Genomic DNA, 72089 nt, shown 5'->3' with positions numbered 1-72089 from the left:
GATATTAGTAATATTTAAATAACACCCTAACATGATACTAGAAATCACAAAAGTATCCTATTATGATACTAGGATATTAAAATAATACTCTAAGCATGATTTCTACATCAAAAGCAATAAATCTACTCACTTTGATGCCTCGTTTCTCTTTCTACCAAAACAATAAACACGTTAGTAACTTCAAGAGAGAATAAATCAAATAAAAATAATTGAAATATAGATTATGGACCAAACCCTCAGAAAAATTAATCTTTCACGTCAAGGTCGAAGGAAACTACGAGAAGGGCTTGGAGTATTCAAGTCTCGCAAAGGTCGTATGGTGTGATGTGTTTAGGCTAAGGTTATGAAAGTGAGAGAGGGAGAGAAGCTTATAGCTTAGAGAGGGAGATTAGATAATGATTGTTGGTGAATGAAAACGGAGGAAAATGACCCTATTTATAGGAAAAAAAAGCGAGGGAAAAGATCAGAAAAAGAGTCAGAATTCGACTCGGAGTAAAACACCTTTCATTGCGTAACGATGGTTTCATCGCTGTGTGATATTTCCATCGCTCCGCGATGTTTTTCAGAAGATAAGATTCGTACGGATCGGAATCCGACTTCCAATCAAATTGGGTCAGTCGAATATCCGCACTTATCCTTATTTTATCATAATTAAAATTATTGAAAAACAAGTGTTTTATCCGATATAAAATTCTTAGATTTTATCTTTTCAAAAACTGGATAAATTAGAACCTTCTAGAAGATTTTAGAAGCTAACAATAAATCCTAAGGGATTTAAGACTCAAAACAACCTTCTAGATAATTCTAGAATTTTTAATAAATCCTAATGGGATTAGGAATGAATTATGGTTAATGGACCCTCCACATGATCATTGGGTCCGTAGGTAAGGCTCGGTTCGGGCCCAGTTTAGTATTTTTGCCATAATTTCCTTGTTATAACTCGGATTTGAGCTTATAATATATCGTTGGAAAGCTCTTTTCAAACCCCATCCAACTACACAATTATTGGACCCATATTATGGACCAAAACAAACTGGTTTGGACATTTTTGTAAAGAGGACACAACAAGGATGATTTTCAAAGACACGAAATGAATGATTTTAGGTATAAAGGCACGAAATAAATGATTTTGGCTAAAAACATTTTAAGAAAGGTTAGAAATATGGTCCAGGCTTAGGAAATTCACGAGACTTTTCAACTCTTCACCTAACTCGATAATCAAAAATTTGAAAGGTACTCATCACTGGGTTTGGTATTCGGAAGACACAATCAAGTGTCTACACCTACTTTGGGCCTCTTGTCCTGAAGGTAAGTGCGATGATATTACAAAAACCCATTTTTCATGTTAGATTAAAGTTGAAGTGCTTATGGACTCTGAAATTCATTATGAAGTAATATAAAACCAAAATCTGAAACCCAATTATCTTAGAGCCTTGTCCGACTACTAGTTAGTCCTAAAATGTGCTCATGCATGTTTAATCTTAATGAATAACAAACCTAAATGCGTCGAATGCAATGATTGGATCAAATGGATCTTATATTGTTGAAAAACTAGCCAACTAGATATATCAACCACTCAATTTTGTGAAATGCCTGTACAAATGGATAACCTTTTCATAGAGCTTTCCAATGGTATATTATAAGTCCTATTTCGAGTTAAAATGAAGAAGATATCATCAAAATACTAAACCGGACCAAAAAATCGACACCCTTTCACTCAAACGGCCATATCTTTTAGTCCAAAAAATATTTTAACATAATTTTAACGACATTGGCCTACATTTAGAGTTTTCCAACGATGTCTCTTTTACCGTAACCTGACTTCGTAATCAAAAGTTATGGGAGTTTTAAAAAACGTGTTTTTGATTAAGGGGTCTTCGGTTAGATTCCTATGCCTATAAATATGGGTCTTCGGTAAAATCTAATCACAATAGAAAATTCAGAAAATCAACCCTAAAATTCTGAAAATTCTAATCTCTCAAAATCTCTTGCTATTATACTACTTTTCCTTTTCTTCCCAAATACTCTTCAACCCAAATCTTTTGTTTTGAAATCCTTAGGGTATGAAGAAGGAGGAAAGTCCATAAACGTCTAAAACGGAGATCTAGCAAACAAAGGAGAATGGTTAGTTACCTGAGCACTTAGATCAATCACCTTTTTCTTTAATAAACCATAATTAATTAATTAATGTTACCTGAGCACTCATTGGCGACTCTCTATTGGTTTCTTAAAAAAAAGGTATTGATTGGCTCATCTCAAATTCAATGTCCACGGTTAAGAATTCAAATCCTAATACAGTCTAAAAAGTGTCAAGTCCTAAGCTGTTAAAGGGGCAACGACATAGAGGAAATGAGATCCCCAACGACGGGCTACCCACCTCACATAAAGTATGTAGTAGCATAAGGGAGGGATTTGACTTATGTGCATAAAAAAGGGGTGGGGGGGCAGCAGCTTGTGGTGAAGTGTGTCTCAAGTTGTTCTTTTACCTTGTATGCTCAGCAAAGGGCCCACGCACATCTACATTATTATTAAAACTCCAAGGCAAGGAATAAAAAAGGGGGGGGCAGCAGCTTGTGGTGAAGTGTGTCTCAAGTTTTCCTTTTACCTTGTATGCTCAGCAAAGGGCCCACACACATCTACACTATTATTAAAACTTCAAGGCAAGGAATGACATATTGCCATATGTCAATTTTTTTTTTGTCATTTTGTCACGTCACTTTTAAGTTTTTGCCACATCACTTTTGCAATTGTATTATTGTATTTAAATGTGCTTGATTTATGCCTTAGAATAATGATCAACTGTATAATAAATAAATTAATTCAATTGTTGTAAAAAATATAAATCAGCTTTTATTACTCAAATTAAGTTTTTAACCGATAGTGTTTAGGCACAATTGAAGTTGTTGATTTTAACTTTAAAAAAAGAGAAGGTGTTACATTACTTGCAAACCAATAGACTAGCCATTAGTAGTATTTATTTTGGTCACAATTGAAAAGTTGAATAAGTACAATATTTTTAAATTGCTTTGACCCATTTAATTTGTAAAATTGTAACCGATATGTATTCAATATATATTTATCCCTATAAATTAACTACCCAAGGAAATGATACATACACTGTGCTAAACGGTCTAAACCTCTTGGAGAAACATTTTACTGAGTGAATATTGTGTTAGGTGAGTATTTGTTTACTATACCTTACTTGGCATGCATTGTATATATTTTGCATGCTTAACTCATATTTATACACTTTTAATAAATCACCCCAAATTAATTATGGCCTATATGTGTTCTAAGTTATAAGTAACATTCTGGTTCGATGATGGTGTAATATGTAAGATTTGCTATATTTTAATATGAGATTCTATTGGTTGATTTGCTTTATAGTTTACTCAAAGCTCTCAAGTTTAGTGCGTTTTAAATTCTTCATTATTCACTACTTATGCTCGGTGGTTGAATATTGGTTTAATGGCTCATTTGTGCATCCAATTTAGAAAGGGTATTACATTTTTTTTTCCTTAAAAAAGTATATAATGTATGTAATTGTTTGTCATGTTATCTATATGAAGAAGAGAAACAAACTTAGGGCATTGCCGGGTCACTAATTAGTGTTCAATTAAATTGCAAAAAGCCATTTGAGAAACAACTCCTATATCTCAAATGAGGAGGAAGTAGAAATAAAGTATTGTTATGTATTTGCAAATATATAACAAATATTAAAATATAGTTAAATAACATGGAAAAGAGAGAAGAAGGAGAGGGAAAGGAAGAAAGAGATAGGTGAGTGGAGTAGTGGACCCCACATAATATTTTGTCACATGATGAGACCACATTTTAAATGCACCACTGAAAGCTTATAATAATACCACTAAGTTATGTCTCATGCCATGCACGGTGATTTTATATTATATGTACTTATAGATTATTGATTGATAATTTTTTTTTTTTTTTTGAAAACTGATTAATAAGTATTATAATCACAAATTAGTCGATGAATAAAAGTATGCGATATGTTGATTTGGTGTTTGCATTAGCTTCTAATACACAAAAAAAATTAAAAGTAGGCAAAAAAATCCGAGCAATTATTTCCTTGTTATAAAAAAAGTCACAAATTATTTTAAGAATAGTTTATAGTTGCCCAAATTTTCTTAAAAAAATTGTGAAATCTTTTTATTTTAAATATAATAATTACTACATTAATATAGAATATGTATAATTAGTATTATTTTAGTAAATGATTTGTTTCCTTAACTAGTAGATTTTTTAATAAAGAAAAAGAAAAGAAAAATAACTAAGGACACACCAGGAGATGACATATGTCATTGTTGGTGTGTCTTTTAGTATAGACTCGATGAAGCCGATGCACGGTTTATTGTATTTTTTAAAACAAATATTTTTATTATATGTATGTGATTAAATTTGTTATTTTATTCGTTGTATGTAGTATATCATTTAATATTTTTATTTTAAAATGAATTGTGAGTTTATATTTTGATAAAATTCATAATCTTAAGAGATAATCTTTTATACTTTCTTAAATTAAACTTTAAAATCTTATTTGCCAGTTTTGCTTATGTGGTATTTGAATTATTTATTTTTAAAAGAAATTACAAATCTCTCATGCGATTGGCTATAAATAATATTTATAATCCTACATGGTGCGTTAAGAAAATGTTATCTTACGTGGCTCTCTAAAAACTCGGGAAAAAATTCCCCTTTATATATATATATATATTAGATTATTGATTGATTGGATATTCAGTGGTATATGCATTTACATAATACTATTGAATGCATATATAGTACCACTACATACTCCGTATCACCGATTATCTAATGGTACTATTTGATTACCCAATGATACTACTCTAATTGAGAATATGTATCTACTCATGTGTACGTGAAATTACTTATATATCCATTGTTACGTACCAACAAATGTAGTATTTACTCCCTTTAAAATGCCTCTCAATTGAGAAATCGGAATCGTTTTTTTTTTGAAGTGGAGTGAACAAGTCTAAATAAAGTTTTAATTAAATATTTTATTTTTCTTCATTTCTTAGAGCATCCTTAACAATGAACAATTATTTGTGTTACTATTTGAATAAAATAATGTAAAAACACGAGGTGATGATGAATAGTGACTTGAACAAGTATGAATGGTTTGGAAAACCAAACCGTTTATGAAAATTATTTGTGTGACAAAGACCTCACTTTTGTTGAGTTTTTTTACTCTAAAAGTGACTTTTTAAAAAAAAATAAAATAAAATAAATAAATAAATAAGGTAAAATGCTAACACAGGCAGCATGCAGGAACCAAGGACGGATCCAGGAATTTAATATGGCCAGATTTCAAAGCATATTCATAAGTTAAAACTTTAGATTTTCTACAACAAAGAATAAGAAGGATTTTTTTTTCCTTTTTATTTTTTTTTGAAAGAAGAATAAGAAGGATTATAAGTACATATTTATTACTCCTTAGAGCATGGGCAACAATATCCTTATCCTCATCCTCTAATTTACTCTCTCTCTTATTCTACTTTTGACACCTCACTTTCTCTTTTATATACCCCACTTGTCACTATCTTCATCCTTTAATTATTTATCATCCTCTACTTTCTCCCACATCAATAAATGATCTTCAACCTCATTTTCTCTCTCTTACTTTTATATAACCCAATTACATATTTACTCAACAAATAATTATAACACTAATTTTTATTATTAGGTTATATATATGTATTCAAAAAAAATTGGTTGAGTCGGACTCACGATGAGTTCAATATCTGACAATAATAATCTAATATTTAACAATAATATTCTAATACCTGACATTAATAATAAAATTAAGTCGTTAATTTAAAAAAATACATTGAAACTACTAATATTAAATAACAAAGTTTATTCGATAATAATATACGTCCAAATGCAAATAACAATAAGCTTAAAATAAGTAATTTCCTAATTGTAGACTATTAATTGGATCCTTCATATTTACAAAGTACTGCCACATTTCCTACAAAAAAATAATAAATAAAAGAGAAAAAACAAATACTGTCACATGTCCAATGTTGATTGAGTAAACTCTACAACTTTGGCTCTTCAACCGAGGTAAACCATCCTTTTCATTAACAGCATTGCTCTTCATCCTCTACATTTGAGGATCCTTTAACAAAAATCACATCAATCCTCATCCTCTAATGTGGAAAAAAACACTTAAGGATGAGAATAATGCACCCCATTGTGGGTTCTCTTAAGCCAATAAAAAGGATATAAAAAATTTAATGAAAGAATAAAGATGCATTGAGTAGTGAGCACTAAATGAAAATAAAAATATTTGAAAAAAAATCAAAAAATTTTGAGCTACAGTTTTCGACCTCTAAACCAAAGAAATAAATAGACCATTGTGCTACCAACTCAACCAAATTGTCTTCAATGTATATTGGTGCAGCTTAATTGTATTATACTTTTTCTGGATCATGGGGCGAACCATAGCCTGGCTGGCCACCCCCTGGATCCTTCTTTGCCATCAGCTCGCCTTGTGTCCTCATGCATGCCCTTGGATCTCTATAACGTGAATAACTTTAAACATATTTTTTAAAAAAAAATTACCAACAATCATAGTTCCATATTGATATAGTTTCGACAACCTCATAGATAAAAAATTACCTCTTTTTGATACCATATATTTTCTTAAAAAAAACAGTTAGTATCTTTATTTAATTTCTTACACAAATCTAGCCAAAAAAAATTAATAATTATGAATCCAAATATTCTTGATTATGCTTTTAATATCCAAAACATAAAACAAAATGCAAAACCAAAAAAAATCCACAACAAAATCCACCAAATTATCATGTACGTCAAGAAAATTGTCTTCAAACTCCCCCTAATCACCCACAAAATTCTCCACCTCAAAGTTTGACCCTGGATTTCGAGGGAAATAGTCAAAATTACCCACCAAGCTTCAACTATGCTCAACCAAGTCAATCAAACTTCTCAACTGAACCAATTTACCAACAAAATTACGGTGAATATGGTCCAGGGAGTGGTTTCAATATTTCTTGTCAGTCAACACTCAAAGGAGGCGAGAGCACAGACGAAATTTATGTAGTTGCTGATGATGAAGAAGACGATGATGAGGAGGAGGAAGTGGATGTTCCATGCACCCAAATGAACTTCACCGAACTCCTAACACAGCCGACCTTCCAATCTGCACCTCATCTCACTCCTAACCTCACTAAAGAGCCTGATAGAAAAATTTGGGATGATGTAGAGACAATCACTTTAATCTCTGTGTACATGAACACAATCAACCATCAACAATCAAATTACCGGAACAAGTCAAAAGTCGAATGTATTCTGGCAGAAGGTTCTAGCGTCCTATAACGAAGCAAGAAAAACAAACCCAGAGAAGATCCCCATCAGAACCGTTGGTAGTCTGAAGAGACGGTGGTTAAGAATTGCTCCCGTAGTTGTCAAGTGGTGTGGTAGCATCGACAAGGCAAGGATGCGTAGCGGGCAAAATGCTGATGATGTGATTGTTGAGGCCCACAAGATCCATAAGAACTCCTTTGGGAAGTTCCAGTTCTATAAAGAGTGGCTCCAACTTAAAAAGTGGGATATATATCGCTTTATTCTAGAGCAAAAAGTTCATATGCCTAGACGTGGTCGTCCATCAAAGAAGCTCGCGAGGTTGACACCCCGGAGAGCGGTAGCAGCGAAAAGAGATCAATGGATGAACATGGTGGATCAACACCAAATACACCAACAAGTGAGACAACGTTCTTGCTGATGAGTTTGTACCACGTCCTGATGGTGCGAAGAAGGCTAAATCCAGGTTGAAGGGCAAGGAAGTAACAATTCAAGCACTTGATACTTTTGAATCATTTGGTGACAAACTTACACTGTACGCCGAGATGAGGGATAAGGCCATTGATATAGATTTACAGAGGCTCAAATTGGAGAAGAAGAAAGAAGCTAGAAAACAAAAGAAAATCGAACTGGCTGGAGGAGAGAAACATTCAGATGCGGCAATATAAAATGAATTGTGATATGCTCCAACAATTGCTTGCCAAAAAAGTTTGTGCCCCGTGTGAAGATCAAATGATCATTGAACTCTAAGAATACATCAGCAAATTTAGGACATTTTAATGTTATGTTATGGAATAGGTTGCATTGTGTTAGTGCTGTGTTTTAAGTTTTTTTTCATTCAATGTTTTCAGTTTCATGTTGGGTTAATTGTGTTATGTTTAGTTTAATGTGTCTGTCGTTTTATGTGTGAAACATGTTCACGTGATTTGTCAACTCCTTTTCAGAATCTTACCAAAATACTAACTTTTCAAAATCCAGTAGCATATACATTTCAGAATTGAATCCACTTGATTTGGTGACTCTAATTGAATACTTTTCAAAAGCCTAATAGTACTTTTTAGACTTAATTTGATGACTTTTATTTTAGAATCCATTTATTACATGTGATGGACTTCCATGTGATGACTTTTCAGAATCCATTAAGTTGTCAATTCTACATAGAATTTTATTTAATTTATGTGATGCCCTAGTGCATTTACATCATCGATAATTTTTATATAAGAACAAACTACGGCTACGAAAGTGCAATCGCTCTTTGTCAAAACCATAATCTTACTCAAACGATCAAAACCATAATCTTATTCTGAAACTTACAACTTTTACTCTTTCAAATAACAAACAAAGAAAATGGATTCCTACATAAGTAATAGAAGCTCCACTGATAGCTCGGGTGAGGATAGAAAGGTAGCACTAGCTCGAGAAGAGAGGGAAATAGATGACATGATTGACACAATCACCTTCACTTACCTCCCAATCCTAGCCTCGATAGCAACCGCTCCAACACGGGGCTCTCGCAAATCTGTTCCTCGTGGTGATAGACGGCGTGAAGAAGATCATGTGCGGTTGTATAATGATTACTTTGCAGAAGTTCCAGTCTACCCAAGTGACCTTTTATGACGTAGATTACGAATGCACAAGCATGGGTTTGAACCTGTTATGTATGCAGTAACATAAAATGATGCATGGTTCCAACAAAGGAGAGATGTTACTAGGCGTCTAGGCTTGTTACAAGCATGGGTTTGAACGTGTTATGTATGCAGTAACATAAAAGTGCACTGGAGCAATTAGGCAGCTGTCTTACGGTTTAACCGCCGACGCTTGTGACAAGTACATAAGAATAAGCAAACGTATTGTGAAGTTTCCATTAGAAAAGTTTGTCGAAGGTGTCATCAACCAATTCGGTGATCAATACTTGAGATGACTATATGGTAATGATATGGAAAGGCTGCTACGAATCTGAGAGGAGCGTGGATTTCCGAGCATGATCAGAAGCATTGATTGTATGCACTGGGAGTAGAAAAATTGTCCGACGGCATGGAAAGGACAATATCAAGGCAGAAAAGGGGTAGCCACTCTTATACTAGAGGTTGTTGCTAATCAAGACTTGTGGATTTGACATTCTTTCTTCGGGATGTTGGGTACTTACAACGACTTAAAAGTACTACACCGATCTCCTGTGTTTGAGGATGTGTTAGAGGGGCATACTCCTCTTATGAGCTTTGTTGTTAATGGACATCAATACAACAAGGGGTATTACCTTACTGACGGTATTTATCCCAAGTGGGCTACTTATGTGAAGTCTATCACTAGTCCGCAGACTTAGAAATATAAATTATTTGCACAACATCAAGAAACAGCGAGGAAAGATGTTGAGCGAGCTTTTGGAAACTACAATCTCGTTTCGCTATAACTCGAAAACCATCTCTTGCTTGGGATGTTCAAATACTTCATAAGATTATGTTATCGTGCATCATATTGTACAACATGATCGTTGAAGATGAGCGAGATATGAAATTGAACAACTCTGACACGTTTCTCTTCATTGACAGCTAAAGTGGTTCCAACAAGGATGCTTTCGAGTATCGTAATGAGCGTGTGGTAGACATCAACATATACTTGCAATGAAGAACAGAGATTAAAGATCAACAAGCTCACTTGCAATTAAAACATGATTTGGTTGAGCACATTTGGAGGAAATTTAGGCATACCGAGAACAACAACAATTAGATTCCAATTCCATTAACGGTTACGTATGTGTTATTTCTAATGCACTTAGGTGGGTTTTTTTTCAAATTTGCAATTAATAAAAAAATTGTAAATCTTTTGCATACCCCCGATTTACAGTATATTAATGTAAATCGGGTAGCTCACACGTGCCAAGTTATTTCCTATAAAGTGATCTATGCAGCTAGAGGAGAGAGAAAGTGAAACAATGCAACAACAACAACAACAACAACAACAACAACAACAACAAAAATCTCCATTAAAGAAAAGGGAACTCTTACATCCATTCTTCGATCATCTACGGTGAAATTGTCAAATCAATTAAATTTCTCAAATTGCAAAAACCTCACGGTTTACTACAATAGTACAATGATGAAGGCATATTCAAACTCCATTGATAAAATAAATTAGGAGTTCGAAGGTTTCCATTGAAATCGACCTTAATTGTGCGATTATAGAAGACTGAAAAAGTGTATGTTGGAGATGAAATCAAACCAATTGATTATGAAAATAGCATTCCAAACTCTCCATTTGGGGAAAACAAATACTAGGTAATTTATCATTGTTAATCAATTTGTTTTGGATATTTGTTGTTTAAATTAGATTCATGTAGAAATTGAAAATCCAGAATAAAAATTAGAGGTTAGAATCAATCTTCTAATTGAAATTCACATAAACTCTAGAAATGTTACCTTTTTATCCATAAAAGTTACCCTTTTATCCATAGAAGTTACCCATAAACTCAAAAAATTATCCTTAATCTCACAAAAAGTTACCCTTAAACATACAAAAGTTACCCATAAATCAAAAATTAAAATATCATGATATCAAAATCATAACACCAAAAACTTACAAAATTAAGAAGATCGACAATCTCTAGAACCAAAATTCCCCAAAAAAAAAAAAAAAAAAAAAAAACCGAGATAACGTAGTAGTCTTCTTCATCGTAAAAAGCAGTAAAAATATCACCAAAGAAACAAATGAAAAAAAAAGAGAGAGAAAGAGAGAAAGTTTTCTGAAATAAAGAAAAAATTGAATGAGGAGAGAGAAAAGTTATTGAAATAAATTTGGGTAGGTAATGTCCCACGTGCAGTAACACACTTTCTTTCCTATTCCTTTTCGCCATTTAATAAGTTTATTGTACATTGGCCATAATTAAACATTTTGTATTCCGCATTTAAATTAATAAATTAATTAATAACGCTAATTATGCTAATCGTAATTCATAAACAATTAACAACGCTAATTACGATAATTTAGCTAATTTTGCATGCACATAACACTAATCGTAATTAACTAATAGTTTGCGTAACTAATTTCAGTAATAATAACGGTGATAATATTCAATTACATATCACATGAGATTAATATATTGTAAAGTACTCGTATGTATGTATTTTAATTTTTAGTAAAAGATAAATTGAGGTGGGGTAAGTGAATAGTAACATAAACAATTTTTTTTGGTTCATGATTAAGAGAAGGATGTTGGAAATTATTTGTTTGGTTGATGTATATGAGAGAAAAAATATTTTTTTTTTTGTAAATAGTAATATGAACAATTTTTTTTTTGGAAAATTTGTCAGAAAAAACCTTTTAAAAGCATTATTTTGAGAAAAAAAAACCTTTTAAAAGCTTTTTGGTTGAGCAAAACCACCACGTTCATTTTTTTTTTTTTGCGAGAGAAAACCCTTTTCCTTAATTATGCTCTTAATTAGACTATAATTTCCTCTCATTTCTTTTAATTAACCTCTAACCCGCTCAATTGCTTAATAATTAGATTTAATTTACATATAAAAAAATCGCCACCCCAACCACCAACCAACCACCCCTTCCCCTTCTTCCTCCCCTCCCCACTCCCCTAGCAACAACCCCCTCACCAACCTGACCCGCCGCCCTAATACCCCACCTCCGGCGACCTACCTCTACCGCCGGTTGACCCTTCCTTTCCCCCTTATCCCCGTTGGCGACCACCAGCTCCCTTCAAATTTTTGGCTCTTATTTACTCAAACATGCTCAAATCAAGTCCAAATTAGTTGCAATTTGCTTCTAAATCACCCTAGCATTACATACATACATAATCAAAACCAAAACAAGCATCAATTACAAGCAAGATGCACAAAATTAAAAACCCCAAATCGATTTTCTAGGGTTTTTCAAAATCAAGGAGGTGGTTGTCATCGGTGGTGATACGAAGGAAAGGGAGGGTCGTCCGGCGGTGGAGGAGGTCGCCGGAGGTGGAGGGATCTGGGCAGCGAGTCTGGTGGGGGAGGGGGTTTTTGCCAAAGAAGGAGGAAAGGGAGGATAAAGGAGAGGGGGTGGTGTTTTGGGTAAAAATACTCTAGCCACGTGGCCTAGTCAGAAGGTGACACATGTCACCATAGGAGAGGTTCTAAGTGAACCAATCCCCAGCTGACACGTGGCACTCCCAATCAGCAGGGAAAAAGACGGCCTTCAAGGCCCAATTCCCAAGGAAAGCCGCAAAACAGCGCACCCCCCCCCCCCAAATCTAGGTCAGAATGACCTAGGTATGGCACATTTACCAGCGACCCTATAAATAGGGAGATTTTCCCCATTATGGGGACACGTTCATTTATTAAAATACAATCAATTCTCTCACATCAGAGAAAACCCCTTATCTCGAAATCCGAGAAGATCTAGATTTACCTTTTCCAAACCTTTTCACTTTCTCCGTACACGTTCTAACTTAATCGTCGGGGCGGAACTCCACCCAAGCGGAGTCTCCGTTGTTTTGCAGGTATAGGCGCTCGGAATCCAGTCTTGGTGACGTAACTCTCTCGAGGGACACAGAAAACCCTGAAACATTTGGCGACGTCTGTGGGGACAGTACCACTAAGATGGTTTCTCAAGAGATTGTACCGCCTCATGAGAATAAGGAGCCTACGGCTGAGGTCTATTTAGACCATGATACGGAACCAGAGGTCGAAACATATACGACCGCAGATGAATCCCTCATTACAAGGTGCATCTGTTCCAAAGACACAAGGAACGGGGTGATGGTCAGGCAGGTCCGAGTAAGTCATCCGGCCAGCCCCAGGCGGCAGGACAGTCTGCTCACATCACCCAAGACGAGCTCATGAAATTCATGACAAGTTTCAAGGGAAAGATGAAGGACCTAATCTCCAAGAGGACGGCTGGTCCCAGTAGGGGTCAGTCGGCCAAGAAGCGCTCTCAGGTTGGTCCAAGCAGGTATTCTCAATATGTTCAAAAGATCCTGTCAAGCGGCCTGTCCGTCCATACAGGTCCTCAGATGATCGGCTCGGCCCCGTATGTGCCTCAGCAGCCATACAAGCCGTTTTCCCAGCCTTACATGCAGCCTGCCCTCTTCGAGGGTCAGGCGGCATATAACGTCTAGCAACTAGACTGGCGGCTTCGTCTGCTTAAACTTAGAGAACAACCTTCTGCGTTATCCAAGGAGATAACCGAGGCGGCACAGCCGGCCAAGGATAAGAATGTCATGGTGGGTACTTATGATGGTATCATCAACCTAGAAGACCACCTGTTGACATACACCCACCTCATGTATTTGCAGGGGTTGGATGACGCCGCATGGTATAGGTGCTTCCCAGCCATGCAGAAGGGCATTGCCCAGCAGTGGTTCGGAAATCTCCTGAATGGGTGCATCAACAACTTTAGGATGCTTGCGTTCTTGTTCGCCTCAAATTTCTTCATGAACATACCCGCCAAAAAGACAAGCCTTGACTTGGGCGCGATACAACAGGGAGACAGGGAGGGGCTCCGCTCATATGTCAGGTGGTTCAATCTGGTGACAATCCAGATCCAAGGACTGTCTGACGATGTTGCTTACACAAACTTATTCAAGGGTCTGAAAGACGGGTCAGCCTTCAAGTTCGACCTCTTCCGGAAGAGGATCTCCACTCTTCAGGAAGCACTGATGGAGGCGGAAGCCTATATACAGGAGACCGAGCTCTACTCCACCAGCAAGCAGTCGGACTCAAAGAAGTCCGACAAACAAAAAGGGAGTCGGCAAGAACAACCGGCTCACAAAGCTGAAGAGAGCAAGAAGAGAAAAGAGATCTAGGCGGTTGAGAATTCTGATCAACCGTCCCAGAAGAAAAAGAAGAGTTTAAACGTCACGTCCCAAAGTACGAGTTTAACAAAGACTGCTACTCCATCCTCATGGAGATAAAAGACCGGGTGATTATTGAGAAGCCCGCAACAATGAAAGGTCCGGCCAAAAACCGGAATAAAGACAAGTACTGCCACTACCATGAGGATATTGGCCATGACACCAACGACTGCTATAGCCTCAAAAGGATTTTGGATAGATTGGCTGATAGGGGTGTTGAAATTTTGCATCCTCAAGTCTAAGGTAACCCTGAAGAGGGACCCTAGAAAGTTATCAAAAAAACAAGCAAAGCCTACAAGTAGTTCAGACACTAACAAGGAGCCGATCTACACCATAGCAGGCGACTTTGCCGGAGGGGGGCCGACAATCAGGGGCACCAAGGACCATATTAGACGGCTGGATGTCAGCTCCGTCGATGAGGGCTTGGCGTCTACCAACAAATTCCCTGAGGTCATCATCACTGAAAAAGGACCGGGGCAAAGTCCGTCGACCGCATGATGACCCTATTGTCATGGAAGGCAAGGTGGCCAACCAGAAGGTTGGCCGGATCCTAATTGATACGAGTAGCTCGTCTGACATCATCAGCTACAAGTGTCTGTCCAAGCTGAAGTACAGGAGCATGCACAAGGTCACTCACCCCTTGATTGGTTTTGGGGTGGAGTTGTGCACCCAGTCGGCCGGATTGACCTACCCATCCGGCTGGGGGAGAAGGGAGAGGGGAGTCGCATGGTCGTCCGGTTCTTGGTCGTATAAGAGCTGACCGCCTATAATATGATTTTGGGCTGTCCGACTCTGAACGAATCTAAGACCGTCATCATCCTATCCCTCATGTTGCTGAAATTTGAGAAAGATGACAGTTCTGTTGGCTCCCTGAATGGGGACCAGAAGACGGCTAGACAGTACTACCTCTCAGACGTCACGGCGACAACAGCCGGTCAGGGTGAGGAGCCAATAGACCTTGATGATGTCAAGGAGCTAAAGCCTGCCCCACAAGCAGCCGGTAAGAAAATAAAGGCCGACCAGCTGGTGGCTGCCAAAAAAGAGAAGCAATAGCAATCATTGACCGGGGAACATATGGATCTCGTCATCGATTACACACGTCCGGAGCGTATTGTAAAGGTTGGGACTGTTGCTTTTGCAAAACTGGGTGTAGATTTGCACCATCTGCTGAAAGAATTCAAGGACATTTTTTCCTTTGAAGTGGAAGAGATGCCAAGCATCAGCCCGAATCTCGTTGTTCATAATCTCGTCGTGGATCCAAAAAAGAAGACTGTTAGGCAAAAGAAAAGAAATCACGGCGATGAGAGATCTCAAGCGGCAGCCATCGAGGTCAAGAAGCTGTTAGACGCCGGGTTCATTCGGCAATGTCACTTTCCAGACTGGGTTGTGAATGTTGTTCTTGTAAAGAATTGAAGCCGAATGATACCTGGCGCATGTGTGTTGATTACATTGATCTGAACAAGGCATGTCCGAAGGAAAGTTACTCACTTCCAAAGATCGACTGTCTAGTTGACTCCTCAGCCGGTCAGGTGACAAGTGTCTCTGTTTTTTCCAAGCAATTAGGTAGAAGACCATGTTTGAATGGGGGGGGGTGATGCTGAGGTGGCCTTTCAAAAATTGAAAGAGCATTTACACTCTTTGCCAAGGCTTGTTAGCCCTCTGCCCAAGGAGACGCTTTACATGTACTTAGCCGTCTCAGATCATTCTCTCAGTGTTGTTCTCCTTGCAGAAAGAGACGATTATCAGCTCCCGGTCTATTTCATTAGCCATATGCTTCGAAATGCAGAGCTCCGGTACTCTATTATTGAAAAATTCGGTCTCCCCTTGTTCATGGCAGTCAAGAAGTTAAAACCTTACTTCTTGGCACATCCAGTGGTAGTCTATATAGACCAACCCCTCAAGCGGCTAATGACAACTTTAGAGTCATACGGGCGAATGATCAAATGGGTTATTGGAATGCAAAGTCTTGAAATCACTTTCGAAACGAGGAAAGCAGTGAAGGGTCATGCGTTCGCTGACTTCATTGTTGAATTGACAAGGCCGGTTGAACCGGAAAATGTTTATCAGGTTTGGAAAGTGTATGTAGACTGGAGCTCTACTATGAACAGTTGTGGTGCAGGGATTATATGTCAGTCTCCTAAGGGGGACAAGTATGTATATGCACTACGGTTCAAGTTTCAAGCCTTAAACAATGAGGTTGAGTATGAAGCCCTGCTAGCCTGTATACGCATCTGTAAGGCGGTAGGGGCAAGAAAATTTGACGCATGCTCTGATTCTTAGTTGGTTGTTAGCCAATACCATGGTGACTATGAGGCTACCCATTCGGCTATGATCAAATACTTGCAGGCGGTCAGAGCAGAGGCTGGGACACTTAATGAATTCCATCTAAGTCAAGTGCCCCGATCAGAGAACAACCAGGCGGATGCTATTTCTAAGTTAGCATCATCCGCCTCCTGTGATATGCCTTGGTCAGTCTTCTGGGAGGTAATGGAAAAACGAAGTATTAAAGAAGATCCCACTAATGTCATGGACCGAAGCTCAACCTAGATGGACGGCATCCGCGCCTATCTACTAGACGGCACTTTGCCGGATACATATCCAGAAATGGCTGCAATGAAAAAACGTGCGGCTAACTTTGAGATTCACAATGGAGTGCTTTTCAAGAAGGGTTTTTTGCAACCTCTTTTGAAATGCATCACCCCAGAAAGGTGGCAAGAGATTCTAGAAGATCTGCACTCGGGCTTTTGTGCCTCACACATAGGCGGCAAGTTTCTAGCAGAAAAGGCCAGGCGGCAAGGCTACTTTTGGCCCACTCTTGAGGTAGACGCCATGGAAATAGTTAAGAAGTGTGACAAGTGTCAAAGATTCGGCAGACTCATACACCGTCTGGCCACTAACCTGACGGCCATTTATAGCCCAGTACCAGTCGCCAAATGGGGCATGGACATTCTGGGTCCGTATACGCTTGCGCCAGGCAGATGGCGGTATATTCTAGTTGTCGTTGACTACTTCACCAAGTGGTTAAAGGTAGAGGTGGTCAAAGGCATTAAGACAAAGGTGTCATCTCCATCATCTAGAAGAACATCATCATCCGGTTTGGGGTACCTATGTTTATGCTTTTCGACAATGGTCCTCAATTTGAGACGCCTACCCTCAACAATTGGCTGGGAGACCAAGGGATCTCCCACTATTTTGCTTTAGTCGACTGTCTCCAACAAAACGGCCAGGTTGAAGCTCAACAAGCTTATCTCAGACGGCATAAAAAAGAAAATTGAAAGGGCTGGCGGTCTATGGGCAGAAGAGTTAACTCATGTCCTATGGGCTGTCAGAATAATAGCAAAAGGGGAAATCGGAAAAACCCCATTTCTTATGGTATACGGTGCTGAAGTCGTCATACCCATTGAGCTTTATGAGCCAACTCTTCGAATCATGTTGTATGATGAAGAGGCAAATTGGGAGGCCATGCGGCTGACGTTGGACTCACTTTTGGAAACGCAGGGGCAATGCTGCCTTGCGTCATGAGATATACGGTCTGAGAATGACAAGAGCCTACAACAAAAGAGTGCACAAACGGCCCTTAAAAGTGGGGGACTTTGTGTTACGGAAAATGGAGGCAACCGGTAGGGCCAATGAGCAAGGCAAGCTAACACCCAATTGGGAAGGTGTAACAGCCTAGAAATCCCTTTCCTCTAAAATACTTGTTTTGCCCTTTTTGAAATACGAAATAGGAAAATCTAAGACATTATCGCCACTTGAAAACAGCTAAGGCAAATATCAAAGACACACAGCTAAAGACTTTCTTTAAAACCATTCAAAACAAGTCAACTTAAAAAGTCAAACCAAACGAAAGTAAAGTCAAACCAAAATCAAACAAATTCAAACAAAGTAAAACAAAGTCAACCTACAACTTGGAACCATTGTAGGCCCTTAAAACCAAACAATATTGAAAACCTTTAAGTTAGTCTCAAGAGCAAAATAAAATAAATAATATTCAAAGCAGATAAAAGACATCATATTCCTATGAGAACTAAGCATGAATCGCTTTTCACTCAAGCCCATCATGAAAATGCTTCATCACCTGAAAAACATCTCTCTACTTGTCCCCACTATTCGCCATTAGAAATGGATCGTCGTAGGGCTAAGGTAAAGACAAGGCCAAACAAACATACAACACACAATCAACAATGCTGAGTACATAAGAGTAAATAAAACACACTAACATGATTTCATCCTATTATCACACGACTTACCTTGTTGCACCTGTAAACAAGCATACAAGACATTCAACACTTAACTAGACAAATACCGCCAATGTCCATTTAATTTTGATTACGCATCGAACGGGTTTCCAACCAAATCCCTGCTCCAAATAAATTGAGGTAAACTACATCGGGAGCTAACCGGGTAGGCAAATGTCACATGAATTGGCTGGACGTCCTGCGCATAAACTAAATAAAAAGGAAAATACAGCGTCCTGTACTCCCAGTAGAAGTTATGGTCAAATATAATGTCTCATAACTCTCCCCATATGTTCATACTCAAGGTATATACGTTCCAAGAGTTTTGGTGCGTAATCTATTTCACTTTACGTTATTTACATGTTATTATACTTGGTGATGGCTCTCAAACCATAACACAATCAAACATTATACTTCATTCAAGCAATCAAACATACCAATTTAATTCTTGAATAATTAGTGACTGACGAGGGTTAAATCGGTCGCTACAATCTAACTCTCAATCAAACAATACTTATACGAACACCTTATAACCAAGTACAATGGCAAATAAAGGTTCGGTCCACGAGGAACGAGAGTAATTGCAAATCAATCTTAAACCTAAGCTAGTTCAAAATCAATGGAAAATGGTGTTCTAAAATACTACTAATAAGATGGGATAAACCAGATAAACTAAGACACTAGGGAAGACGGGAATTCACCAAACCATCGGTAACTACGCAACAAGGAATCACAGAGACAAACGGGACATGCAAAGACTATATGTCTGATCAATATCATGAGGTAGGAAGACAACGGGCAATATTAAGCTTGGATTTCTCATGCACTTAACATTACTCGATACATAATCAAACCACATTCAACAATGAAATACTCAATTCACAATCTCTTGTTCAAATCAAGGATATCATGCAATCAAATTCAAGATTCTAGGTTAGCTACTCCTATTATAATGAATTAACATGCAATCACATATAATCAATTTAATCACAATCCGTTTATCAAAATCAATCCTCAATTACATAGGTTACCTAGGCCGGGTTTCATCCCGAAACCCTAGCTAGGAGACTACTCACACATATTCATAATCAAAGCAATAATGAATTCCAAAAGCATAATAGATATAAACATGAATTCTGATTAAGGAATAATAAAGCTTGATTAATAAACAAGAATGAATAATACCAATTGTATTGATGCGAATCAATGGAAAAGTTCAGAACTTTGATATCCGTCGTCAATGAATAATACAAAGAATCTTCACAAATCTTGCTTCAAATCAATCCAAGAAAACTAAAATCGCTAGAATAATATCTAAGAAAACCAATGAATCTCTAATACTAAGAACGTTCTCCAATAACTCTCTACAAAGGCTCTCAAAAACTATCTCTAAAACTGTCTCCCTAAAAACGCCCCTTAAAGTCGGGCTATATATATGTGTTTTAAATCGGAAAGTAAATCGCAGGCTGCCCTTCGTAAATCAGCACAGCCGTGCTAGAAGTGGCACGATCGTGCAAGCATGGCAGTAGTTGATCCGCAATATCTTCAATTTTGGCACGGCCGTGCTGAATTTGGCACGGCCGTGCTAATGCCTGGCACGGCCGTGCTGAATCTGGCACGGCCGTGCTGAATCTAGCACTGGCACGGGCATGGAAATTGGCTTGGCACAGCCGTGCTAATGCCTGGCACGGCCGTGCTAAAAATGGCACGGCCGTGCAGCATAGGCAGGAAGGTTGCAGGCACTTTGGTCTTCTTAAAACAGTCACAACTTCTTATCCAGACCTCCGTTTGAGGCGTGCAATATATCGTTGGAAAGCTCTTCAAGTATACTTTCCAATGCAATTAAAATCACTCCGTTATCATTTGTATATCGAAAGTTATGAGCAAAATAGTGAACAGGTGTCATATTTGTGAACTGTTCTGTCTTGCCTGCTACTTAACTTGCCTTTCAAGGCCTTGAAAACCGCAGCAAAGCCTTAGCTTGGTGGACTAGGATCAATACTAGCCTGATTACGCACCAATGGTTTGGGACTCGACATAACTTGGTCAACTATACCTGTTAACATACCAAAAACAGACCGAAACTCGTGAAGCACGTAATATGAAGGAAACGAGTGTAACAAGGCAATAAACGACCAAAATGGGCCTAAATACATCCAAAATCACCCATTTATATGCCTTAAAGCGCGCCCTAATGTGTGCTTGTCAAAACCCCCCAAGCTATACTTTTGCTAGTCCTCGAGCAAAACTAAGGGATACACACACACACAGGATCAAATAAACTATTGCCATTACATATAAATCAAATTTAGCACGGAATGTAGTCAATGGATCCTACTTAGAACAACCATGCACGGAATGAAAACTCACTCAAACAAGCAACGAGACACACAATCCAAGGTATCGTTGATCAAAATGCAAACAAAACCTAAACCAAGCATAGAGAACAAAGAAGTCATGCTTCCCTCTAAACCCAACCAAATCGGCCACGTCCTCCCCTTTTGCTTCAAATCACCACCCTAATTGGCCCCTCGTGATTCCTCAAAGGAACGAAAAAAGTGATATTTTGAGGAAATAACAAAGGTATCCCGACATCTCGATTACGTATAATCTTTCCATAGGGTTGAAAGGTATCTCCCTCCACCGTTTGAGAACCGAACACCTCTAAAGTCTAAGGGTCTTAAAGGGTTGTAATGTATTGGCAATGGGTAAGGTAGGTGAAAACAATTTAAAATGTGGGGTTAATTCCTAAATGAAGCGCAAGAATCACAATTCTCAAAAACAAAAGTTCAAAAGATGTAATTCACATTCTTACACATCCCAAATTATCCATATAATACACACTCAAATGACCTTTTTCAAACTTCAAAACTGTATTTACGTGTCCTTGCCTTTTTCACAATTCGGACGGCTTTTCTCTTCTTTTTTTTTTCTTTTTTTTTCTCTTTTTTTTTTTTTTTTTAAACAAAATGACTTTCACATTACATATTTACAATTAGGCTCACTTTCACACTTTCTCAAACCAACTATCAATCATTATAAGTTGATTAGTAAACAATAAGCTCAACAAACCTATCTAGGTAAACGCTTCACAACTAAGGGTTGGTAAAACATTGGCCATCGGGTTTGTAACACGGTTAACCAAGAATGGAATTAAAGCTCAACATGGTTAGCAAGTAAGATGATGTAAAAAGAAAATCCATTTGTAACAAAACAAAAGGAACAAAATAAGAAAAATGAAAAAGGTGCCCTCTTCATCCCTTAAAAGTGTCAAGTCGGTCTCGGGAGCTACTAGTCAACACAAAGATCGAAAAATGCATAATCAAGGATCCAAATATGCCAATCAACAAGAATGATGAAGGCTAGAACAAATAAAACCTCACGGGATTCAAAAACAAAGCAACTACCAATTAAGGGGATCAAATCCACAAATGGGAAGCGACTCCATCTTACCACAATTCAATGGCTTAGAGTTTCACACGTTAACAACGTTCTATCTAGCTACCCTTCGCCTAGACTCGTCTACATTGATCAACAATAGACTCAAACTGTGTATTTATCACTGTCTTAAGTAGAGATAGGCATTCCACACACATTCATTCACGTTTCAAATCCAAATATGAGCATTATTCCAAAAGTTTATGCAATTAGACAAGTTTATCATGATCTAACAACATAGGAAAAGACTATGAGGCATATCATATAAGCTAAACCACACATCCTCATAACAGAAGTTTTTCCTATCTATCACACACATATACACAACTAAGTAATCTAAACAGGCTAAATGGCTCATAAAGAGGCATGAAAATTACATAATAATCCCAATCGACAAACAAGTGATCAATTGATATCAACATCAATGATCCCAGGTTCTTTAGAACCGATCAAACATCCTCGAACCATTCAACTTCTTCCTAAACTAAACTATCCTAATTTAAGCACACAAAAACAAAAAAAAAACTAAAGGAAAAAGGGAAAGATTTCACCGGATGCTTCTTGAAAACACACTAAGACAACATGAGATGCGGCGAAGCTCCTAATGCTACCTCCATGAGTCTTCATATCTGCACAGGTTAGATAAAAACAAACCAAAACAAAAACAAAAAACTCGTTTTTCTTTTTTTTTTATTATTATAGGAATATGAAGAAAAACAAGGGAAAATCAACAAGGAAACCATTCACCCCCCCCCCCCCAAGCCAGTATAGACATTGTCCTCAATGTCAGGCATCGAGAGACTACCTAGAAGGCAAAAAGGGAAAGAGAAAAGTACCTCATTAACTAGGTCTCAGGTTGCCTCCCGGAAGCGCTTCTTTAACGTCATTAGCTTGACGCAACACATGGATTACAGGTTACCCATAATCAATACTTGCCATTGCAGTGGAGATAAGCTCACCATTCTTATTCTTGACAATAGTCACCGCCCTTTTATTAGGTACTACAAACACAGGGGAAACCCTTCCTTGATGTGTTGGAAGAGGTTTAAGCTTTACCTTTGGTGCTTCATTAGCCTCCTTTGCAGTGGCCACATCTAATGCATCTAGAAATTGCTCCTCCATGTCCCTGTTTTCCTTGTTCTCATTCAACTCAAAATCATGATTAGTATAGAATAATTCTTTACGCATATCAGAGACAATGGAATCAACAGTGTCAACCATCATGCAATTACTTCTTGTCGGTAGATTGTTTGTAGCTTCCAGGATCGAATTCAGGGTCATCTTCACTGTGGACTCTAGTTCTTGCTCTACTTAGACAAACTCTTCATCTTCCTCATCATCAGATGAAATATCAATTATAATTGGAGTTGGAAGTGGATTTGGATTTGGAATTTCCATAATGGAACTATCAACAGTATTGTTACTCTCATCCATCATCTCTCCTTCTTCTTGCTCTCCATTTTACCCTGCTTAATTACACTAAGTGGGAGAAGAACTTCATGGCTGATGACTAGTGGAAGGGGAATTATTCCCTGCCGGATTTTCATAGTATTAATTGGGATATGGCCTGGAATGTGTAAGTGCTGGCAATGATTTTTCTCAATTCTAACGAGGTAAGAAATCAAGTATCTATAGTCAAGAAACCACTGTCCATAGAAATTTTTGTATTTAGAGTAGTTTGGGATGTCCCCTGGTAAATAGAAATCAGAGAGCTTTGATTTAACAGCAAGATATGGGGGTTCATTTGGAAGAAAGTGAATAATCATAGTAGGAACATGATTAGGAAGATCATAGTGCTTGTCTCCTAAGACATCGCTCATGTGGGAACAATATAATTGGATTTTCTTGACATAATCAAACGGATGTTCATTGTTTTTCTTAACTAGAGTACCAATTTGGAAAGTTTTCTAGGAAGAATCGGCATCCTGTAAAGGAAAAGGCTTAGAAAAGAATTCCCTTCCCAAAGAAAATAAAAATAATACAGTTCTTGCATGAATTAGGTTCAATGTTCAATTAAAAAATTTCACTTATTCTTAATCACATAATCACATGCTTCCGATTAATCAATCCACATGATCAAACATCACAACCTGAAATATTAATGCATACAAGAACATGATTATTTCTAACTTATATGCCCAAATTCTTTCCTGCCCAAAGCTCACCAACATGCTTTTAAAAGCTTTTAACACATAATACTTACCTCAATCCTTGTTTTCCTGCAAAATGAACAAACTAAAAACATTTCTGACTCTTCTTTTAAAATTAATTTTCGAAAAACAAGCTCCAAAAAAGACCAAAATATGCCGCCAACATAAAAAAAAAAATTCGGACACCCCAAAATAAATAAAAAAATTTCAAATGTCCTTTTTAAAAAAAAAAAATTCGGACCTTCTTTAAAAAAAATAATAAATAATTTTTCAATTTCCATAAATTAAAATGAGTGAAACTAACCCTCTTTTAAAATAACTTAATTAAATAAGCACTTGGCCAATTTTAAAACAAAACACTTTAAAACACGTTTTTCGCTTTAGTGGTAATAAAAATCTCAATCAAAGCTCCCAGATACCAATTTGTAACACCCTAAATATTTCTTTCGTTTAAAATACCTATTTTGCCCTTTTTGAAATACAAAATAGGAAAATCTAAGACATTACCGCCACCGTGAAAGCGGCTAAGGAAAATATCAAAGACACACAGCGGAAGACTTTCTTTAAAACAAGTCAACTTAAAAAGTCAAACCAAACGAAAGTCAAATCAAAATTAAACAAAGTCAAACAAAGTAAAACAAAGTCAACCTACAACTTGGAACCGTTGTAAGCCCTTAAAACCAAACAATACTGAAAACCTTTACGTTAGTCTCATGAGCATAATAAAATAAATAATATTCAAAGCAGATAAAACACATCATATTCCTATGAGAACTAAGCATGAATCGCTCTTCACTCAAGCCCATCATGAAAAAGCTTCATCACTAGAAAAACTTCTCTCTACTTGGCCCCACTACTCGCCATTAGAAATTGGTCGTCATAGGGCCAAGGTAAAGACAAGGCCAAACAAACATACAACACACAATCAACAATGCTGAGTACATAAGCGTAATAAAACACACTTACATGCTTTCATCCTATCATCACACAACTTACCTTGTTGCACCTGTAAACAAGCATACAAGACATTCAACACTTAACTAGACAAATACTAATGTCCATTTAATTTTGATTACGCATCGAACGAGTTTCTAACCAAATCCCTACCCCAAATAAATTGAGGTAAACTACACCAGGAGCTAACCGGGTAGGCAAATGTCACATGAAGTGACTGGATGTCCTGCGCATAAAATAAATAAAAAGGAAAATACAGCGTCCTATACTCCCACTAGAAGTTATGGTCAATTATAAAGTCTCATAACTCCCCCCCCATATGTTCATACTCAAGGTATGTACGTTCCAAGAGTTTTGGTGTGTAATCTCTTTCACTTTACGTTATTTACATATTGGTGATGACTCTCAAACCATAACACAATCAAACATTATACTTCATTCAAGCAATCAAACATACCAATTTAATTCTTGAATAATTGCTGACCACATAAATTTAATTGTTGAACCCTTTTTTAATCTACCTCGGTGTCAAAGACACCTTAAACGCATAATGAGCCGCAAATCCTATCCCTCGGTGTTAGAAACACCTTAAGTGCACATAGGCACCGCAATATAATTTATTCCTGTGTACTAAGACACTTAAATAGCTCCTCCCTCATGCTTATAACATTAATAAAAATTATATGAACCATAATAAAATTTCATTTTCATATTCCAAACCAAATTAAACATTTAGTTTAAACATGTCTTCCATCATGATTATAATAAAAGTGTAGTTCATAATCAACATGCCAACATAATTAATTTCAATCACCAATTCATCATAAATAATTCATACATCACAAATCATTACCAACATTAATCATACAACAAATTCCAACCAACATCTATCATCATACTACATGGAATTAATTAAACAAAGCCTAGCATGATTCTACATATTCAAATAATTACCAAGTACGCAAACGTACCTTGAATATGATCTCAAAATCACCATGACTAAATAAAATCACTCACTTGGAAACCTCCTACAATCCAAAATTACAAAGAGGCATTAATACCTATTCCACACAAATTTCCTGCAATATACACACTCTTTAAATCACTCATAAACCATCTAAAACAAGCTAAAATTTAATTTAAAACCCTTACAATTATTCCCAATTAATGGGTAATTAAAAATCCTTTCAAGAAACATAATTATAGCTTATATATAAAAATTCCAGCTTTATTAAATCATTTAAAATTGTTGTAATTGTGTTTTAAAACACTTATTTCAATAATTTAAATCACCCATAAACAATTTCCATACTATACATAAACTTAGAAATTAACCTAGGGTTTATAATTTAGGGCTTTTTAATTCAAAATCAAATCTGAAAATTTAAATGCATCATACTTAAAATCCAACATCATAAAAATCATTACAAAACCCAAAAACAATAATTAGATCAAGGCTAGATTAAGATTAAAAACAAAAGAGATTATTTTTTTCGAACACCAACCGCCCGACACCATAGTAGGGCTGTTTTCGCGCGCCTGATGGTGGTGTCGCTGTTGTCGCCAACACCTTCTGGTGGCGGCGTGTGGTGGTGGTCGGCGCGTATGGTGGTGTGTGTGGGTGGTGATGACATAAAATAAAAAAAAAAATAAAGGGGAAGGGGAAAAATTAAGGGGAAGGAATATAAGAGGAGAGAGAGAGAGTTTACATTTGGGTACTCTCCCCCTTGGGCACATGATGGGTATTTATACCCTTTCTTAATAACCCTTCTTCTTAAAATTCCCTTACTTCCCTTAATGATCCCTTTCCTTTTCAAACTAGCATTTTGACTTTCCTCAAAAACTCGTTGACCTTAAAATTTCTTTTTATAAAATAATATGCCCCAAAGTTTCCAAATCATGAAATAAAATATTTTCAAGATTATTAAATAATTTAAAATAATTTTATTTAAAATAATTCTTTTTAATTTAATGAAACACCATAAATAATTCATTTCGAATTATTTAAATACTTTAAGAAATACTTATTTAAATTAAAATACGTATAAAAATACGGGGTATTACAGAAGGCCCCTACCGGATCTATGAAGAAGTAAGAGGCACCTACCGCCTGGAAACTCTAGACGCCAGCAAGCTAGTCAGAACTTGGAATTTAGACAACCTCAAAAAGTACTACTTCTGAGACTTGTAAATTTTTGTAAATGAAAAGTCTATCAATGAAAAATTGCCTTTTTGTTTTCAATCTTAATTATTTATGCTTTGTTAGATATGTCTCCTAATGGGTACACCTCCTGTACAATGTGCAAAAGGCCAAATCTAATCCAATCGTCTGCTCCAACATGAGTACGACATCTGGCGACGCCCATCAAGTGATTTCGTCGCAGAGAGCATCTCCTATTTGGGTGGAACATTGCTTTATAAACTTAAAAAACGAACGGCCCAACCGAGTGTCTGGATAAAGACAAGCTCGTAGATGTTTGACTTGAATAATCTAATATGAGACTTAGATAGCTAAACCGGCTATTATCTCATTTAGATAAAAGAACTCATTTTGGGTGCTTACACCATTAAGACGCCTGTTATTGCTCAGGGGCAATATAGACGGCCAAATTTAAAAATATAAGATAAGTCCAAAACTTAGCAGCTAAACATTTCTCGTTCGGAACGATTTAATACGGTCAATGGCCCTCTGCTACTAAACATTTACTCGTCTGCTCCAACTAGAGCAAGACATCCGGCGACGCCCATCCCGGTGATTTTGTCGTAGAGAGCATCTCTCATTTGGGTGGCACATTGCTCTATAAACTCAAACACAAGCGGTAAAGACTGATTGACCTAATAAGGGCTAATTTACGGTCATTTGACTTGAATAATCTAAAATGGAACCTAAACGGCGCATATCTCATTGACTCCAGCTGGCCACCGGTCATAATTCCAACTTAGATTAAAATCCCATAATAATTGCGCAACTCAAAAAGTCCTCCCAATGGGCAAAAGGATGCTTGAGTATTTTATGGAAAACAGTCCAAGATGATCCAAACAGCAAAAGAGTGTTGCTCCTAGCAATTTCGAGAACCGTCTGGGTGTTCAATTTTACTCCGCATGTATAATGAACGGTTGTGTACTTGGTTTGGGGCAATCGCGGTAGTGATTGATTGACCAAGGAACCCCTCATACTCTCTAAAGTATCTAGGGTCACCCGATCAATCAATCTACTTTGAAACCAACCACACAGGCGTCCAGGGGCAAGAGACAGCCGGTTCGTTAAGTGCTGAGTGCAATTAATAAGTTGGCTAAAGTTGCAAGCATATATATATAGCAAAAATAAATTTTTTTGAAAAGAATCTGTCAAAACTGACTCAGCCGACTATCTTATTAAAATCTCCCGGCATAAAAAGGCCGAGAGAGAAAGACTGTCATGCCGGATCCACATTTGGAAAAATAAAAATTGTTGGAAATACATTCAAATGCTCGGCTCGCAGGCTGGAAATACAGACGGCTCAAGGCCGAAAGAGAAATGCTTAGCTCTACTGATTCTGTTGAGGTGGGGGCACCGACGGGGAGAAGCTCATCTTCAGTTTGTCCTGGATGAACTTTGTTAAGGTCAGTCGGCACCTGGTCTTCCTACTGCTCATTGAGTTCATCCTCCTCCTGCTCCTCATCAGACGACTCAATGCCAGGTTATTCATTAAACGGAGCCGGGTCTAGCAGACCTAGGGTCCGAGGATTGTACACCTTAGTGGCATACTTGTACCGCAGATCGAAGTAGTCCTAATCGAAGTCCGGATGGATGAGGTTCCACGCTATCTTCATGCGCTCCTCGCAATCTTTTTTATTCTCCTCCACCAGCCGCACTTGCTCCGCCTCGAGCTCAGCCTTGTACTTGCTTTGCATTCCGGCTAACTCGTCCTTGGGCCGGCCAACGTCCGCTCGGAGCCTGGTATTTTCTTTATCGGCTGCCTCCAAAGCCTTGAGGTCCTACTGAGCATTCTTAAGCTCGAGCTTGAGGTCAGACGTCTTCATGTTGGCCGTGTCAAGGGAAGTCGTCAGCTCCTTAATGATCTTCTCCTGTTTCATCTCCTTGGCTTTAGTCTTAATATCATTCAATGTAGTTTGATATTGAGCAGAGTTTAGGGCCTTAGTCGCCTGTTTATTGGCGGCTCTTACCTCCTCCTGCTTTTTCTTAAACGGAGTCTTGAGCCCGTTTACTCTAAGCATTGCCTGCAAAAAAAAAAGAAATTTTTTTTTTGAAGACAAGTTACCTAAGCCAGTAAGGCGGTGATGCGTTCCAGGTTAACCTGGTGCAGCCTAGGAATTAACTCCTTTTCGGACCGGGTGATAGTTCTCAACATCCGTCTGGAATACTGCTTGACATCCGGCCTCCTAGGGGAGGCATCTACACCACAAGAAGGGGGTTGTGAGATAGCAGCATAATCGGCACCTATAGAGTACCGGAAGCAGGGTGAACCTCCCGACTAAAAAGAATGAGTTTTGACTCGTGTAAGCCCAAGCGGCCATGGGGGTTCAAAGGCAATCATACCTTGAGGTTCGTGTTGAAGGATCTGCTCACCCCCAACCGCTGCAGAACCCGTTGTAGCATCGAGTGGTATGCCACTCTTCGGCGCCATAGGGACGCCCGACTCTTTGCCAACCACATCTAAGCTCAGGCCAAGATCCTTAAGGCTCTTGCCTGCGGAAGTGGGTCGGTCTTCCCTAGACGGCAAGGAAGATGTTGTTTGGGTTTGCTGTCCTTTCCTTGCTTTGGGGAAGCCTTTAGTAGACTCCTCAAGCTTTTGTTTGAGCATTTTGGTGATGGATTTTGGGATATTCTTGCTCCCACCCTGAAAGCAAAACACATGGGTTACAGCCAGTGATATGCCGTCCCATAATCATAAAAATATATATGCAAGTGAAAAGGGTCAGGCGTAGCTTACCCCATCATTTTTGGGCGCCAGCTGAGCCTTTTTTCTTTTCTAGCTGAGCCTTCCTGATCTAGGCTACAGACCTGGCAGGCGTCTTCTCAACATCAACCATTGTAAGAGCTTTTTCTGCAAAAACACCGGTTGGTTAGACAACTTGCAAATAAATTACACAAAACAATAGAAGCGGCATTAAGGTGCCGGTTGGGTGGCAAACGTACGTTTCTCAAACATGGTACTTAGGCCATAGGCGAAGAGAAACGCTGCGTCCTTAAGCCAATCCAGATGGGGTACCCAATTTCTGGGTACGATTATTTGCGTGCCATCATCCAGGGGCGTGGTGGTCGTCTTAAAAAACTCCGGCTCTAATATCTGAGACCAACCCTTGTCAGTGACAGGCGGCAGGGCGCACTTTTTCCCCAATAGATCCGATTTTTTGTTATACCGACGGAGTAAATGATTTTGACGTCTGCTGGGAGAGGAGACCAAATAGAACTTGCTTTTCCAGTTGCTCCATTTAAATGGCTTGTCAAGCGTCATCAAATACTCCGGAGGTGTGGTTAAAGTATACCACGCCCTAAAGCCGCCTGGGGCACGGCTTAGATAATGCATGTGAGCAAATGCCTCCCAGCCGGGCTTTATGTTTTGCAGCTCACAGGCGGCAATATATTTAAGGATGTTCACCCACGAATTAGGGGTGAGCTGCCATACGCCTTAGTCATAGCCTCTTAGTATGGCTTTCATTCCTTTATGGAGGGGGAACCGGAGGCCAGCTCTGAATGCCGCCTCATAGCAGCCGAAATAGTTATCGGCATGGTCAATGTCATCCTCCCAAGCGACTGTGGCCTCTGCAGGAGCACAATTATCTCCCAGCCGTCCCCTACGAGACGTCTATCTACAAAGGCTTGAAAGCCCGTCTCTAGGGCAGCTCTATCCCTGGTAGACATATGTATCTCAAGAGGGCTGCCCCTATCCGGCCACGAGGTTGCCTCGTCTTTCTCACTGTCGGCATTTGCCTGCAGTGAGCTTGACTCAGAGCTAGATTAAACGGCCTCTTCGCCGTCTCTCTAGTCAGACTCCTCCAAGATGCTGTCACTCGAAGTGCTGGGTGCACCCGGAAGATGCCGTCAGATGCGCCGTCTGACCTATAATCTGGGTTTGGAGCCGTCCGCATCGTCCGAGCCATAGTGTCCTGCACAGACATAGAGACGGTCGGATTCGGGGAAGAGTAGGGGTGGACCAAACACCTAGAGACGGCATCCCCGGTCCTAGACTCAGTCGTACCTGGAGACCGACTGACTACTGTCCTATGCTGTGCCGTGTGTGTAGTTGGTGAATCCATTTATTTAATACAATATACACAAATGGTAAAATGCTTAAAAGAGCTGAGAGAGGGAGAGACGGTTACCTTGATGAAGATTGCTGGAACAAAGAGGTCTGGCACGCCACGTCACCCCTGTGAGGGGCAAATGTTTTGGGTAAAAATACCAAGGCCACGTGGCCCAGTTAGAAGGTGACACGTGTCACGATAGGAGAGGTTCTAAGTGAACCAATCCCCAGCTGACACGTGGCACTCCCAATCAGCAGGGGAAAAGACGGCCTTCAGGGCCCAATTCCCGAGGAAAGCCGTAAAACGACGCAGCCCCTCCAAATCTAGGTTAGAATGACCTAGGTAGGGGCACATTTACCAGCGACCTATAAATAGGGAGATTTTCCCCATTTTGGGGACACTTTCATTTATTACAATACAATCAATTCTCTCACATCAGAGAAAACCCCTGATTTCGGAATCCGAGAAGATCTAGATTTACCTTTTCCGCACCTTTTCACTTTCTTTGTACATGTTCTAACTTAATCGTTGGAGGCGGAACTCCACCCAATCGGAGTCTCCGTTGTTTTGCAGGTATAGGCGCTCAGAATCCAGTTTTGGTGACGTAACTCTCCCGAGGGACACAGAAAACCCTGAAACAGGTGGTGTTTTTTTTTTTTTTTTTTTTTATTTATTATATATATATATATATATATATATATATATATATATATATATATATATATATATATATATATAAACTAAATCTAATTATTTAGTTATTTGGTGGGTTAGAAATTAATTAGAAAAAATGAGAGAAAATTAATATCTAATTAAAATAATTAGAGGGTAATTAAGAAAATATGTTTCTCTCTCACAAAAAAAAAAATGAACTGGTGGTTTTTTTCTTAACTAGAAAGCTTTTTAAATATTTTTTTTACAAAATGGTGCTTTTAAAAGATTTTTTCTAATAAATTTTTCCTTTTTTATTTACTTATTATTATTATTATTATTATTATTTTTTTTTTTTTTTTGAATAAGGGTCTCTGCGAGTTTGCGACATGGATCGATAAACCATAATTGCGACATCGATCGCCAAAATTTCATGCAAAAATTTCCCATTTCTTATTAAAAAATTTACTCTTAATCTTAATCGTAATCTTCCTCCCTTGTTGGAGTAGATTCAACACTGCTAAAACCCTAACTTTTTCATGGTTTGATTTGCTGAATTTTGAATAATTTTGGGGCAAAAGTGATTTTGGATAATGGGGCTTTACTCAACTGCGACGATCTCAGCTGACGCGGTTAAATTGTGTGTGTTTGACCTGCGAAGGGGTCAGCGAGAAGGTGAAGAGGTTGAAAAAATTCTGTATTTCTATCCTTCCGAACTGCCATTGACTGATCAACTCTCTGTCATTGGGCTTAGTGAAGGTTTGATCACCTTCACAAGGTTAGTAATTACTCTTTCATTTCTTGTTTGCTTCAACCTAATTTGCTTTGGTTTGCGGAATTGCTATGTTTATTGTATTCGACGATTGTTACCTTGTTAACTTAGAGGGGTATTCTTTTTCTACAAATAAATGGGGAATTGCAAAGTAGGCGAATTGCGAAGTAGGCAATACTGTTTGCAAAGTAGGCAATAGACAATACTGTATGTAAATTAGAGTGGTATTCTTTTTTACAAATAGCTGGGGAAATTGCATAGTAGGCAATCCCGTGTATAATTTAGAAGGGTGTTCTTTTCTACAAATAATTGGGGAAATTGCAAAGTAGGCAACATTGTGTATAGTTTAAAGGGGTGTTTTTTTCTACAAATAATTTTAGTTTGTTAATGGGTATAGACTGATTGTTAAAGTTGTTTAAGGTTTGATAATATTTATTTTACTTGTGGAGTGAAATGTAAATGGGTTTATGTTTGTTGATGTCTGCACTGATTTGTTCAAGAGTTTTGTTTGTTTTCATTCTTTTTGAGATTGTATGTATGAAGTTAGTGTAGTCGAATGCATGTAAATGCTTAGTCGATGTGATGAGTGTTAATTTTGGTATGATCTGATCGTATGCGTAGAGGTTTTTGCTCACCAGTAGCAAACTTTCTGTCTTTTCTGTAGAATTTTCTCTCCAGATGCTGCTTGTGAAGTCATCGAGGCTGAGAGGCATTCCCATGTTTTCTATGAAGCGGAGCCTGATGTTTGGATGGTGATGGTATGTTTATTGTGCTTTTACTAATAATATATATATCCCTTTCAATTGACTTGTATGACTTTTATTAATGTGAGTTGGGCCTTTGTTTCTGCTTGGATGACGAGGAATCTATCCCTAGAAGCTTGTGGTAGGCTAAGAGCTTAGACTTGATTTGTTGTTTCTTATAAACTTAATTGTTGTGTACTGATAATAATGCTTAACTACTTATGTTTGAATGCAAATATATCAGAATTGGGTTTAGAGCTTGTACCCAGTAGATTTTATTTAGATTTTTGGAGATGCTGGTGATGACAGATTGTATTTAGATTGTTGGAGATATCGGGGAAAGGGATATGAGTAAGAGAGGAAAACACTCCCTCTATCAGGGTTTGTTGTCAATTCGTCCCATTATTCCACAATTGAGAATGTATATGATTTCACTTGGTTCCTTTTTTCATTTTTTTCTCCACCCCTTGGTGTAATGTTACAAAATCTTTGAATATTTCTTTCTAATAGAGGAAATGTGTTTTATCAAATCAATTTATTATACGTGATTATTATTATTATATGGTAGACTTGTAGATTAAAAATATAGGAAAAGCTGACATTACTGCCATTTTACTCTAGCATATTATAAATACTTAACATTACCATCATATATGGGTTTCATTGGGGTATTAGAAGAAAGGACAATGCATTCCATCCCACGATGAGGCCAACCGAATGGAAATTTGAATATCCAACAGCTTCATATACTATGTGTGTTCAGTATCCACTATATTTATTCTGTGTTGTCTGTTCTAGGTAGTGGAGAAAAATAAGGAGTTGGAAGGTATATGGCGTATCGAGGCCCTAAGGGGAATGCTTAAAGAAGTACATTCTCTGTTTGTAATGTTCAATGGATCCATAAGAGCAATGCTTGACAAGGAATCTACTGGAGCTCTTATCCGCTCACATTTATTCTCCTTCATCACTGATTATCTGTTTGGTAAGGCCTGATTCTTTTTTTAAATTGAGATTGTGTTTCTACTGTCTTAAGTTGTAAAAATTTATTTTAAGTTACTAATTGTCAGCATGTCAAAAACGGTATGCTTTGGATTTCTGCTGCTGGGGTAATGCTGAAGTTCCTGTGTCATTCTTCATTGGATTTCTGCCACTGTTTCATAGTGCTGAAGTTGCTTCCCTCGTGCCTCACTTAAAAATTTTCTCTTTGAGGCAGATTTCCTTGCTGGAAAGAAACTCCAACTACCATCCTTCCATGATTCTTTACAAGAAAGAGGAACTGTGCAGATGTTGACTGTAGGACGTGAGGCTGCAATAGAAATTCAGGTATGTAATTGGGGAATTATTTATTTATTTATTATAGTTGAAGAGATTCCTAACTCTTTCTTTGTTATTGCTTCATCTGATGCGTCCTAGATTGATATAATTGAATTTATCTGTTCATTGGCGGTGATGTATTTAAATGTAGCTTATCTTATTTGGAGTTATCATCTGAGCAAGTCTCGGCCTTAGGATCAGAAAATGGTCCAGAATCAGTGACAGGTGATGTGTACTGCATCATCTGGCAGGAAAAGCTCACCTGTTATTTTCTAGGACCTAAGGCAGTGAGAAATCAATTCTCTTATATCATCTTAATCCTAAAATTAATTAACCTGATTAAAGAAATCTTTAAAGAAGCCCAATCTCTACTTATAGTTCTAGATATACTGTTTTTATGATTTTTGTGGAAATCCTTGGCCATATAGTGCTACTTGCCTTAGTTGCCTACTTCAATCTTTTGTAAATGTTTGCATGTATCTATAAAAGATATAGTGCTTGAGTAATAGGATTTTCAATGAGTGGGGAGATGTCTGCAATTGTTGGTCTCCCTTACTTTTTCTGTTGATCCCATCTTGTAGTGGTTAGTTTATCCTTGTTGTTACCCAAAGAATAAATGGGGGTTAACATTCATGGAATACAGATGGAAAAAGAGGTTAATAGTAGAGTATGAGAGATTTAGAGATGAGGAACTTTGATCGGCTAAGGTGAAGGTAATAATGAAAATATGTAAGGTGGGGTAAAGCCCGATGTTACTTTAACCTGGACCAGTGTGGTGGATACAAGTGATGGTTAGGACTGTATGTGACCCCGCTTTAAGGAATAGGTGTTTTGGGGTTGTAGCAGGTGGCCTCATGTGCAGTTGTTCACTAAGGTTCTTCTGAAGTCGTTAGAACCCAAGCCATTGATTAGCAATCTCTTATCTGAAATGACATTTTAACAACACCACTTTATGCCTGTCTTTCTTTCTATCCTTTTTTCTGTCATACAAAATATTCTATACCCATCCAATCCATAAAGTCTGCCAACCCCCCTTGCTCCCTTTGGAGCCTCTGATCTGTCTGTTTTATCTTTTCCGCTTAAGAACAGTTTCTGCTCTCCCTGTTGTCTCTATTGTTAAGTGGTGACAACAATAGGGGTCATTTAAGCTTTCCCTCTCCATTCAAAAGCTCTAACTTTACTCCTGTCTGCCCCAACTTTGATATGTGTTCAACCATGAAAATATTAAATCTTTTTGTATATCTTTTGTATTATCATCAATTAATATTTCACTGTGTAGGAACTGGGATAATCATGCGTGTAAGTTCTGACAATTTCTTTTCTGTGAAGCTTAAGGTTATTTAGTTCTTCTGACAAAGAGGAAGTATATCCTGGTTGTAGCCGATCCCATTTCTGGGATAAAGGCTTTGATTGTTGTTGTTGTTGTTATTAGGATCCTCTAAAAATATCTTTCAATTTCTCCTTTATTAAGGGTTCTCCTGAAAAGTTATTTAGGACATATTTCTTGTGCCCAAGGTTCTAAACGATTTTTGGCTGGTTCTTTTCTGAATGGTTCCAAATGCTGAGAAACTCTTCTCCAACCTTCCTCCTATGCATTTTGGTCTAGCTTGAAAAATGACCAGCTAAGTCAAATCTTAGGTGTGTTGATTACAATGGACAAAAATATTATCATATTGATCGAGCTTTGATTTATTCTCTGTTTAGTAGCTACTAGCTGTCTAGCTAGTCAGTTATTTGCAAAATTTATTCTATGCTTTAGCGTTCTAGAGTGTATCCTGTACTGGAGATGGGTAAGGGATAGTAACGCTGAAAATACATCCCCAGGACGTCCCAAAGTGTATGGAGATCCCATTTCTTCTTAGGGATGGGAAATAGGGTGTATGTGTGTCCACAGGTACTAAATTGAACTGTTTACCCATAAAAGAAATCATTCCATAGTCCCAAGTATTCATCAAACATTGAGATTAGGGTTGAGTTGTAAATCCAACATATTTTTTTGGAGATTCAATCTTCCACCCCCCCCCCCCCCCTCTCCCCCCTCTTTCGCTCTTTTACATTGATTTGGGAATACTGATTACTGAATAAATGGATAAAAATTTCACATTTGAATGCAACATAGCTTGTACGTAAGTGGTACAACTCTTACTGTCTTTGACTCTTTCACTACCCTCTTTGCCTGTGTTATGTATCTCAAATTATACGAGTTGATGGGTAACTCATCAATTATTATTTTTTATTTATTGTAATTGTTTACTTTTTACTTGTTTAATTCTAAAGCTTTGGCCATTAACCCTCAAATATTTTAAGTGGTTCAATATCTGCAATATATGTAAAAAAAAGGGAAAAAATCACGGACTTATTGTTTGAGAAATTTTAAATAAGAATTGATAGATACTCGTATTATGAATCGATATGTTTTTGAAAATTTGGATTTTTCTGTTTTTCATCGGCTTTCTTGTTTTTCCCCCATGTTTGTATTGGTGCCACATGGCTTGTTACTTAGTTGAGTTCTTGAAATTTCTTAATTTGACCTGGAGGCTGGAACTGTCTTTCAACTTTCAAGAGAAATATGCCTACTGTCCTTGAGTTTCAGAAGATTTTCAGAAGCTTCCTGCAGCCGATGAAAAGAGGAGGGGTCAAATAGGTAGATCTGCAACCTGCAAGTACAAAGGCTGTCCACGTTAGGCCATACATTGTAAAATTCTTGATTGGTCTATTATTTCACATAAAAAGTAGAAAGGACATTGAACCCTTGCATTAATTTTGGTATGCTATAATTCTAAGTTTAAAGTAGCAAACCCTTTGGCTTTCATTGACAAAGTGGTGCAGTTTTTTCTTACATGCAAAGTTTTGTGGTAAAGCAAGTAAATGACCATTACTACATGGTATGTGGCTATGCAGTATGATAGGATTCTTTGTACGGAATTGAGAACACTAAATGGTGCCTGTAGCAATTTGGGTATGCAAGGAACAAATTGAATTGTGAATAAAAATATTTCAACGGTACAGGTTATGCAAAGTGTTATGTACGTATGGTAAAAGCATGCGGTACGATATGATTTGAATATGGGAACGAGAAACTAATTGGTACCGAAACAAATTGAGTACACCTAGGAACGGAAATGAATCAATCATAAATAAAAATCTTCTTCAATGCAAGTCATAGGCTTGTTGAACCTGGTCGCAGGGTTCACCTAATTGGGTTGCATTATCAGAATATCAGTCTATCAAATTTGGTTCAAAATCAGGGGTCCATACCATGTTTCCGGTAACACTGATGCAGACTGATGTAATAATAACGTGCATGGAAAGTGTTTTGTGATATCTTTCCCTTTTAAAGGAGATATGAGATGCTATAGACAGTCTTCTATAATTTTGTTCAATACTGATCACCTTACTGATTTGGCTGTTCCATGTGGGAACTAGATACTCTTTCTGGTTTTGGGTGTCAACTTCTTCACAAATATTACTGTATATGCAGGTTTCAAGACTTAGGGATTATCTTTTTGTACTCCTCCCGTCTTCAAACAATCTTCTTGTTAGATTTGGACACACATATTAAGGATTTAGTAGGGTGGGGTAGATTTTTTAGTATATTGTAAAAAGTAAATATATTGATTGTAAAATTGGTAGTGGGTAAGAGAACCTGCATAATATAGAATGTAGAGTATGAATAGAGTTCCAGAGAAAGAGAGAGAGAGAGAGAGAGAGAGAGAGAGAGAGAGAGAGAGAGAGAGAGAGAGAGAGAGAGAGAGAGAGAAGTAACTAGAAGATTTTTTGTAGACATTCTTAAAAGGATTACAAGAAGATTATGTGGCTGGAGGGAGTAGCTATCAATTCGTTCATATTTGGTTTGTTTGTTGTGGGTATCAAATATTGTTTTTGATGCTGGAGTATTCGCTTGTTTATTTTCATCATCACATATGCGTGCTTCTGCCAATAAATGTGAAACAAATTTAAACAATCGGTTATTGTTCCCTTTTTCTTTTGTACTACAAATTTCCTCTTCTGATGTAACTACATACTCTTACCTAAATGAAATGGGCAATTTTGCAGTCACTAGTACGAGTGCTTGAATCATGTGCTGGAAGTGCAGGGTGCCATTCCCTTGTCTTGTTTCATGATCTGTTGGTGTCAACTTCTGTTTGTCCGGTATTTTCTGACTCCAATTTGTTTAGTATTATCATTTTCAGTAAAAGTTTTGTTGGGGTACATCACAGCACGCCTAATATATTTAGAATACTAATATCTAGTGTGATTTTCCAGGATGACACTGTCAACTTATATACTTACGCTGTTTTGAGGATGACTCCTCGTGCTTTATCTGCCAGTGGTAGCTCATGGTCCTATATACGTAAAGGAAATACTGCTGCTCATCTTACAACAGGATCCATCCTTCCAACTTCATCCACTTCTACAGAAAGAGTTCAAGGATCACGAGATACCTCCCCTAGTGGAGAAAATAGATATCTCATTGCAAGGCCTTTGCAGCAGGGCAAGTGGTCAAAAGGGAAGGATGGTTTTCTTGTAACTAACCAATGGGGATCAGATATGAATGCTTCGTTCCCCACTGTTTGGCTTCAGCAAACAAAAGAGAGAATGTATCTTTGTGCACACCAGCACAAAAATGTCACCATTATTCTTCTGATTCCTGTCACCTCTATTAATAATGCAGAAAGAGAGATACCTGTGCTGAAGCAGCAGCTTTTGGAGAATGTTAGTATCTATTTCTGCTCCTTATTTTAAAAGAATATGTGTATATCTTGTGCCAGTTGCCAAAAAATAAAAAATGCTAGCAACTATACTACATTATACAATCAGTGACTTTTTCCATATCTTATGGTAGCTTGCTTATTATTATTATTCTTTATTTTTTCTTGGTATTAATTTATTGACTGTGCCTGTGTCTTTGTTCATTAATGCAATTTTCCATACATATCTGTAGATCTACTCTTGAGTTATTAATTTATTTTTTTTAATTTAATACCCTATAATTTTTGTTCCTTCTGGTCCAATTTAGCTTGGTAATTTCATAAAATTTTGAATCTAGTGCTTTTGACTTATCCTTCAAATTTTTTTTTTAAAGGTCATTCTTATGCTGATATTGTCGAAATTCATTGTGTTTAATGTTGTTTATGTATGTTAAAAATCTGATAGGCATCATTAAAGATCTTGAAAGTTGAAGAAAAACTTGCAAAAGGTTGGGGAGGTGAGAATGCATACCATGTCAGTGGTTATCGGTATCTGTTAGTGGATGGTGATAGATGCGTGTCCAGGGCTTCTCCTGCAGCAAAAGCTGCAACCTTAGCAAAGGTAGCCTTCCGATGCTAAGAAATTGTGCTACATTCGCTTAAATTGAGTATTTTTTACCCATATCTTTTACTTTATTCCCCCCCCCCCTCCTCCCAAAAAAAAAAAAATAATAATAATAATATAGCACCCCAATCAAAGCTTATAATATGAGTAACGGTGGAATTCATAGCATCTGTCCATTATGCATAGCGTTATGTATGAGTTTAGTTTTGATTGTACTCCTATTTAATTTAATTCTATCTGGTATTTCCAGGAATCTTTGGTTGCAATGTGCAAGCTGAGGGAAGAGGTTGACATGGAAAAGAGTAGAACTAAAGATGATGATGTAAATCATGATAAAGACCTGGAAGTGTGCATCAGGGCCAAAAATAACTCATGGATTGTTGCTCGGATATTGAGAGGAAAAGAGCTCTATGTGGTTTTGGAGAAAGCCAACGAAACACTTCTTTATGCATCAGATGCCATTGAAAAGTTCAGCAACAGGTAATTATTTATTTATTATTTTAGATTTAGCTTCCTGTCTTACTCTTTTCAAAAGCAGGGTGTTAGCATTCAGCCACCTTACTGTGAATTACATATATATTTAGACCATCGGATGTGATTAATCAAGTCACACATTTTTTCAACCACTTAGCACATAACAAATCATTGAAGGTACTAAATGGCGGGCAAGTAAGCTTAATTTCATCTTGATGATCTTATCTGGATGATCTTATCTGGATGATAGAGTTCAAGGATGCATTCTGATTTTAGATTCATATGTTTTACTTAAATAAACTATCCTAGCATCATTAGTATGTTACTTGGACTCCGGTTATTATGTCAGACGTGAGTATGATTCTAGTGTGCATACCCATGGTGGGGCACAGATACTTGAGGTGAAAAGAAGAATCTACATAACATAGACTCGATGAGTAGTGCTTCACCATTTTGTATTAAATTTTCTGTGAGAGGGCGGCTAAAACAGTTGAAAGGTCAGGCCACAATTTTTAACCCATGGAGACTGGTATTTTTTATATACCATGATTCTCAAACATGTTTCGACGGTTGCGTTATCTGGCTGTCACTCCCTTGGTTTTTAGTTTAATTCTCTCTCCCTGCTACTTGGGACATATTCTCATTCTTTTTTGGGTATTCAAGTTATTTTTGGTACAAGTTAGGCATTTAATTTATTTTTGGTACAAGTTTGTTATGACCTCAGCTAGTGAGCCCTGTTCTGGCTGTGTTGTGTAGACTTCTCAGTGGTTCATCAGCATTGGCTGCTTAATTTTGTTGGTCATGGTGATTGTTCATTGTAGTGTCCGAGGGCTTCTTTAACTTTGAGTAACAGCTGAACTAAATACTTTAGATAAATTCCTCATTTTCAAGTCCTGTATTTGCACTTTCATGTTACATTAATGGGACCTATAGTGATACATTGCTATAATGTTCAATTATTCATGTTCTTCACTCGAAATTGTAGGTATTGCAATGGAACTTTCTCATAGAGTTCATATTTGTGGAAAGCTAAATGCAAAATGAGGCAGAGAAGAAGCTTGTATCATTCTTTTTAGACTTTTGCTTAGAATCATGGCACCATATTATGTACATTTTTGTTGAATATAGGCGGATATATGTCTAAATAGTTTTCTAGTTTATTGTAAAATGTCCAGTTCTGTATTTGATGGGATCTATTCACATTGTTGGATCAATATTATTGCTGTTTTAATTGTGTATATATGCGTTTTTTATTTTTATTTTTAATATATTGGTACAATAAACGCCGAAAAGTTGTTTATTTCCATCCTCGCCATTTTTGTACACCATCGTTCTTGGCACAGCTGCAAGGCCTGCAACAATGCTTAAAGAGTTCGAGTTCGGCTCAGCAAGTCGTAAACAGTAAACACCCATACTGATCGCATTTAACAATTACCAAACTAAATTGCGGTTTCTTAATGCTTAAAGAATATGAGTACTCGAGTAGCATGTTTGATGGGGGAACTGCCCATTAATTTATGTCATTAAGTTTATAAAAACAACGATTTTGGTGGGTTTAATGGAAGAATTTATTCTTCTAGTTATTTTTATCTTGTTCGTATTTTTGTATGGTTATTTAATTTAGTAATAGAATGCAGATTAAAAATAAATAAATAAATAAATAAAAATTTGACGAATAGAAAGAAAATACTCACTCCATGTTTTATAATAAGTGTTACACTTATCAAATTCGGCCGTGTTTTAATAAGTGTTACACTTTATTTTTTGACAAAAATCTTCAATTTTAATACTATATCTTTCTCTTTTATGGCCCCCCACCCAAACCCATTACTTATTTTTTTATTATTTCTTTCCTCTCACATTCATTATTTTACAATAAATTATTAACCCTACTATCTTTATTTTACAATTTTTTAATATTCCAACTACCCCACTAACCTCTTATTTTATTTAAGTCAATTAAATTGTCTAAAATTATGTGCCGGTCAAAGTGTAACACTTTTTAAAATACGAAGGAGTAATGATTTTGGGTTTTTACATCAGTATCATACAATATCCAAAATCTTGTGTTTTTTTTAAGAAAATCTAAAATCTTAATATACGAATTAGTAGCAAAATGTTTATCTTAAATTATTATTTTTTGCCAATATTACAATATAATTATTGAAACTAGAGTAACAAATTAGAGTAGTAAAAAGTCATTATAAGAAATATCTGAACTCTAAGATCGAATTAAATAATCATGGTAAAGGCTAAGTTCACAAATTTAATTACCTAATATAACCAACAAACAATGACAATAAGTTCCTAAAAAATAAGTTGTGCTTTTTTTTATTTATTTATTTTTTATTTATATTATTATTATTATTATTATTATTATTATTATTATTATTATTATTATTATTATTATTATTATTATTATTATTATTTTTATAAATTAACTGTACTAAATATAGATATCCTAAATATGCTTGAAGAACAGACAATAACTAACTATCTCGATTAAAAGCTTGATTAGCTTCGACGACCTTTCCTTCCCCAAGTAAGAGAAGGCCTCAGCAATTCACCCCCTTCAATGGCAAAGCAAAGACAACCATCTTCCTTTGATCGATTCGCGACGACGGTAATCACATCTCCTTCCTCTAGCCGAAACTCTCTTCTCAAAGTATTCCAGCTTGGGTTGGCACCATTCAACACATACCTATATCCGCATTGATCTGGATAATCCCATCGAGTCAGAAACATGTTATGCGCCTTTACCGAGTTACACCCTCTAACCTTCACCTGTATCTTGCACTTTCTATCATACTTATCCACCTTTTGAAGGAACCTCTCTTCTCTATTACTCAAGAACTTGTTACAACATTTCGATTTTGGGATTGATAGACGTGCCTGGTGAGGGTTCACGTCGGAATTCTCGAGTTTTTTAACAATCACTACCCTTACATCATTGTCATCATTAAAGTCTTGCCGATTAATAACAGCACTAGCATACTCCGTAGATGGTAGCCTTTTTTGTTTTTTTATACCATTCGAATAATAATCAACCGACTTCTTCCTCTTCTTCTCGTCCCTGTAATTGTTACTACTATCATCGTCTTTCTTTTTGATGTGCTCCTTCTCTTCGTTTAGCATTAATCTATACGAAAGGCGTTTCTTCGGAGGTTTAGAATTCTGGTTCATGGTTAAACAAGAGGGAGTGTTGTATTTCATATAGCCAAATAACGGAAGATTACATGCAATGGCAAGTTTGCAAATGCCAAATATCGTAGTGTTATTTTGCGACTCCATGGAAATATCCTCCATATTCAAAGGAAGAAATAGACTCGAATTCGGAAATTCTAGTATCAAAGAGAAAGGAAGAGAAAGTACTAATTGAAATTGAGACTGAAAAATTTAAGTAAAGCTTGAAAATAATGAAAATTGGCAATGAAAGTGTATCTTATATAAGAAGGGAAGAGTCGGTGTTATTGTTTCCTAATCCAAGTCGATCTCCTACAAATTGCATGTTATTTTACTTGCGGCCAAATTTTACAACTTCCTCTAAATTTTATCATTTTTTTTATCAAATTCGATCTTTTGTTAGATTTTATTATGTCTAAGATATGCAATTCAGTAGAAGAGGTAGTCACTACTAATTACCAGCTCACCCGTTAATTAATACCAATTCTTATAAATATAAATAATAATAATAATAAAAAAAAGGAGTAATGTACTCACTTCTCTCAAATTAATTGTCTTGTAAGGTTTGGGCATCCATATGTGGGAATTATAATTTTTTTTTATTGTTTTTATTTTTTAATAAAAACAATATCTATTTTGCATGTTGTTAACGCTAATTTTGGGGAATAATATCTAACTATCATTATGTACAAAAAAATAAAATATAAATTGTTTATTTTAATTTAGGAAATACTATTTGGATTTAGACAATTATAACAAAATCTTACATTATTAGGGTTGTTCTTATACATAAATCACCAACAATGGTCAAGTCAAACTATGGCACATAAATTAAAAAAAAAAAAAAAAAAAAAAGTAGTGTTGAGGCCTAATCACATAATTAAGGTTGGATGAGACGAGTGATGAGGTGGATGTTTTGGTTTAGTTACTATAACAATCACTACCTTCGCTTCTTATTATGTGTAACAAAGAAATATTTTATATATATCTAACAAATAATACCCTTTTATTATACATAATAAGAATTAAAATAGATGTTTACATGACTATTATACAGGACATATAAGGAAGTACAAGTAAATAAAGAAGGGTGTATTTGACATTATTGTTTGATAACAATAATTCTATGCTTAATTACATAGTGCTCCTTTCGTATTTTATTATTTGCTCCATTTTTTCATGTGCGGAGTTTTTAGAGAAACAATAAAAAGTACTCCCTCCGTTTTTAAATACTTGCTTCAATTCTATTTTTTACACTATTCATTTGTCCTACTTTGACTAATGTTTGTGATTTATACATAAGAAAAAATATAGTCTTGTGGGTACTTGTTAGAATCGTCTCAAATATATTATTAATTTTCAATTATTAAAATTTATACTTATTGATAGTTAAATATATTATTGATCAAAGATTAGCATTGGCATACATGTCTGGGAGAAACAGAGCAACAATTTTAAAGCGGGGGGAGTAATAAAATATGAAGGAAGTTGGGTTAGTGAAAGAGTAAAGTATGATAGTTGTGAGGAGAGAGAATTTGAAAATATTAAAATGTGATAGTTGTGGAGAGATTAAATTAGTAAAATATTGTAGAATATTTCCAAAAAAAAAGGAAATGGAACAAGTAATAAAACACAGTTGCAAAAGAAAAGTGTAACAACTAATAAAATATGGAGGGAGTATAGTCTATAGTACTATATATCATTTTATTTTAGTGTTATTTTATTAATCAACAAACTTCTCTCTTATCTTATTATTCCACTCCATAAGTATAAACTACGTATTTATATATCACTTAAACTCTATTTATTTTTAGTTTGTGATGTATTTTTGTGTATATACTTCATTTATAAATAATGGAAATTACCTACCAGAGTTTCACCGTAACATATTATTTTAGTGTTAATTTTATTAGTCAACAAACTTCTCTCTTATCTTATTATTCCACTCCATGTGTATAAACTACGTATTTATATATCACTTAAACTCTATTTATTTTTAGGTTGTGATGTATTTTTGTGTATATAGTTCATTTATAAATAATGGAAATTACCTGCCAGAGTTTCACCGTAATATCGGACAACGAAGATTGAAACTAGAGTTTATTAAAAGTAAAATTATTAATTTAAACTTTTAAGTTTTAAATATTCTTTATTATATTACTCTATCCCTAAATTTTTGCCTCGTCATACTTTTTAATTTTTTACGGTCTTCAAAATACATTGTTAAACATAAATTTTCTATACACGCAAAAATTATGAAAATTTGAAATGTTTAGAGTAGACTTTGTAACGAAACTAACAAGATTTCACTTTTTTCTCTTAAGAAAAGGGAAATACTTTACTTAGTTAATAATAATCCAGTAGTACAAGTTCAAAATTGGCATGCTAGTAAACCAATAACAGAGGCCCTTCCAACAAATCCAAAACAAACTAAAAGCTATTGTAGATACTTGATTGTGTCTCCCCAAAAACCAAACCCAATGAGTATCTTTCACGTCTTTGATTATCGAGTTAGGTGAAGACTTAAAGAGTCTTGTGAAGTTCCCTTTAGCCTTGACCATCTATAGCCTTTCCTAAAATGTTTTAATCCAAAATCATTCATTTCGTGTCCTCTTTATAAAAACGTCCAAATCAGTTTATTTTGGTCAATAATACTGTTTTAATTATTGTTTAGTTAGACGGGGCTTGAAAAGAGCGTTCCAACGATATATTATAAGTCCAAATTTGAGTTATAACGAAGAAGTTATGGCCAAAATACTATACTGAGCCCAAAGCCCCAAACCGAGCCTTACCTACGACCCAATGATCATGTGGAGGGTCCATTAACCTTAACCTCGTTCTTAAACCTATTAGGATTTATTACAAGCTTCTAGAATCCTCTAGAAGGTTTTTTCAATCCTAAATCCATTAGGATTTATTATTAGCTTTTAGAATCTTCTAGAAGGTTCTAATTTATCCTGTTTTTGAAAAGATAAAGACTTAAGGATTTACATCGGATAAAACATTTGTTTTTCAATGGTTTTAATTATAATAAAATTAGAATACATACGGAAATTCGATTAATCCAATTTGATTGAAAGTTGGATTCTGTACGGATTCTATCTTCCAAAAACCATCGCTGAGCGGTGGAACCATCGTGTCACGATAAGCATCTAGCATCGCGATAAGCCTATCGCGCCGCGATGGAACTTGTTTTACTCCGAATCGGATTCTGACTCTTTTTCTGATCTTCGACCCTCGTTTTTTTCTTATAAATTGAGGTGAAATCACCCCGTTTTCATTCACTAAGCTAAAGCTTATTCTCTCTCTCTAAGCTAAAGTTTATTCTCTCTCTCTCCCTCTCTCTCTTTCTTAATTTATAGCCTAGCCTTAATCTAGCCTTAGCCTAAACACGTTCCTAAACACACATCCTTGATACTTTCCCTAAACAAACACCATACCTCATTCACGAGCCTTGAATACTCTTAGCCAACCTCGAAGTTGCCTTCGACCTCAACGTGAAAGGTTGATAGTTCTGAAGGTTTGGTCCCAAATCCATATTTCAACTCTCTTTTAATTTATTAGATTTAATCTTTCTTGAAGTTACTAACGTGTGTATTGTTTTGATAGAAAAAGATACGAGGCGTCCAAGTAAGTAGTTCAATTACTTAATTAGTCCTTTGACATAGAAATCATGCTTAGAATATTATTTTAATTCCTAGTATCATGTTAGGATGTTTTATGATTTCTAGTATCATGTTAGGATGTCTGTATGCTTTCTAATTTCATGTTTAGGATCTTTATTATTAGTGACATGCTGGGATTTCTTATTAATCTGTTTAGTATCATGCCTAAGATCTTGCTAATAATCATATTTTGATGGTATTATTATGATGATGATTATTGTGTCAATAATTATACATTGCTTGATTATTCATGATTTATTGTTATTGCTTGATCACGCCCTTTCTTGCAGGTTTAAAGAGAATTTTTATTTGAAATCACGCATAATAAGATAATTAATAATTTGGTTTAGGCTAATATGATTTTAATTCAAGTGATAAACAATATTAGATTTATTTGTGCATTAATAATCAACCAACGTATATTAAATATGCTTAGGATCACTTTGATGAATGTATGTTGATCGAAAAGCGCATATGAATATCATAAGAATTAAGTAGAGGCCGATTTAGGGCGGGTTTAATCTCTTTTAGGTTGGATTCGTACCATCATTCCCGAATATCCAGTCATTTTTCAGGACCACTATGGAGTTAGCGATTCCGTGATCTTGAATGGGGTGTAACCTTCACACCCGTGAACGATTTACAAGTTCCTGAAAATTGTTGGCGACTCTTTCATCTCTAGCTTCTTTCCCTTTGAACGCCACCATGCTTAAAAGCATGATCACAGTGGGGCTTAAAGTTGATGTTTGAAATATTCCCTACAGTTTTTGGCAACTCCGTTGGGGAGGATTTCTAATTTTGATTCCTAAAATTTATTTTGGCAATTGACTTTAGAATGAGTGGACGAGACTTGAAAGATTCTAGATATTCATGTGCGTAATTTTGATTAACATTGTGGCATAAGCATAAAAAGGTCCGCATTGGAAAGACCATCCGTAATGCGTCAAAAACATAGGATTTTTACACGTAGGAAAAGCCGGAAATATCTTTTACAACTAGAATAAAAAAGATTGCGAAAATCGAAAAATCCGAAGAACATAGAAAACTGCCGTGACGCGCAGGAACTGTCGCGAGACAATAATGTCTATCATCATGCGACAGCTCTATTAATACGCGATAGGGTTGTCGCTGCGCGATAGACCCTGTTTTCTCGCGCCGAGTTCTTTCGACATCGAGCCACGAATCTGCGTTCTTGTTTTGACCGATTCTAGAATTGTGTCGCCGATTCTACTTCCTAATTGATTTTTTCCTCTGAACCCATATGTGACATTATATGACTTTAGCCCTTGGGAATTCACGCTCCAAAAACCTAATCGAATGCTCCGTGCAACGACGGGTACATCCGAGATTGTGAATTCACCAAACCATGGAAGCACATCTACTTGCAGGGTCCCATCCATCCGCGCCAACCCTTCCAAAGGTAAGGCTTCCGTGCGATGCATCCGGAATCATAACCATGGACCCTCTTTTAACTACCATGATCCTTGAACTTTAGAGAACTAGAGCCATGGTTAGGTTGCAAACTCATTGTATCATGTTGTGACTATTTGACTCTTTGTGCATTCCTTACTTGTGCATATCTTACTTGTGAATAACTAACCTTTTGTGTTGACTTGTGTTTGTAAATAAAGTCTTACTTCCTCCGTTCCAATAATATTGCAACAATGATTAAATTATGCATCCCAAAGCACATTTTATATGTTAAATATCTATAATTGTATAAAAGTAAAAATTATAAAAAGTTGATTATTGTGAAAGTATTTCATGAGACGAATCTAACAAGATCGCACATGACTATATTTTGCTTAATGTATAAATCATTTTATATGGTCAAACAAGATTGTGAATAGTGCAAAAGCCCAATTGTTGCAATATTAAAAGAACGGAGGAAGTATTAAACTAATCAATGACTAAAAAGGACTTTGCTTAGTTAATCAATTAATTAATTTGGATTAATAAAGTCTAAAAATACTTGACTTAACAAGACTATAGGCTTACCCTTTCAAAATAATTACCGAAAACAAATTAAATTGACGTTCCAGTTTTGGCGCGGAAGTTTGGTTTGTGCCGCACGCGATACTTCCACCAATTCGCAATGGTTCGGTTTTTTTCTTTTGAATCATCTTCATGTCAAGCCTAAACTTTATGATTAATTAATTAAATAACCGAGGTCTTAACTTAGTCTTTGTTTGAGTCTAATCACATATTAGTCCCATGGTCATTACACGAGTCTTGAGCATGTCACTTTCCCTCACGAGTCAATGCACACACTTTGTATATGGCTTTCACCACGACCGTGTCTAGAATCTTGTATGCGTTTTTCCATCATTTTTTTTGGGGGTAAGTCGGATATTATCCTTCCAACATAAAACATGTTGCTTAAAACTTGATTTGATCCCCATACTTGACTCCAAAATATGCACCCATTTTTTGCTTTTTCAACCCAAAAAAAAAAAAGTCAATGGTTTAATTTTACAACACTTGGTCAAGGAGAGAAGGGCGTTTAATCAAGGACAACACTTTCGTTCAAGTTCGTAATAATGGCCAGTCAAGAAGAATTCGAGAAGCTTCAACAAACTGTCAATGGATTTGCCGAGATGATCAAAGGGCTCACCACTCGAGTCGACGACCCTAACAAGCAATTACTAGTCGAAACCATCAAGCGCATAGAAGATAGCTTGAGTCAAATCTTTAATGACTACAAGTACTTTGGAATAAGCTCTAAAGGGGTCTCAATGGATAAGTAACTTCTTCCGCAAAAGTTCTCCACCAATGACATCGCTAAGTTCAAGGCCATCGACAATCCTTACTTCCATTTCAGGGTCTTTGAAACAATCATGGAGATCAAGGGAATTGACAAGAACGTTTTCCCCTCGCTCTTCCCACTTTCTCTTGAGCTAGTATGCCAACAATGGCTCTTCTCCATGGACACTGAGAAGATCGCTACTTGGGAATCTATTACACATGCTTTTATTGATAGATACAAATGTAATATTCAAGTAGAAACTGATCATAGGGAACTTGAAATGCTTAAACAAAAAGAGAATGAAGGTTTCACTACCTTCTACAATAGGTGGAAGGAAACTTCCGCTAGAATGATTGAAGTTCCTAGTGAGGAAGAATCTGTAAGGATGTTCATCAAGTGTTCATCAAGAATCTCCAAGAAAAATATCAAAAGCATTTGAAATATCAATGCAATTTAAACACTTTCAAAGCAGTTTACAACATAGGCATTGATATTAAAGACGACCTTGCAAAACAGAAAGCTGTTAACAATAGTAACAACAGTGGCTGGAAAGGAAAGAAGAACGACAATCCTTCTTCTTACAAAATCACCCACTCTAGTAACAATATTAGTACCTTAATCTAAATGATGTTCTAGCCATGAATAATCAAGGACAAAAGAAGCAATTTAGAAGAGAGTTCACCCCTATTGGGATGAGTTATGACACGACCTTTGATTGTCTTCATGCCAAAGGACTCATCACTCCCATTGGACCTATGCAAGATCCCCCGCTCGAAAGGTGAACATCCAATTGGAATCCAAATGCACACTGCAAGTATCATAAAGGTAGGGACCACTCTACTGAAAGTTGTTGGAAATTGAAAGAAGCTATCCAACACATAATTTATAACAACAAACTTCCAGTGCCTCCTGCTAGCAAGAAACCAAGCATCAACAACTCTCCACTTTCTGATTCCTTAGCAATTTATGATGAACATGATCCAATAAATACATCACTCCTTATTAAGCCAGTTGAAGATCCTCCCATAGAAGAAGTTTATGCCATTGAAGAGGAAGAGGAGATTTTCTTCGATGCTATGAGTAACTTTCAAGAAGAAACTACCAATGAAGACATTGCTAGTCCTTCCCAAAATCTTACTAAAGCAGAAGTAAACACCCTTATTAATGTGCTTCAAAAATTAGCCTTGAACTTCAAGTTCTTTACAGGTGGGTAGATAAAATTGAAAATAAACCTATACCCAAGAACAAGTGTAACCCTTCTTCTTCTCATAAGTCAAATGCCGTTGGAAGGAAACCATTTACTTTCAATGTTGTTGAGCCACCAATGAAAAGAAATAACAGGGCTTACACACCTATAGGCATTACTTATGAAAGAGCCTTTAACATGCTTCTTGAAAAGGGTATGGTCAAGCCTCTTGAGCCAAAACCATTCAAGTCCCTTAAAAGGATGGACAAGTTCTATTGCAAGTACCATCAATCTGGAGGGCACACAACTAAAAACTATTTCAGGTTTAAGGAATACATCCAAGAACTCATCGATGATGGGAAACTATTCATCAACCTCCCAAAATTGGATACTTGCAAAATTTAGGAGAATGATGCCAACATAATGGAATATGGGACAATGATGATGAGGACGTATACCTCAAAGACATGGAAGAACCACCACTTGCTGCACTTTACCTTGTTGAAGACAATAGTGACATTTGGGATGAGGATGAAGATTCCCCAATCACTGTACTTACAAGGTCTAGGAGATTGCAACCACCAGTCACAATTGTACCTATGCCTACAACACAACAAGTTCCAGCACCTATCATAGAAGACTATGACATTGTCAAGCAACTCAAGAAGACTAAGGTCGAGATGAATGTTTGGAAACTTCTAGCTTCATCTCATGAACATAGGGTTGCAGTAATGGATGCTTTGGAAAAAGTAGGAATAGATCTGAGACTACTCCAGAGGGGTTGGCCAATTTCCTTACAAGTGACCTCCCCAGTCCTATCAACTTGATCACCTTTTCTGACAAGGATTTACTTCCAGAAGGTGATAAACACAACAAAGTTTTAAACCTCACAGTGGTGTGCAAAAGAATGAATGTGCCAATGACCCTCGTAGATAATGGCTCAGCGATTAATGTGTGCCCACTCCGTACTGGAAGAATTTTGGGATTAAAGGATGAAGACTTGTTTCCATCCACACAAGGCATAAGGGCCTATGACAATACTCGTCGTCAAGCCCTTGAAACCATCACTATGAATGTCACTGCAGGAGTCATTGAACATAGCACTACTTTTCAAGTAGTAGACATCAAGGCTTCATTCAACTTATTGTTGGGACGCCCTTAGCTTCATGATCTTAAGGTCGTCCCTTCATCCCTCCATCAACAAGTAAAGACAATAGTTGGAGGAATTCCTTTCACAATCGATGCTTCCCCTATGAGAATTAAAGCGGTTGATAAACCAATCATTAACGTGGAGCACGATGAGAATGATGAAGATTTATGGGGCTTTAGCGCCGAAGAGGTCTCTTTTATCGAAGAAGATGAAAAGATCTCTCTTGACTATAACCCCCACTCAAATCTTGTTGTTAATGCTATCCTTAAAAGACAAGGGCACTTTCCTGGAATGACTCTAGGAAAGAAGAAAGGAATAGCTAACCAATGGGACTGCATGGCCTCCCTAAACTAGATACTTTTGGACTTGGTTTTGAACCAACTCTAGAAGACCTTAAGCGAGCCCGGGAAAAGTTCAATGCACGAAGAACAGCTCGCACCTAGAAAACCGCAATGCCAATGGATCACTAACCTCCTACCTTAAATGGACAATTCATAAAAGAAGGAGAAGACTACCCATGCTACGAATTCCCAGAACCACTTGTCAGGTTCGAAATCTTCTTGGATTGCAATTTTCTAGACCAGCTCTTATTTACAAGGAACGAGCATCTCCATGCTTTGACTTTAACTTCATGGGTCTCCTCTTTGGGTATGATAAGAATGAGCCTAAGCGTGTCGACGACAACTCTGTGCTTATTCAAACCGTGCTACAAAGTGAAAACTTTGACCCTTCTAAAATTATCACTCTAGCGGAAGGACTACTTAAGGGATGGCGCAAGACCGTGAAGGTGACTACACCAAGTGGAAGGAAGATATCCATAACCACGAGAGAAGGACCTATGTTTGATGAGTCCGAGTCGGCTAAGTCTGAGTCTGAGTCTTAATCGAGTCTTCTATCGTTGAGTCTTCCAAGTCTCTTGTAGTTGCACCCCCTATTAACTCACCTAGTTTAGTACCTACCCTTAGAATAATTAATAGCCAAGTCCCAGCGGACCTTTCTCTTTTTGATGTAAAAAATTAAGAATTTAATAATATGTCTTCTTCCTGTTACTCCTCGTGTTATTCCCTTACCCAAGATGACGAGCATTGCTTTTCTAATAATGAAAATGACAAAGAAATAATTAAAGCAATGGAAGCACTTGAGAATACAAGGACAATAATTAAAGAAACTGAAACAGTTAACATCTCAAAAGATCCTACCATTAAAAGAGAAGTTAAAATTGGCTTAACTCTAAATCAAGTAGAAAGAACTCAATTAATAAATCTACTTACAGAATATATCGATGTCTTTGCTTGGTCATATGAAGATATGCCAGGAATAAACCGAGAAATCGCTCAACACACTATACCACTAATTCCGGGAATGAAACCTGTAAAACAAAAGTTACGTCGAATGAAACCCGACGTAGCACTTAAAATAAAAGAAGAAGTTCAAAAACAAATAACTGCAAGTTTTATCAAGGTATCCAAGTATCCAGAATGGGTCGCCAACGTGGTACCAGTTCCCAAGAAGGATGGTAGAGTAAGAATGTGTGTCGTCGACTACAAGGATCTCAACAAGGCAAGTCCAAAGGACGACTTTCCTTTACCACACATCGACATTCTAGTAGATAATATAGTCAATCACGCACTTCTCTTATTTATGGATGGGTATGCGCGGTTAAAACCAAATTCTCATGGCGGAAGAAGAAATGGAGAAAACAACCTTCATAACACCATGGGGCACTTACTGGTACACGGTAATGCTATTCGGGTTAAAGAACGCGGGTGCCACGTACCGAAGAGCAGCGACTGCTTTACTCCATGACATGATGCATAAAGAAGTCGAGGTATATGTGGAAGATATGATTGTGAAATCAAAGGATCGCCCTGGACATCAAGTAGCCTTAAGAAAATTCTTCGAAAGGCTTCGAAAATACAACATGAGGCTAAATCCCGCCAAGTGCGCATTTGGGTTTACCTCAGGAAAGCTTCTAGGCTATGTAATTAGCTCTAGAGGAATTGAGATAGATCCCACTATGATCAAGGCGATCATGTCCATGCCACCGCCCAAGACCGAGAAGAAAATTCGGGGATTTATTGGTAGGTTGCAATACATAAGTAGATTCATATCTAAGCTCATTACCATGATATGTGAACCAATTTTCAAGAAACTCAAGAAGAATGTACCAGTAGTATGGGACGTTGAGTGCCAAGAAGCCTTTGATAAGATCAAAGCCTATCTTGCAAATCCTCTTGTATTAGCGCCAGCATTATTGGGCATTCCTCTACGTCTATACTTAACAGCCATCAAAGAAACAATAGGGGCTATGCTCGCACAAGAAGTAGAAGGAAAGGAAAATACCATTGACTATCTAAGTAAGAAGATGCTTGAATATGAATTACGCTACACACCACTTGAAAAGTTGTGCCTCGCACTCGTTTGGGCTACAACCAAGTTAAGACATTACATGCTCGTCCATATAGTCTATGTGGTATCTCGAATGGATCCCCTTAAGTATCTCTTTGAGAAATCCACAGTTAATGGAAGAATATCTAGATGGATAGTGAGCTTAGCTGAATTTGACCTAAGATTCATGCCCCAAAAGGCTATCAAAGGATCCGCGGTCTTTGATTTCCTGGCAGAGTTTCCAATTGAGGATTCAACACCAATGCAAGAGAATGACTTTCAAGATGAAGAGTTGATGGTCACTGAGGATGATACTTGGACATTATACTTTGACGGTCCATCCAACCAGAAAGGGTGTGGTGTAGGAGTCTTATTAGTATCACCTAAAGAAGAACATGTCCTAATCTCAATAAAGCTTGACTTTGATGTTACCAACAATGCTGCGGAATATGAAGCATGAGTGGTAGGCCTCGAAACAACCTTGGCATTGGGAGTCAAGAAGCTTCGAATATTCGGAGATTCATCTCTTATCATCAACCAAATTTCCAAGAGATGGAAAGTGAGGAGCGAAAGTCTATCTCCTTACCAAACCTATTTGGAAACCCTCATTGATCAACATAAAAAGGTGGAATACACATATCTATTAATAGAAGAAAACCAATTTGCCGATGCCTTGGCAAGACTAGCCTCGATGGTTAGAATTCCTAAGGAAATTGAGCAAATGCCTTTAACCATAGAGAAAAGGCATAAACTTGCTTATATTCAAGCTATTGAGAATGAAGAAGTAACCCAAGAAGAAGAAGAAAAAGAACCATGGTATACAAACATCCTCAATTATGTCACCAAAGGGGAATATCCACCTAACGCTGACAAAAGAGCGAAGCGCGCCCTAAGACTCTTAGCTTCACACTATGTGCTTATAAAAGATGAACATCATAAGAGAGTACCCAAAGGTAGAGCTCTCCTATGTGTTGGAAAAAATGAAGCTCAAAGAGCAATGAGGATCATCCACAAAGGAGCATGCGGAACACACATGAATGGTAAAATGCTAGTCCAGAAAATCATGTGCTAAGGATATTATTGGACTACCATGAATAGGGATTGTCATCAATATGTGAAGAGATGTGCAAAATGCCAGATATATGCCAATCTGCAACATGTTCCACCATCTCTCCTTTACACTTATGCATCTCCATGACCATTCTCAACTTGGGGAATAGACATATTGGAAAGATTATTCCCCTTGGAACAGGAGGTCATGAATACATTCTCGTTGCCATTGATTACTTCACCAAATGGGTTGAAGCAACCTCCTTTGCGAAACTCACCGCAAAACATGTGGCGCTCTTTATTGAAAGGAACATCATATGTAGATACGGAGTCCCACATAAAATGATAAGTGAAAATGGTACTCACTTTCAAGCGGAGTGTGAAGACCTATTTAAAAAGTATGGAATACAATATCACCACTCCTCTTCATATAGACCTCAAGCAAATGGTGTAGTGGAAGTAGCCAATTTAATTTAAAGATAATTATCGAAAAGATGACAAAAACCTACAAGGATTGGCCTGAAAAACTCCACTTTGCTTTGTGGGGTTATCGCACGTCAATCCGTTCTTCCCCAGGAACTACGCCGTTCTCCCTAGTTTATGAAATGGATGTCGAACAAACTTTAGAGCTAGAAATACCCTCCTTGCGCATAGCATTGGAAAGTAAACTCGACAAGGTCGAATGGACAAGGGCACGATATGAAGAGCTAATTCTACTCGATGAAAAACGAATAGAAGCCTTACATCATGCCCAATGTTACCAAACTTGCATGGCTAGACACTTTAACAAAAAGGTCAAGACGAGAAACATCATGGAAGGAGACTTGGTGTTAAAAGCACTTAGAAAGAATGTTCTAGACCCAAGAGGCAAGTTTAGGCCTAATTATTCTAGACCATACATTGTTAAAACTATCCTGTCTGGAGGCATAGCTAAGTTAGCAGATATGGATGGTAACGAATTTTCGAACATGATAAATCTTGACCAACTCAAGAAGTTCTACCCATGAATTATTTAAGTTCCATACTCAAGAGAGCTACGTTTGGCCTGATTCCTTAACAAGGATACGTAGGCAACCCTTTTACAAGGGTACGACCGCTTTAACTTCTCAAAACCCTGCCTCTTCACGCAGTACATCAGCTTAGAATCGCAAATAAAAAAATCGCAACAAATAGAATTCAACGCGTCGCGATGAAAAGCATCGTGCCGCGATAGGAGTATCGTATCGTGCCGCGATAAAATGGTTTCCGATTGATTGAATTATTTTGAAGATCTTCTGACTTCCGTACTCATATTATTTTCGAAATTACTCATGTTGTTTTCATTACTAATAAAAGGAATATTAAAAAAACAAAGTTAATTTAATTGAAAGCTAAATTTGCATTAAAAATTGAATTAAAATTGAAATTACATTACTGATGAATTAAAAGCTTGAAAATAAAATTAACTAGAAATTAAAAATTGTCTAATAAAATTAAAAGCAAGGCGATGCTCTAATCTGGCTTCTCTTTCCTAGCTCTCTTCCAATTCTTGTTTGAGTCTTCTTCTTCTTCTTCCAGCTCCTTTACCAATAGGGAACCTTTAGATGATCTAATTGAAACCTTAAAAGAAACAATTTCCTCATTAGCAAAAACACCAACTTTCTTTTTAACCCAAGCCTTATTTTCCTTTTCTATAGGAGTAGCCTTCCTTGTCCATTTATCCTCTGCGATACTTTTCATCTTAGGCATGATAGAGGTCTTGAATTCAACTTTTGCACCCAAATGATCTTTAGGAGGAATCTTCTTGTCACCTAAACGATCCCTTACATTTGTCTTCTCCACACCGTTGGAACTTGTGTTTCGAACCTTGTTCTTATCCTTTTGATTTTGACCGAGTAACCATTGTTTAAATTCCCTAGACAATGGAGGAGGAACTCTAATAAAGACAACATTCCATAAGGGTCTAGCACACCAAAAATCATCAAACCTTTCAACATTCTTTGATACAGGGTACTCATAAGGTCGACGATGATCTCCAGAAGGAATGGTTTGAGCAAGACCATATTGCCTCACCACCCTAGAAGGATAGTAAAAGGTCAACTTTGAAAAGCTTGGAATACGACAGGAAGGTTGAGTATTGCCTCCAACCATCTTTTCGGTCTTCCACCAAGGAATGACCTATTTGATTGAGAAGTCGCGAGTTTCAAAGATTTTACTCCACTCCCGGCGTCCCATCTTTAAGGAGAACCACTTCTTCCTTCTTACAAGGCAATTTGGAGTGTACTTCTCGATATTGTCAGGAGGACTGATCAATCCATTAAGCAAATCTGCAAGAAAAGAAATAAATTGTTATTACTTTACAAAATTAAATATTTTGATTTCTGTAATTAAAAGTATTAATTTTCTTCCTGTAATAATATTGGTGATCCTCGAAGTGGTGCTTTGGGATCCTTTTTCAATTCATCCAAGCTTAGCATTGTTTCTCCAACAATTTAAGGCATTGGATTTCTCCGAGCATCAATTTGTTCCATAATAGACGCTAATAAAGCTTGACCCATATGGATACTACCGCTAGTAAGTAGAAATTGGCTAAACATGAAATAAAGAAAAGCTCTTCTTCTCTATATGTGAAACGAATCAGACTTAGGTCTATTAAAGAAAAAGGATGCAAATTTTCTTAGATCAACTTCGTTTCCATGAACTATAGATTTTAAATCAGTTTCCATAAGATTATAATAACGCTCAAAATCTTTGTAGTAATATTCACACACCGTGGGAATTACTGCAAGGTTTAAAGAGGGAAAACCAAAAATAGCACCAAATTCTTCCGGCAGAGGGCTAATTTCATTATTTCCTAGCCTAAAACAGTGAGTGTTGGGGTCCCAATATTCTATGGCAGCATGAATAAAATCATTATCAAGATTTACTCCCTTGATGCCCAATAAACCACCCATATTGAGGAAGTCAAGCTCTTACCTCTTCTTAGCTGTCAAAGACTAACACCACTCACGGGTTGTTTCACAAAAACTCCTAGATATGACTACTAATTGATGAAAAACTAGAAGAACTTAGAAAGCTAATGACTCGAATTATGTTGAATATGGACTATTTGGAGGCTTTTTATAAGCAAAATTAGAGAAGAAATCGAGTTCTATTCGGACTGGAATTTCCCAGATCCATCGCGCCGCGTCAAACCCATCGCGCCGCGATTGAATCTGGCGCCTGCGATATAAAAAGCGCGTCTTATTTTTTCCATTGAATTGATTTTGACTCGGATTTGTACTTTGATTTTTCCGGATTTTTTGTCCAACTCTTTTCACCTTTTCCCACCTTATTCAATTATTTCACCTTTTTCCTACCATAATCCAACTCTTTGATCTAATCCTAATTGATTTGGGAATTTCTTTTTAAAGAATCTCAAGTTAATTAATTTTAAATCTTTTTTTGCCTCAATTTCTTTTTTCATTTTTCTTTTTAGGGGAGAAAGTGGGATACCCTCCAACGATGATAAAAATGACGGAATTTTGCGCAAAAGTTTGTCACAAATCACACACACATGCACATAAATAATGTAAAAATGAAAAAAGACTAAAAGAATACGTAAATAAAGTCTAGTATATACGTGAGTCTAATAGGAGTCAATAAAATGTACAAAACATAAGCAAAGTCCTAGATAATCAAAAAAGAAATGCAGAAACAGCTACGGTGCCGGAGGACGCAGATCCTGAGGAACGCCCATCGCATCATAAAACTCAGCAGACCGTGGAGTCAACACCGGACCAGAATCAGCACCACCGGTCGTGGGGATTGTGATCGAAGGACTAGTCCACTAAAAATCAAACGGAGTTTTTATATCCTTCAAAAAATGATTTTAGGGCCTAATTTTACAAAAATTGCACAGGGCCATTTTTATTGTTAATATTTGTACCTCCGCCTCTGGTCTTTGCATACATATGGAGGTTGAATTCTTCCTTGAACATATCATCGGTGGGTCTCTTTCTTGTCACTAGCTCAAGCAGTAGGATTCCATAACTGTAGAAATCAGCTTGAAGAGATGCTTCATTTCCCAAGCCATACTCTTAAAGACAAAGCTTACACCAAGAATGCAAAAAGAATTTTATTTTTCCTACCTATATATTGGCTATATATGCTTGCTCATAATATGACATGATTTATATCTCCAAATGGACCAAATCCTATGGCACCTTGTCAATTCTTTAATTTTTGTTTTTGAAGTGTCCCCTAAACTACATCTATAGTAGTAATTATGTAGTAAATTTGTACATATATTTTGGATGTAAATTACTAATTGTAGAAAGTTAAAAACCAGCATTATTATAAATCATATGCTAATATTAATTTTAGATGTCATTTAATATATGATTGCCCTTAAAAAACCTTACTTGTGATATATACCTGGAGCAGCATAGCCAACAGTTCCCCTGACGTCAATTGAACTGCTTTGATTTGGATGCATGGGCGGATCAAGAACCTTTGCTAACCCAAAATCTGCTACACGAGCAACCATGTCATCGTCAAGCAATATGTTGCTCGGTTTTAGATCGCAGTGCATAATTGGGCTGTCACACTCACATTGGAGATAATTTATTGCATGGGCTTCAATGGCTATATCCAACTTTTGGAGAAGGCTCAGATTTCCATCTTTGTGTTGCCATCTCTCAACACTTTCATTTGGCATGAACTCATACACAAGAGCTTTGAAATCGTTTCTATGGAAATCCATACTTGAGCAAGTTGTCAATATCCCAACCAAATTACGATGACGAATATTCCTCAATGCCTCACACTCTGCCATGAAACTCTTAGATCTTTGTTGCAAATTGAAAACTTTAATGGCAACCGCCTTTACAGCGAGCATCCCTTTAAACACAGACCCAAAGTACCCGAGCCAAGTAGATTCCTTGAAGAAAATCCATCAGTTGCTTTGAGTAGCATGTCGTAGGACACTTACAAGAATGACTCCTTCTGTACTGCGCCCAACGAGGTAGAGTTCCCTTTCTTGCTACGATGTTTCAAGTAGAGCCATATGCATGTGGCCATGACCGATACCCCAAAAAAAGCACATATTATCATAAATGTTAACTTAGAGCATGAGAAGCTTCCCTTTTTTCTCCACACAACTTGGTAGACGCAGCTCCCAAATTCCACCACAAAGCCTACTATTGCCATCCAAAATTATTGCACTTGCATTCGCAAAAACCCTTTTGTTGGAACATTTCCCTCAAAATCATTGTAAGATAAGTCTACGAGGTATATATCATGGGAAAGGTAGAAAAATATTCAGGAATGATGCCAGAAAGATAGTACGTGGAAATCAAAGATCACCTCCTAAGAGACTTTTTAAAGAGGCGTCCATCGACCACATTATCACCCATATGGGCCATATCCAAAGTTTGATGCCAGAAAGGTAGTACGTGGAAATCAAAGATCACCTCCTAAGAGACTTTTTAAAGAGGCGTCCATGGAACATATTATCACCCATATCCAAAGTTTGAAGACTAGGTAGGCTACTAAAGACATCTAGTTATTTGGGAGTTAAGCACAAAGTAATCTTTTTCAATACATATTTTAAGGATTAAGAACATCAAGACCAATTAATATATTCAATCACGAAAAAGAAAAAGTGTACTTTATTAACAAACTGAACTTAGGGCAACTTTGCCTTTGCCTTAAACAATGTCCAACAAAAGCTTAAAACCTCTGCTACGGAGTACTAAACAAAGTAAAAACAATGTCCAACAAAGTAAAAACAATGGCCAAATAACCTCTGCTACGGAGTACTAAACAAAGTAAAAACAATGGCCAACAAAAGCCTTAAAACCACAGCAATCTCAACCAGACATCATTAAAAGCCACCACGGAGACGAAGGACAAGGTGAAGGGTGGATTCCTTCTGAATGTTGTAGTCTGCCAAAGTGCGCCCGTCCTCCAACTGCTTACCAGCAAAAATCAACCTCTGCTGGTCAGGAGGAATTCCTTCCTTGTCCTGTATCTTAGTCTTGACATTATCGATAGTGTCTGAGCTCTCGACCTCCAAGGTGATGGTTTTCCCAGTCAAGGTCTTAACAAATATTTGCATTCCTCCTCTTAAACGAAGCACCAAGTGAAGTGTAGACTCCTTTTGGATGTTGTAGTCTGCAAGGGTCCTCCCATCCTCGAGCTGCTTCCCTGCAAAGATCAATCTTTGCTGATCTGGGGGAATGCCCTCCTTATCCTGAATCTTAGCCTTGACATTGTCGATGGTGTCTGAGCTCTCAACCTCCAAAGTGATAGTTTTCCCAGTCAAAGTCTTGACGAAAATTTGCATTCCACCTCTTAAACGGAGCACAAGATGGAGGGTTGACTCCTTCTGAATGTTGTAATCAGCAAGGGTACGCCCATCCTCAAGCTGCTTTCCAGCAAAGATCAGTCTCTGTTGGTCTGGGGGAATGCCTTCCTTGTCTTGAATTTTGGTTTTGACATTGTCAATGGTGTCAGAGCTTTCAACCTCAAGGGTGATAGTCTTCCCAGTGAGGGTCTTCACAAAAATCTGCATGCCACCTCTAAGACGGAGAACCAGGTGGAGGGTCGACTCTTTCTGGATGTTGTAATCAGCAAGAGTGCGGCCATCCTCAAGCTGTTTTCCGGCAAAGATCAACCTCTGCTGGTCTGGGGGAATACCTTCCTTGTCTTGGATTTTGGTTTTAACATTGTCAATCGTATCAGAGCTTTCAACCTCAAGGGTGATAGTCTTCCCAGTGAGGGTCTTAACAAAGATCTGCATGCCACCTCTTAGACGAAGAACAAGGTGGAGGGTCGACTCCTTCTGGATGTTGTAATCAGCAAGAGTGCGGCCATCTTCAAGTTGCTTTCCAGCAAAGATCAATCTCTGCTGGTCTGGGGGAATGCCTTCCTTGTCTTGAATTTTGGTTTTGACATTGTCAATGGTGTCGGAGCTTTCAACCTCAAGGGTGATGGTCTTCCCAGTGAGGGTCTTAACAAAAATCTGCATGCCACCTCTAAGACGGAGAACCAGGTGGAGGGTCGACTCTTTCTGGATGTTGTAATCAGCAAGAGTGCGGCCATCCTCAAGCTGTTTTCCGGCAAAGATCAACCTCTGCTGGTCTGGGGGAATACCTTCCTTGTCTTGGATTTTGGTTTTAACATTGTCAATCGTATCAGAGCTTTCAACCTCAAGGGTGATGGTCTTCCCAGTGAGGGTCTTAACAAAGATCTGCATGCCACCTCTAAGACGGAGAACCAGGTGGAGGGTCGACTCTTTCTGGATGTTGTAATCAGCAAGAGTGCGGCCATCCTCAAGCTGTTTTCCGGCAAAGATTAACCTCTGCTGGTCTGGGGGAATACCTTCCTTGTCTTGGATTTTGGTTTTAACATTGTCAATCGTATCAGAGCTTTCAACCTCAAGGGTGATAGTCTTCCCAGTGAGGGTCTTAACAAAGATCTGCATGCCACCTCTTAGACGAAGAACAAGGTGGAGGGTCGACTCCTTCTGGATGTTGTAATCAGCAAGAGTGCGGCCATCTTCAAGTTGCTTTCCAGCAAAGATCAACCTCTGCTGGTCTGGGGGAATACCTTCCTTGTCTTGAATTTTGGTTTTGACATTGTCAATGGTGTCAGAATTCTCGACCTCAAGGGTGATAGTCTTCCCAGTGAGGGTCTTAACAAAAATCTGCATCCCTCCTCTAAGACGGAGAACAAGGTGGAGGGTCGACTCCTTCTGGATATTGTAGTCAGCGAGCGTTCGGCCATCCTCCAGCTGCTTTCCAGCAAAGATCAGACGCTGCTGGTCTGGGGGAATTCCCTCCTTATCTTGAATCTTCGTCTTAACATTGTCGATGGTGTCAGAACTCTCAACCTCGAGAGTTATGGTTTTTCCGGTAAGAGTCTTAACGAAGATTTGCATCTGCAGACGTATCATAAGCAAAACAATAAATGTAAAAAACAGATTATATTGGACTGATCATATTGATACAGCACACAATTATCTAATTATCCCAATCAAAGCGACATATATAAAACCAACAAAGTTTGCAATATAAAAACCTTAATCAAGAAAATTCAGGCGACACAACAGATTATATTCATCAACACAAGATAATCACCGACACAAGTCATAATCCAGTATATGGTCAATACCGGGTGCAACAGCCATAAATTACAGATTAAAACAAAAAGAAAAAAAAAAACCCCTAAAATACCAAACAGCAATTTAATTACCTAATTGAATAATAACAATCGACCATTATAACACGAACTCAATACGAATAACAGAACCCTAAAAAAGAAGGTGTCGAAAATTAAGTAATTCAATGAATAAATAAAACAATTAGAACTAGCAAACAGCAATTCAAAGCCAGAATTAACAAACTGCAATTCAAAGCCAGAAAATTATTAATCTACAAAAAGCACCTCAAATTAGCGGCTATATATTGAGATCTATTCATGAAATAGAATCAGTTGTCATAATTTTTAATCAATTAGAGCCAAGATTACTCAACAAAAGATTTTAGGTCGACAAAACCAACAATTCAGGATTCAAAATTCAATCAAATAAATGAATTGCTTCAATTACAATTAAAGAAAGAGATAAACAACGCATAATAATACGAAAGCCAATGATAAAATCATCAAATCACGAATCAAAACAATCATCAAATCATGAATCAAAACAATCGATAATTGTTATAATTCATCAAATTAAAGCAAAAACCACGACATAGAACGATTGAGAAGAGGAATTAAGAATTTTACCTTTGATGATAAAGGAACTTTGGAAGAAGAAAATTGTTTTTGTGATCAAAGAGAAGAAATATTGGATTTAATTGAATTGTATTCGTTGCGATGATTGAATGAATGAAGGAATCGATCCTTTATAAAGAGTTCGGGAACTAGGGTTGACTTATTCGGGTAAGAAAAGAGAACCTTCTAGAATTGCGTCTATGCTGTTTCTAGGATAATCTTATATGTGTCCCATGTGTCACGGCAAACGTCACAGCTCTATATTTGGCAAATCTATTAATTATTACTAAAATAAAACGTTACTGATGTAAGAGGTGTCAATTCGGATAATCGGATAGAGTTTCGATCGGATCTATTCGGGTCGGGTCTGTTCGAGTCGGATATGTTCGGTTCAAAAATATTCTTTTAACTCGGTTTGGGTTGGGTCGGGTCAAGGTCTGTAGAGTCCGGGTCGGATATGGGTCGGGTCAACTCCAGATCGGTTCATGTTCGGTTCCGATAAATTCGAATCGGGTCCAAAATGGGTTTGACCGGGTTAATTTCGGGTCGGATGAATTTGGGTCGGGTTGATTTTGGTTCGAATTATTTCGATTCGGTCACGTTCGATTTGATTAAGATAAGGTTGGTTCAGTATTTGGTCAATTCCGATTCAAATCCTTTATGCGTTTGTCTAGATTTTGGTCAAGTTGACCAAATTCAATATCCAAATAAGGTCATTTTTAGACTAGAGTAATTATTGAATTTTTACTTATTATTGGGTCAATATCAAGTCATTTATGTGTCATTTCTCATATTGCGTGGTTAATTATTATAAAATGCGAAGAATTAGTTTTCTCATTCAATCAATTCTTGTGTAATATTTATCTTGGAGCCAAATTTAAATTGAATAATTATCGATGACTTATTATACCTACGTACATAAGTGAGGCGATTAGTAATGAACTAGTGATAGACTGATAGATTGATACATAGATGATAGTCATATACTCACATATATAGTGATATACAAAAAAAGAATGTCCTCTTTTTAAGGTATTTGATTTGGGTATTTACTTGATTTGGGTATTTTTACCCTGCCTCGTGGACCAACTAGAGTGTGACACGTGTCACCCTAGGGAGAGCCCAAAGTGGACCTACCAGGGCTAGACACGTACCCCATATGGGATTGGCGGCCTTCAAGGCCCAATTCCCTAGACTGCCGTAAAACAGCGCAGCCCATTAGTCCTAGGTTTTCGTAAACTAGGACAGGGGCAGAAATCTCAAGGACCCTATAAATAGGGAGATTCCCCCTATTTTTGAGGCACGTTCAATCATTACATCATTTATTATTCTCGAAAACAAATAAAACACCTGATCTCGGAATCCGAGAAGATATTTACTTTTCCCCCACTCTTTTACTCCGAATCTTTACTAACTTGATCGTCGGAGGCGGAACTCCGACCAACCGGAGCTACCGCGGTTTTGCAGGTATGGGCGACCGGAATCCAGTCTTGGTGACGTAACTCTCCCAAGGGACACAGAAAACCCCAAAACATTTGGCGCCATCTGTTGGGAGAGTACCTCGAAGATGGTTTCACAAGAGTATGTACCGCCTCCTAGTCAGAAACGGCCTATGGCCGAAGCTGAGGTCTAATCGGACCATGATACTGATTATGACTTTAAGGTCGAAACGTATGTGGCTGCAGATGGGCCACTTAGAACCAGACGCGTCCATTCCAAAGATATAAGGGAACAGGGCAATGATCAATCGGGTCCAGGCAAGTCATCCGCCCAGCCATTTGTTCAGCCCTAGGCGGCAGAGGAGACTACCCCCGTTACCTGGGATGAGCTCATGGAAACTCATGGCGAGTTTCAAGGGAGAGATCAAGGATCTGATCATCAAAAGGACGGCTAGTCCCAACAAGGGTTAGTCGGCCAAGAAGCCTTCTCATTTTGAGAAGAACTAGTCTGTCAGGGACCGAGAGCCCACTCTGCATCCTAAAACAAAGGAGAGGACTCGGCCCTTGATCGATCTGTCTAAGTTTCGCTTCCCCGAGACTGGGAAGAAGAAGGCCATTCTGCAAGTTCAGCTGGATGGCACCAAGAAGACATTTTCTTAATGCTCGCCTTTACATAGAGCAAAAGAAAAATCAGCAATTGTCTGAGTCGGCTTCAACGTTGAGTTTCCCAGACAGCTTCTAGAATACCACGATGAGGTATTCTTCATCTATACAAGAGAAACCTGTCAGGCGGCCCGTCCGTCCACACAGGCCCTCATGTGATGGTTCGGTTCAATATGCGCCCCAGCAACCATACAGGTCGTATCCCCAGCCTTACATGCAGCCGGCTCTCTTCGGGGGTCAGGCGATATATAACGTCCAACCTTTGGACTGGCAGCTCCATCTGCTAAAATTTGGGGAACAACCTTCTACGTTCTCCAAGGAGATAACCGAGGCGGCACAGCCGGCCTAGGTTAAAAATGTCTTGGTAGGTACCTATGATGGTACCACCAACCCTGAGGACTGTAGGGTTTCGTAGTGACCCGACACTACGCGGAAGAAAACCCACCAAGACCCGCCCCTTAATTAAAACAATTAACAAGCATATTAAACTTGATCAAACAAGATTAAGAACAAGAATTATACCTTTGACGCGTGCTTCGCTCCCAAAGAGCTCTTACTTCTAAATCCCGAAAACACGAGATCTCCGACGGATCGTACCCTCGACCCGACCCGAGCGTCCTAAGTCTTGAAGGTTAGTCAAGACCCGGAAAAAATAACTATGAGTTTTACGAATCAAAGGTTTACTCTTTCTTAGAGTTGCCTTTTTAATTCCACTCAAGGTTGTATTCTCAAAATCCCAACCAAGTGGGTATTTATAGAGAATGGGGACTTGAAACCCCTTTTCATGATCAATGTGGGATCATGTGCAATTGCAATAATTTATTTAATTCCAAAATAAATAATTAGGCAAAAGCAATCACAAGGCAACAAGTGGCAAGAGGAGAGAATGGGTTAGGTGAGGACCATATCCCATGGGGGGACCATTGCCTTGCTCCCCAAGGGAAGCCTAGAGGCTTTGGTCCCCACCTCTCCTAAACCGCCACTCATAAGGCAGATGGGCTAGCTGCCACCTGGTACTGCTAGCACGCACAGCCAGCTAGCACCAGGCTGCCTAACAGCTCCCTCGCATGCATGGTGCTGGTGCGTGCTGGCGCTGGTGCTGGTGCTGGTGCGTGCCAGTGCTAGGCGCTGGTGCGTGCTCCTCGCATCCCACGCACCACACGCATCATTGCTGCACCCTTCGCACATGCTCGCACACCCAGCCAGCTAGCATCACTCGCCCATGCTCGCATAGCTACGCGCATCCAGGCCAGCACGCACTAGCGCTGTGCTTGGTGTGTGGCCTGCAATGGTGCCTAGCACACACGCAAGGCCAGTGCTGTCTGCCAGCTAGCTGTGCTTGGTGCGTGGCCTACGATGGTGCCTAGCACACACGCAAGGCCAGTGCTGCCTGCCAGCTTGCTGTGCTATGGTGCACACGCACACGCACACACGCATGTGCCTAGCATTGCGATGGTGCTGTGCGTGGTGCTAGGGGGCTGTGATAGTGCCCACGCTTATGCACACACACATGGGTGCTGTGCTTGGTGCGATAGGGCTGCGATGGTTCCTAGCATCATGCTAGGGCTGCGAGAGCGCCTAGGCATGATGCTAGGGCTGCGATAGTGCCTAGCACACCATGGTGAGCCTAACACACAAATGGTGCGCCTAGGCTTGCGATGAGCTAGCCTAGCCTAGCTACGGCTACGCTCATACTTGTTGCTTGTGATTTTGCGACGCTCGGTCTCGACGCCCTAGGCTCAATATCCGACGTTTGTATTCGTAAAACTATGCTGACTCATTAAATCCTTTCGGATTAATTCGTCGTCTCGGATCGGTGATTCGATTGGGTTCGACCCGAAGGGTTCAGTTAAGATTAAGCTGTAACATCAATTGTACATTGATATTACTGATCGGAAGCGGCCTCCACCTAGGCATTCTGATCACTTGACCTTACTGAAGAATTAGCTCCGTAATAATTCTGAACCCTCTATCGGAAGAATACACTTGTTGGAAGGACACCATTCCTTTCAATCTCCCACTTGTCCTTCCGGACAAGTGTGCATATAGCGTATATCCCATTTCCTATGTCACTTAATGTTTCTTCGTGAATTATAAGGTAAGATTCTTTGTCATCCTTATTACGTTCAGAAGTGTTTCTCGATCTCCGAGTTCGACTGTCAATAAGCAGATGATTTTTTAAAATCCATCTGAGCACGACCATGCATTTTCACAGTCTCGCTCTTCGAGCGGCCTAGTAAAAAACAAAACATTTTTCCCTATTGTTAGTAGGGGGACAATCCCAGTCTTGCATTGTAAGTTCTTCTTACTAAGAGAACATAGTCTCCTGAGTGTTCCCGTTATAATCCCCAGTTACGGCAGACGTTTGGAAACATCAAAGAGTCTAGTACTCAAACAAGAAAACTTCACAGTACTTATGGTCGGAGGAAACAAGTTCCGATAATCATAATGAGAAATGTACTTATGACAAAATATAAATTTTCTTAAAGTACTCTCATAGGTCTTATCCAGTACAGTTCCAAACTGTGCCTGTGCAAATGATTTATGACCGTCACGTCCTCGCAGCACAAGAAACGGTGCTGTAAATCATACTACACACTAATCTATGGCGGTCATCAATCGTCCATCTGTTAGATGACCTCGATTATGGATAATTTTGGATTTAAATATTCAATGTTCACTTAATAGGTGTTTCTTTATCCAAGACATGGTCTTGATACCCTGTTTTGAATATTTCCGTAAATCGAATGGACTCATTATTTAATTCTAAACCACAATTAAATAGTAATGGAGTGAATGACAATTTTGCACAAAATTAACTACTCCATTAATGAATGGTTTTAATACAGTGTCTTACATTAAATATCCTATTTAATTAAAACACATGTACAGGGAATTTCAAAGCCAGTCTCCAACATGCTTGATTCCCATCGCCTCAATGTGCTTGTTGTGTTTCACTTGAGGCAGCGGTTTAGTCAAAGGATCGACTACATTATCATCTGTGCCAATCTTACAAATTCTGATTTCACCTTCGGATTTCCATTCCCTTATCATGTGAAATCGCCTTTGCACGTGTTTGACCTTCTGGTTCTCTCTCGGCTCCCTAGCCTGAGCGATAGCTCCATTGTTATCACAATAGAGGTCTATCGGCCCCTTGATTGAGGGTACAACACCAAGTTCTCTAATGAACTTGCAAATCCAAACAGCTTCCTTGGCAGCTTCTAAAGCGGCCAAGTATTCGGCTTCAGTTATAGAGTATGCAGTGGTGCTATGTTTGGCACTCTTCCAGCTAAACGCTCCTCCATTCAGACAGAATATGTACCCTGACTGTGACTTGAAGTCGTCTCTGTCAGTCTGGAAGCTAGCGTCGGTGTAACCTTCAACAACCTGTTCTTTGTGGCCTCCATACACCAGGAATTTATCCTTGTTCCTTTTCAGGTACTTAAGGATGTTCTTGGCCGCAGTCCAATGCGCCTCTCCTGGGTTCGATTGGTATCGACTCGTTGCACTCAGGGCATACGATACATCTGGCCTTGTACATATCATGGCATACATGATCGATCCGATTTAGCGAAGCATATGGGATCTGATTCATTCTTTCTCGCTCAACAGGTGTCTGTGGACACTGTTTCTTGCCGAGAGTTACGCCATGGGATATGGGTAAATGCCCTATTTTGGCATTCTCCATGTGGAATCGAGCCAGTACCTTATCAATGTATGTACTCTGGCTTAATCCAATCATCCTCTTAGACATATCCCTGTAGATCTTGATGCCTAATATGTATAGTGCCTCTCCTAAGTCCTTCATTGGAAAGCACTTTCCCAACCAGCCCCTTAAGGACTCCAACAATTTTGTGTTGTTTCCAATGAGAAGTATGTCATCGACATACAGGACTAGGAATGCAATATCACTCCCACTGACTTTCTTGTATACACAAGATTCATCTGGATTCTTGACAAAACCAAACTTGCTAATGGCTTCATCAAATCGCAGATTCCAACTTCTGCTGGCTTGCTTTAGTCCATAAATGGACTTCTTCAGCTTGCAAACCTTTCCTGCGTTGCCTGGATCGACAAAACCTTCTGGCTGTGTCATATACACAGTTTCTTTCAAAATTCCATAAGGAAGGCGGTTTTGACATCCATTTGCCATATTTCATAATCGTAATATGCAACAATCGCTAGGATGATCCGGACGGATTTTAGCATTGCAACTGGTGAAAAAGTTTCATCATAGTCAATCCCGTGGACTTGTCTATAACCTTTTGCCACCAGTCTAGCTTTGTATATTGATACATTTCCATCCTTGTCTGTCTTCAATTTGAAGATCCATTTGCAACCAATGGGTGTATAACCCTCGGGCAAATTCACCAAGTCCTAGACTTGATTTTCAGACATGGAGTCCATCTCGGATTTCATGGCCTCTTGCCATTTTGTAGAGTCGGGGCTCATCATAGCTTGCTTGTATGTCGCCGGCTCATCACCATCCATAACTAGGATGTCCTGATCATTGGTTAAGACGATACCGAGATATCTGTCTGGTTGAGATCTTTGTCGTTGCGACCTACGAAGGGTAATCGGTTGAGCATTTTCATTGTATGTTTGATTCTGACCAATCTTCTTAGATGCTTCCAAAGTATCTAGATTGTCAGTTTTATCAGGCTGACATTGTTGCTCGTCCTCTCGAACTTCTTCGAGTTGAATTTTCCTCCCACTTGTCATTTTGGAAAGGTGATCCTTCTCCAAAAAGACACCATCACGAGCAACAAAGACTTTGTTCTCGGATTTATTGTAGAAGTAATACCCTTTGGTTTCTTTTGGATATCCCACAAAGAAACACTTATCCGATTTGGGGTGATGTTTGTCCAAAATTAATCGCTTGACATATGCTTCGCATCCCCAAATCTTGAGAAAAGACAACCTAGGAGGTTTTCTTAGTCCATAATTCATATGGAGTCTTTTCAACAGCTTTTGACTGAGCTCTATTCAGTGTTAGTGCTGCAGTTTGTAGCGCATGTCCCCAGAAAGAGATAAGGAGTTCACTAAGACCCGTCATTGATCGAACCATGTGTAACATGGTTCGATTCCTCCGTTCCATTGAGGAGTTCCGGGAGGTGTCAACTCTGAAAGAATGCCATTTTCTTTCAAGTGATCGTCGAATTCATGGCTCAAATATTCGCCACCTTGATCCGATCGAAGTGCTTTGATTTTCTTGCCAAGTTGATTTTCAACTTCTTTCTGAAATTCTTTGAACTTTTCAAAGGATTTAGATTTATTCGACATTAAGTAGACATAGCCATATCTACTAAAATTGTCGGTGAAAGTGATGAAATATCAGTAACCTTGTCTTGCGGGTGTGCTCATTGGTCCACATA

At 37.9% G+C, this 72089-nt stretch overlaps 5 protein-coding genes across 6 annotated transcripts; 2 read left to right on the top strand and 3 right to left on the bottom strand.

Annotated features, from left to right (window-relative positions):
- Window positions 1-12953: 12953 nt before the first annotated feature.
- LOC110700230 lies at window positions 12954-14158 on the top strand. Its single transcript, XM_021877738.1, has 2 exons — window positions 12954-13130; window positions 13649-14158. The coding sequence occupies exons 1-2, from the start codon at window positions 12954-12956 to the stop codon at window positions 14156-14158; spliced, it is 687 nt and encodes a 228-aa protein (XP_021733430.1).
- Window positions 14159-32239: 18081 nt separating this feature from the next.
- LOC110700178 (vacuolar fusion protein CCZ1 homolog B-like) lies at window positions 32240-41771 on the top strand. Of its 2 annotated transcripts, XM_021877688.1 has the most exons (10): window positions 32240-32664; window positions 33323-33416; window positions 34200-34383; window positions 34469-34507; window positions 34615-34724; window positions 38772-38867; window positions 38982-39431; window positions 39873-40028; window positions 40282-40511; window positions 41491-41771. In XM_021877688.1, exons 1-10 carry the CDS (start codon window positions 32480-32482, stop codon window positions 41513-41515), a joined length of 1569 nt encoding a protein of 522 aa, XP_021733380.1. In that variant the 5' UTR covers window positions 32240-32479; the 3' UTR covers window positions 41516-41771. The 2 variants fall into 2 exon arrangements, with proteins under 2 accessions (XP_021733380.1, XP_021733381.1); XM_021877689.1 differs by lacking the exon at window positions 34469-34507 and having other exon boundaries at window positions 32241-32664.
- Window positions 41772-43019: 1248 nt separating this feature from the next.
- LOC110700229 (B3 domain-containing protein At1g05920) lies at window positions 43020-43811 on the bottom strand. Its single transcript, XM_021877737.1, has one exon. It carries the CDS (start codon window positions 43809-43811, stop codon window positions 43020-43022), a length of 792 nt encoding a protein of 263 aa, XP_021733429.1.
- Window positions 43812-58030: 14219 nt separating this feature from the next.
- On the bottom strand, window positions 58031-60731 carry LOC110700228 (probable LRR receptor-like serine/threonine-protein kinase At3g47570). The gene is made up of 3 exons (XM_021877736.1): window positions 60269-60731; window positions 59781-59930; window positions 58031-58179 (listed from the first exon to the last, which is right to left on the bottom strand). The coding sequence occupies exons 1-3, from the start codon at window positions 60729-60731 to the stop codon at window positions 58031-58033; spliced, it is 762 nt and encodes a 253-aa protein (XP_021733428.1).
- Window positions 60732-61473: 742 nt separating this feature from the next.
- LOC110700177 (polyubiquitin-like) lies at window positions 61474-64767 on the bottom strand. Its single transcript, XM_021877686.1, has 2 exons — window positions 64625-64767; window positions 61474-63776 (listed from the first exon to the last, which is right to left on the bottom strand). The coding sequence occupies exon 2, from the start codon at window positions 63774-63776 to the stop codon at window positions 61719-61721; it is 2058 nt and encodes a 685-aa protein (XP_021733378.1). The 5' UTR covers window positions 64625-64767; the 3' UTR covers window positions 61474-61718.
- Between the last annotated feature and the right edge of the window lie 7322 nt (window positions 64768-72089).

This window comes from Chenopodium quinoa, unplaced genomic scaffold, assembly GCF_001683475.1.
Source record: "Chenopodium quinoa cultivar QQ74 unplaced genomic scaffold, ASM168347v1, whole genome shotgun sequence".
Classification (NCBI taxonomy): domain Eukaryota; kingdom Viridiplantae; phylum Streptophyta; class Magnoliopsida; order Caryophyllales; family Amaranthaceae; genus Chenopodium; species Chenopodium quinoa.
Note: the sequence above shows the minus strand (reverse complement) of the source record. Positions and strands in the feature narration are given on the sequence as shown.

Excerpts from the sequence above, each read along its gene's own strand:
- LOC110700177 (XM_021877686.1), bottom strand. The coding sequence starts at position 63,776 with ATGCAAATCTTCGTTAAGACTCTTACCGGAAAAACCATAACTCTCGAG.
- LOC110700230 (XM_021877738.1), top strand. The coding sequence starts at position 12,954 with ATGGTTTCTCAAGAGATTGTACCGCCTCATGAGAATAAGGAGCCTACG. Across the intron at positions 13,131-13,648 it reads TGATGGTCAGGCAGGTCCGA|GGGTTGGATGACGCCGCATG; the intron begins GTAAGTCATCCG and ends ATGTATTTGCAG.
- LOC110700228 (XM_021877736.1), bottom strand. The coding sequence starts at position 60,731 with ATGCTCGCTGTAAAGGCGGTTGCCATTAAAGTTTTCAATTTGCAACAA. Across the intron at positions 59,931-60,268 it reads TGTTGGCTATGCTGCTCCAG|AGTATGGCTTGGGAAATGAA; the intron begins GTATATATCACA and ends TTTGTCTTTAAG. Across the intron at positions 58,180-59,780 it reads TGCAAAGACCAGAGGCGGAG|ATTTGCTTAATGGATTGATC; the intron begins GTACAAATATTA and ends CTTTTCTTGCAG.
- LOC110700229 (XM_021877737.1), bottom strand. The coding sequence starts at position 43,811 with ATGGAGGATATTTCCATGGAGTCGCAAAATAACACTACGATATTTGGC.
- LOC110700178 (XM_021877688.1), top strand. The coding sequence starts at position 32,480 with ATGGGGCTTTACTCAACTGCGACGATCTCAGCTGACGCGGTTAAATTG. Across the intron at positions 33,417-34,199 it reads CTGATGTTTGGATGGTGATG|GTAGTGGAGAAAAATAAGGA; the intron begins GTATGTTTATTG and ends TGTCTGTTCTAG. Across the intron at positions 39,432-39,872 it reads AGCAGCAGCTTTTGGAGAAT|GCATCATTAAAGATCTTGAA; the intron begins GTTAGTATCTAT and ends AAAATCTGATAG.